The 70,921-nt window shown below is 46.1% G+C and overlaps 4 protein-coding genes and 1 long non-coding RNA gene across 6 annotated transcripts in view; 3 read left to right on the forward strand and 2 right to left on the reverse strand.

Annotated features, from left to right (window-relative positions):
* Positions 1 to 15,754: 15,754 nt before the first annotated feature.
* LOC109771847 (uncharacterized) lies at positions 15,755 to 18,827 on the forward strand. Its single transcript, XM_020330540.4, has 2 exons — positions 15,755 to 17,126; positions 18,448 to 18,827. The coding sequence occupies exons 1-2, from the start codon at positions 15,875 to 15,877 to the stop codon at positions 18,456 to 18,458; spliced, it is 1,263 nt and encodes a 420-aa protein (XP_020186129.1). The 5' UTR covers positions 15,755 to 15,874; the 3' UTR covers positions 18,459 to 18,827.
* A 3,347-nt stretch (positions 18,828 to 22,174) lies between these two features.
* LOC141041531 (uncharacterized) lies at positions 22,175 to 22,984 on the reverse strand. Its single transcript, XR_012201767.1, has 2 exons — positions 22,832 to 22,984; positions 22,175 to 22,758 (listed from the first exon to the last, which is right to left on the reverse strand). It is a non-coding gene; the product is annotated as an uncharacterized lncRNA (long non-coding RNA).
* Positions 22,985 to 23,377: 393 nt separating this feature from the next.
* LOC109771848 (serine/threonine-protein kinase AtPK2/AtPK19) lies at positions 23,378 to 27,032 on the reverse strand. Its single transcript, XM_020330541.4, has 7 exons — positions 26,847 to 27,032; positions 24,845 to 25,793; positions 24,680 to 24,762; positions 24,479 to 24,599; positions 24,220 to 24,393; positions 24,022 to 24,126; positions 23,378 to 23,876 (listed from the first exon to the last, which is right to left on the reverse strand). Exons 2-7 carry the CDS (start codon positions 25,502 to 25,504, stop codon positions 23,559 to 23,561), a joined length of 1,461 nt encoding a protein of 486 aa, XP_020186130.1. The 5' UTR covers positions 25,505 to 25,793; positions 26,847 to 27,032; the 3' UTR covers positions 23,378 to 23,558.
* Positions 27,033 to 54,882: 27,850 nt separating this feature from the next.
* LOC109771849 (uncharacterized) lies at positions 54,883 to 58,018 on the forward strand. Its single transcript, XM_020330542.4, has 3 exons — positions 54,883 to 55,214; positions 55,346 to 55,557; positions 55,651 to 58,018. The coding sequence occupies exons 2-3, from the start codon at positions 55,440 to 55,442 to the stop codon at positions 57,744 to 57,746; spliced, it is 2,214 nt and encodes a 737-aa protein (XP_020186131.1). The 5' UTR covers positions 54,883 to 55,214; positions 55,346 to 55,439; the 3' UTR covers positions 57,747 to 58,018.
* Positions 58,019 to 60,960: 2,942 nt separating this feature from the next.
* LOC109771850 (uncharacterized) overlaps positions 60,961 to 70,921 on the forward strand; it is a 12,516-nt gene continuing 2,555 nt past the window's right edge. For both annotated transcript variants that reach the window (XM_020330543.4, XM_020330544.4), the window contains exons 1-14: positions 60,961 to 62,079; positions 62,360 to 62,566; positions 63,005 to 63,066; positions 63,170 to 63,650; positions 64,468 to 64,668; positions 65,719 to 65,974; positions 66,426 to 66,669; positions 66,774 to 66,934; positions 67,031 to 67,627; positions 67,843 to 68,009; positions 68,166 to 68,379; positions 68,465 to 68,656; positions 70,002 to 70,118; positions 70,569 to 70,814. In XM_020330543.4, the coding sequence (XP_020186132.1) occupies positions 61,262 to 62,079; positions 62,360 to 62,566; positions 63,005 to 63,066; positions 63,170 to 63,650; positions 64,468 to 64,668; positions 65,719 to 65,974; positions 66,426 to 66,669; positions 66,774 to 66,934; positions 67,031 to 67,627; positions 67,843 to 68,009; positions 68,166 to 68,379; positions 68,465 to 68,656; positions 70,002 to 70,118; positions 70,569 to 70,814 (3,963 nt within the window). In that variant the 5' untranslated portion in view covers positions 60,961 to 61,261. The remainder of the gene's footprint in view (positions 62,080 to 62,359; positions 62,567 to 63,004; positions 63,067 to 63,169; positions 63,651 to 64,467; positions 64,669 to 65,718; positions 65,975 to 66,425; positions 66,670 to 66,773; positions 66,935 to 67,030; positions 67,628 to 67,842; positions 68,010 to 68,165; positions 68,380 to 68,464; positions 68,657 to 70,001; positions 70,119 to 70,568; positions 70,815 to 70,921) is intronic.

Below are 70,921 nucleotides of genomic sequence, written 5' to 3' on the forward strand. Positions count from 1 at the left end.
CTTCCCTGCCCACTCCAAGTGAGTTATACAAGCCTGGTTGTCAGCGTCATCGAGATGAACTGCAGAGTATCTTTCAGAGGCCCGAACCCAATATGAGTCAGATGCTCAGTATGATGAAGCCATTGCCTCAAGATGCTGAATATCCAAAGGAATTCTTCGTCCAGGACCTTGAGTACTTGCCACGCACAGTATACCACATTCTGAGGCGTACTCTATGGTCAATCAAGGGACATTCTTCTGAAGCCAAACTTGAAGGAGCCATGAAGACTTTGGTATTTTATATCATCAATGGCATCAGATTCAACACCCAGGTTTTCTTCATCGGGACTCTAGCTGCTTCTGGGATTGATCTGTTTGGCCTGAAGTTCTATGCTCCATGGGTGATGCGCCTGATCAAGCTCCATTCTTCTGTTGACTATCAGCCCTCAGCACACAACCATCTTGTTTTTCTGCCTGAGGTTGATCTGTCCATTGAAGCCATCTACCTCGAGCCTGCCAAGAAGCCTCTACATTTTCAGAATGCTGAACACCAAAGCTTCTCGCAACCAATGGAGGGAATTCTTGTTCCCAATGCTGCTACACCCGCTTATCCTCTGGCTGGCAATATGAGAGTGCCACATCGTGCCAACGCCGAAGCCACTGCAAGTATGGTTGCCCAAAGGCCTCGAAAGCGTTCTCGTGTACTCAGTGACCGAGAGCTTCTTGTTGCCTTGCATCAGAAGCAGGATAAGCATCATGACTGGCTAAAGCGTCAGATGTAGAGTATCTTGGTGGATGTCAATCGCATTCGAAACTTGGGCACCAAGAACTCGTTTGTTGCCCATGAAGCCTGTCGGCGGTCCTAGAAAAGTCTCACACTGCTATGTCCTGAAGACGATCTTCGCGAAGATGGCTTCACTGAAGATTTCAAGTTTGATTCCAGGCCTCCACAAAATGCAAGCTAGCGTCACACGCCGTCTATTGAAGACTCTGAACATTCGTCTTCGGCTGCAACTGTTGTTGCGAGAGTCGTCGATGAAGAAGACGACGCCACTTCACCAACCATGGTTGCACTGCATCTCGACACTGCTCCAGGCCCGTCTACACCACCGAACTCCAACGTCGACAAAGCTCCATCATCTACTCCTGATGGGAACGAGTAGATACTCTATGTCTTCAAATCTTTTTTGGTCATTACTGACAAAAGGAGGAGAAGCTTATGAGTTGATAGTCTTCAAGCGGGTCCTTATGGGTGGTTGCACTATTTTTGCTAAGTCTACAACTCTCGTCTTTTGAAACATTTGGTTATTTGAGTTGTAACACTTAAACTCGATGGTCGTTTGCTACTTTTTCTGCTACCTTCTGATGCGATGATAAATTCCGCATGAAGCCATTCCGCAGACGTCCATTTATCATTTTGCATGTCATTATCTTTGTTATCTCCTTATATGCATGATGAATTGTCTTCATAAGCTGAAGAGGTACTCCACAAAGTAAAACCTGCCATGTGCATTTGCATTCAAAACCAAACTACTATATGCACATCTTCAGGGGGAGCCTTTTACTGCTTATGAAGACAAACCCTTAATCCTTAACTTTCACATACTTTTATTCCCGTTGAAAACTTCAACCAGTTTTTCATCAATCACCAAAAAGGGGGAGATTGTAAGTGCATCTAGTGCCACCCCTAGTTGGTTTTGGAGTACTGACGACAAACTTGATTGAGGGACTAATGTGTTTGTGAGAATTGTAGGATAACACAGGTAGTAGTCCCATATTGATTTGGTTTACCTACCAGAGATGACCCCTAAAAATGTGTGAAGACATTGAAGACAATGGTGGTCTGTGAAGATAATCACAGTGAAGATTATGACATGAGAAGACATTCACATGAAGACTATGGAGTACGAAGACATAGTTGTTTCGTATTTTTTCTTTTCTTCTTTGTTGAGTCATAGGAACCACCGTATTGTTAAGTGGGATCCAAGTGAACAAGGTTAGAGTGATTGATGTGATGCTCAACCAAATCCTATGTCTTCGAGTGAAGACAATGAGAGCAAATCTTATCCAGAGTTGGATGAGTCAGCTTTACTTGTAGCCCAAGTCAAGCTGCCGCGTGTGTTTAAAATCTGACCGTTGGACACGTGTCAGTTCCTTAGTGACCCAGGGTCATTTCGGACAAATCAGGTCGGGTTGCCTCCTGGCTATAAATAGCCCACCCCCTACACCATAAATTGGTGGCTGCTCAGAGTTAGTGCACGGCTTTTGTCGTTTGAGAGCAACCCACCTCCGAAGCATTTGAGAGAGAGATCCTTGCGAGGACAAAACCCAAAACACCCAGAGCCAAAGAGTGTTAGGCATCACTGAAGTCTTTCTGTCCGCGTGATCTGAAGACTTATTACACTTGAGGACTGTGAATCCTCCAGCCGGTTAGGCGTCACGTTCTGAGCATCCAAGAGCCATTGTGGATTGCCAGTGAACAAAGTCTGTGAATGTTTGGAAGTCTACCTTGAAGACTTGCCAGAGTGATTGGGCGAGGACTGTGTGTTCTTAGCTCAAGGGGAATAAGGTGAAGACGCGGTCTTCTGAGTTGAATCTCAGCCTCCCTAACCAGACGTACAGTTGTCACAACAACTGGAACTGGTCTACCAAATCCTTGTCCTCTCCAAGCAACTGGTTATATCATTCCCATCTCTTTACTTTACAGTTTGTCTTCGTGAAGTCATTGCCTGCTTGCATGATCTGATTATCTTCACTGTGTGAAGACTGTTGTTGTTTGGCTTTATACTATCTTCCATCCTGATCCATACTACCTAGCTGTTGATAGTCTTTGTACTTTCACTTCATTGCTTACTTGACTATGGCTTGTCTAGTGTAGTCTACCTTCCGCTGCATATCAATAGGTTCATTTCTACTGTTTGTCTTCAAAGCCCTCGTGTTTTGAAGACTTTCATAAAAATCGCCTATTCACCCCCCCCCCTCTAGTCGATAACTAGCACTTTCAAGAAGGTGATCCATTTTGGTACTGGTTTCCCTTTGGAATCCCATATTTTTTGTGTATTAGTTTGGTTCTATCACCTGGTAATTAAGCATTGCATAGGTTGTATACTCACCATAGCATCTTTAGGCTCATGTATATATTCTGGAAAACCAAAATTGCTAAGAAAAGACATAAAAATGACAATAGTGAGTTTTTGCAGTCTGTATTAGTGGAGGAACTAACTTGGGGTGGACTTTGCCCTCCCGCCTTCCCAGACTGACCAAAATTTCCCATTTGTCCCTCCATAAATACAACCCCTAAAGCATCACATAGACCAGGTATTGTTTATTTAAATGTTTGTCATAGCAACAACTTTATGTACTTCGTTTGTATCCAATGACCGACCATGACCGCTTATAGAATCCCCAACTTCCGTCTATACTTCGTATATATTTGCAATATCTAGATTGCAAATCGTACTTCTTGCTTGTTCTTCGATTGATTGCAAAGAATAAACTTTGGTGGTCAGGTTGATCATTTCCGGCATGGTCAATAACAACTCTGGAGTTGGTTTAGTGACTGCATAGGCACAATGTCATTGCATGTTGTAGTCGGATCATCAAAGTCGACTCCACCTAAATCAAAAGAGCACCTCACATCATAAGATCGGGATGCCCTTATACCTACCATAACCCTTCTCCAAGGATACACATAGTTGATGTATCAAGCAACATCCCATTCTACCCTCAAAAGAAAAAGCAACATCCGATTCATATGTAGATTACCTGGAGACTCCAGTAGGAGAAGAACCATTTGTTGCTCAAGTTGTTTGGTATAACTCTCGTCAATGATCCTACTTGAGTTGGGGGCATGTCCTTATGGATATCATCGTCATTTGGGATTGAAAGCATGTCATTAGAGATGTATTCATCACTAATATATCGTACGATCAAACAACATGAGAATCATTGCTATCATGTTACTCCACAATCATGTGAGTCGCGCATGGGGTGGGGATGAGTTGTGGAAGCACCAAGGAGCGGCAATGGTAGAGAAAAAGATGATCGACACAACACACGATGTGCCTGAGAGAAGAATGGAGAAGATGGAAGTTGAGACGACACGAATCAAGATGAGGTTGGAGATTGTTTTGGCCGAGAAATTGATCATTAACTACATTCAAAAACACAATAACCGATGCAGAAGCAGTGGCGGAGACCAACAAATGGGAGGGGGTGCGCTCCATGTCAGATGAACAATTGACCATGTCATCAGTTCACAAATTGTCCATGTCATAGCACGGGGATTGGAGGGCGCACCACGTACGACTGTCGACACTACAAAGTCCCCTTTTGACAGTATAAACATATTCTTTACCTTCTGTCACCACGGTGACGAAACTTTTTTTTTAGTCATGATATATAGTCCTCTCTTTCCTCTTTTTTTTAAGGGGTCCCCTTTTTCCTCTCGGCTGCATATGTTTTCCTGTTGTGTGTGATAGTCCAAAATGTAGTTACTGTCTGCCAAAAAGAAAAGAAAATGGTGGTTATTATTAACAAAAAAAGGTTTAAAAAAGAAAGAACCGGGTGTCTTGAAAAGAAAAACTACTACTAGAACGCAAGAAACCACCCCACCCTCCAGCACACCCCTGCTTCTTGTGTTTGGAGTCGGCGGAGGCGTAAAGCGAACGAGAGGAACCCTAAGCCTAAGGAAGAAGAACGCCCAGAATCGCAAGGTACGCTCACCAAATCTACCGAAATTTCCACACCCGGTAGTGCATGGGAGGAGTGCGCGGCGGTGGTGATTCCTGATAGACTTCTCCTAACCTAATCCCCAATTATTTGCAGGCCGGCGGCGATGGCAGCGGTTCGATGCGCGGCGGGGAGGCTCGGTGGCTCCCTGTTCCAGCGAGCTCAGACGGCGGTCACCTCACCTGCGATCGCGAAGGAGCGGCGCCGGCTCGTGCCACGGCTCATGCACACCAAGGCGCGATATCTTAAACCAAAATTGTCATCTCTTACCTCTTTTTCGCAGCACAAATACCTCACGACATCAAGGATCTAGTGAGCGATAATCGTACTATTATTTGCAATCAAAACAGAAACTTGTTCTAATTGGGTCTGTCTTCTATCAGACACGAAGAGAGAAAGATTAGTTACCCAAAGTAGCATCAATGCATCATACTTATTTAACCTGATCTTTGGCTAGCAGGCAACATATATATCTAAGCGGAGTAGCATGTTTTATTTCATCTACCACTTAACTTGTAGCAAGAGGACTGCAAAGCATATAATTAAGCAACCTTACTTCCTGGTTGATCTGAGGATGGCTTTTGCTCATCCCTGTAGAAATTAATAGCAACACATAATCTTCTTAATTTGCCTCTGCTCTCTTGCTATCTTGAACCATCCCCTCTTCTGCTTGCTCCACTTCGTTGTATACTACTCCCTCCGTTCCGAAATACCTGACGCTGGGGGTTTTTTCCGACCAGGTGAAAAAGCAGCGAAATGACCAGGTTACCCTTCAGTTTTGAATTCTCTCCTCGTCTTCACCCAGGTCGTCTTCCAGATCCGCCCGCCTCCGTTGCCCCCCACCTCTGGATCCTCCACCTCCATCGCCCCACCTCCGTCGCCCCCCACCTCCAGATCCTCCACCTCCACCTCCATCGCCTCCCATCTCGCCCAACAGATCCCCTTCCATCCTCCCCATCTTCCTGGGCCAGCAGATCCCCCACCTCGTCATCCCAAGGCCAGCGCCCTGCTGCAGATTGCCGCCACCCTCCCAGGGCCTCGCCAGCTCCACCGCCAGGTACTGCAGATCGCCGCTGACTTCAGGTCCTGGTCGTTCAACAGGTCCAAAAAGGGGCAATTCAGTTGCAAATTTAGCATGACAAAATTCAGTACTGGAGCATGATGTTGCATGATGTTGGGAGGATTCAAAAAATCAGCACTGCATTGGAGTAAAAGTGCAGTACTCCAATGATGTTGGAGTATCATTAACAAAAAATCAATAGTACTGAAACAATTGCATGATGTTGGAGTATCATTAACAAAATAACATGATGTTGGAGTACAGCTGCATGATGAAGTACTACAGGGGCAGAATCACTTTTACAACATCATGCAACATCATTTTCATGACAAGAGTACTATTGCATGATGTTGGAGTACTATAGTGCTTGATGTTGCATGAACTTATACCGTGGCAGTACCTGAACAGGCTCCAGGTCCAGCAGGTGGAGCTCCAAGCTCCATTGCACCAACTTCAGAACAGGCAGCAACTGAAAAAGGAAATAGACATAGTCAGGGCAGAGGCATGGATTTTGATCTCAACTGCACTCCAGCCGAAGAAGAAGACATACTCCAAGATGATATGAACATGGAAGAGGAAGAGGGCATCCATCCCAGTCAAGATGCAGTTGGTGAGCTCCAGTACTCCCGCCATGAACAATCAATAGTTCATTTGTACCCCTATAATGGAGTAGCTAGCAAGTGTTGAGCAATTAAAAAATCCATTTGGCATTAACAATGTTTAACAACAAAGTTTGGTATTAAACGTGTGTGAAAATTGATTTTCTAAACCCACACATTCCCTGGGACTTGATGCCATATTCAAGTTCTAAGATCAGGTCATAAATTGTTTCCTAGACCATGGCTAATGTTGATAAAAAAGGCCAATGAATGAATTTCATGTCTTAAAATAAGAGTATTAGCTAACGGAGCACTTGATCACGTCAGGTCTTCCTCTGGGATTTGCCGGTCATAAGACTGAACTTCAAATATATACCGGTGATCACACAAATATTGCAGTAAGCACCTTACTCATCTGTAGCAGCAGCAGATGAGTGAAGCACATTTTATTACACCAAGCACCCTATTATCCTGTGAGAACTTGGCTTATTATGTTGTACCAACAGATGAACGAAGCACATTTTATCTACCTCGGCAGTCGGCACTCATCTTCTCCAACGCTACGGCTGCTTCGCTGTCCGAAGAGAGCTTAACAAAGCCATATCCTTTGGACCTCCCTGTCACAGGATGGCATATCACTTTCACTGACAGGCACATCAAGCGGTCAAAGCAGAGGACATCCCAAATTGATTCAGTCAAACAACAGATCCAACAGCAAGAAGCTGGAACAGACTGATTATAACTACCTTGGGTAACATCGCCGTGCTGAGAGAACGCGTCCTTGCACTGACAAAAAATGCATTGTGATAGCAAAATCAGCAAGCAGGATAACTCAGAAATTGGATGAAATTTACATTTAGATGAAATTGGACAGAGTGTTTGCGCCAAATTTCAATTGACAAAAAATGCATTGTGCTAGCGAAATTAGCAAGCAGGATAACTGAGAAGGAGTACATACGAGGGCATCTTAATAAATAGGTTCACAAATCGGATATCTGGGAGGAAGTCTTGGCAGATCTCAAACGCAGATTCAGGTTCAGGCATCAAACATATTGTCCTTGCACTGAACACCAGGCATCCTGAACCATAAGTCAGCAGTAATCTCGATTTGTTCAATGTTCACACGGATTGCTCCTAACATATACTCCCTCCGTTCCAAATTACTCGCCGTAGTTTTAGTTCATTTGAACTAAAACCACAACGAGTAATTTGGAACGGAGGGAGTACATTCAGTTAAAACTGCACAAAGTGTTTGCACGAAATTTGACTAGACAAAATATTGCATTATTGCTGGAGGTATGATTCTCAAACTAGCATGAAGCAAAGGATCACGAACACCAGGAGTATGCAAGACGAGAGTGAGATGTACAAATCTTCCCTCCGACGAACAGCTTTGAGCCTGAGGAGAAGGCGGCGCTTCGGTTCAGCAGTATCCCGGCTGCAACCCTAGCATGACTGCATGAGGCGCCGCCTTTCTTCCCCAATTGAGCATCGCCTATGCCACGAACCCTAGAAATAATCCCCAAAATATTAGACCTCTCCGATCCCCTTTCCCAAATCAGATCACCACAAGAAAATTTGACATTGACTAGTAAGAGTAGCTCATTTAGCAAGTTTCTGAAAATGAACAGTAACTCTAGTTTCTGAAAAGGAACAGTAAGAGTAGCTCATTTAGCAAGTTTCTGAAAATGTAACTCTAGTTTCTGAAAATGAACAGTAAGAGTAGCTCATTTAGCAAGTTTATGAAAATGAACAGTAACTCTAGTGTTTCTGAAAATGAACAGTAGCTCATTTATCATTTGATCAATTTATCATGTGATCTTGATCAATTTATCATTTGAGCATGGACTAATATTTTTTATCATGTGAAAATGAACAGTAACTCTAGTGTTTCCTACGAGGCCTATACATGGCAACTGCATTGGCAAGGTGATGTTCTTGACGGCCGTTGCTAGGCCAAGGTGGGATCGTGAAGGAAACGTGACCTTCTCTGGGAAAATCGGTATCTGGCCATTCGTGAAAGAAGTTCCTGCTCAGAGGAGAAGTGATAACAGGCCCAGAGGTACAATAGAGACAAAGTCAACAAAGGTGGACAGAAAAGTGATGAGGGAGTTCCTAATAGAGAAGGTCTTGCCAGGGATACAAGCAGTTTGGCCTGAAAGTGATGCTGGACAGACCATCTACATTCAACAGGATAATGCTAAGCCCCATATCTTGCCAAATGACCCAGAATTTCTAGCGGTTGTCGCAAAAACTAGACTTGACATCAGAATAATACAACAACCTGCCAACAGTCCTGATTTGAATGTGCTTGACCTTGGGTTTTTCAACTCGCTGCAATCCCTGACGGATTTCTGAGTCCTAAAACACTACAAGACCTTATTAATGGTGTTTTGGAGGAATTTGAAGGCTATGAGGTTTACAAGCTCAACAGAATTTTTCTAACTCTGCAAACGTGCATGATTGAGATCCTGAACCATGCAGGGGGCAATGGGTATAAAATACCACATGTGAACAAGGAAAGGCTCGAGGGTCTTGGGCAGCTACCTCCAAGACTGTCGTGCCCTCAAGAGGTTTACGCAAATGCCCTACACAACTTAGGGCTAATGGAGAGGGTTCAATAATGGAAGAGGCCTGAGATGCTTGTTGCCAAGAGACTTGAGATGCTTGTTGCCAAGAGACCTGAGGATGCTTGTTGTCAAGAGACCTAAGATGCTTGTTGCCAAGAGACCTGAGATGCTTGTTGTCAAGAGACCTGAGATGCTTGTTGCCAAGAGACCTGAGATGCTTGTTGCCAAGAGACCTGAGATGCTTGTTGCCAAGAGACCTGAGATGCTTGTTGCCAAGAGACCTGAGATGCTTGTTGCCAAGAGACCTGAGATGCTTGTTGTCAAGAGACCTGAGATGCTTGTTGCCAAGAGACCCGAGATGCTTGTTGTCAAGAGACCCGAGATGCTTGTTGTCATGAGACCTGAGATGAGGCTTGTGGAGTATGCTTGTTGCATCCTTGTGATTCTTTATGTGGAGTATGATTATAATCCATATTTGAGTATGGTTGCAAAGGCTTGTGTGCAGTGGATTTTTTTACTCCATATGTTTGCATCGGCTTGTTTGCATCGGTTTGTGTGCAGTGAATTCTCCAAAGGAGAGAGAAGAGAGCAAGAAGATACTCCTACAGAAATTGGTACTGGAATTGCTACTGGAAATCAGCTTGCTCGCTACTCCTAATTAACTGAAAAAGTTTCAATTTAATACTCCTGCTGCAGTGCTATACTACTCCTAATTTAGTACTCCTGCTGCAGTGCTATACTACTGCTATCCTCCCTAATTAACAGAAAAGCTTTCAGTTTTTAATTAACTAAAAACTTGCTAAAACCTGAAGAAATTGTAAGCAATCAAGAATTTGAACAAGTACAGTATGAAATACTCCTATCTACTCCTAGCATTTCCTAGCAAGAAATTTCAGCAAGCAGTGCAAACAAGAAATTTCAGCAAGTACAATTTCAGACCGCCGCATGGACCGCTAGCTATGGGGCATTACTATGGGATACTTATGGCAGCAAGCAGTCCTCTGAAAAATCTCTCTGAGAGTAGCTTAGTTGCTCTAAGACATGTTAAATTCAATTAAATACTGGCAGCAAGCAGGCACCAACAAATTTACTCCTAGCATTTCCTGTAGTACTCCAAATAAATTTGTTGCTCTAACACATGTTAAATTCAGTTAAATTTGGGGTTGCTGTACACATAAGAACTACTCCTAGCATTTCATGTAGTACTCCAAATAAATTTGATATGTGAACAAACAGGTGCCTCTCCAAATAAATGGAAGCACAAATATAACTAGTGTCGTGTGTTCTTTGTACTCCAAAGTAGGTATACTCCAAGTCTCCAGGTATAGTTGTGCATGATGAAATCCTATCATTGGTTCTTACTTTGTGTTGACTGAATGAAATGGCAAGCTACTACTGTATTGTAGAGGAGGCCCTCAGATCTCTAACTCTCTTTTTTTACTGTGTGGTTTAATTAGTTTCTCTCTAGTTTCGTTTAATTAGTTTATTTAACATAAAAAGGTTTCTATTAGTTTAATTAATACAAAAAGGTTTTAGTTAATTTAATTAAAGAAACTGGAAGGTTTGAGTTAATTTAAATTAACTGTCAAAAGAGAAGAGAAGATCTACACTACTCCAAATCTTGAACTCACTTTTTTTTTATTTGAGAAGAGAAGAGCAGAGCAAGCACTGCTACTGCTCCAAGCTAATCTGACTGCAAATCAGAAACTCCAAATCTGATTATTCAGGTACTCCAAATACCGGATATGTTTGCTATTCCAAATTTTGCAACCACTACTCCAAAACAATACTGAAACTACAGCACAACAATTGCAGTTTTGAAGTAAAGCTTCAGTTAATTTTAAAATTTAAATTAAAGTTTCAGTTAAAATGGAGAGAAACAACAGTAAGTACTGTTGGAGTACTCACTAAGTACTGTAAGATGAGTACAGTACAGTACTGCTGCAAGAGGAGTACAATACTCCATTAGCTCATTGCAAATTTAACCAAAACTACAGTAGCACATATGTTGGTGAGGAAACAACAGTACTATTGCAAGATGAGTAGTAAAATCAGTCCTACTGTGAACCCTACTAAGCTCACAGATGTTGGAGTACAGTAGAAAGAGCCTCGCTTAACTCCAAACAAGACTCCAAACCATGCAATTCCACATCAGCATATGATACTCCTCTGAATGAATGACTGAAGCAGCAGGCATCGGGCACCACGAGCATGGCATCAGCGTCGGGCACCATAAGCACCACCGTCAGTGTCGCCCTATAAGCACAACAGAGGATTGGAACTCTGAATTGAACGGCAACTGAAGCAAAACAATCGACCATCGACAGTAAACCTCTGAAGAAATGTTGGAGTGCTGCTGCTGCTTGGTTGATTACAGAGAGCTTGGTAAGCCATTAAGGCCTCACATCTGACATTAGCATCCGTAACATTTCCTAGCACTACCCCTAGCAGTACACAAGATCACAAGAATCTCCATTTGCTAGCCCTACTCCTAGCACTACTCCTAGCATCTGACATTAAGTTTTCACGGAGAAGAGACAGTAAGAGGAAGATAGAGCAATACCTCAAGGAGTCATCATCCATGGACGCACAGCCGGGCCACCATGTCCATCCTCTCGCCACCTGACGCAGCAGCTGCTCCTCAAGGAGTCGCTCATGGAGGCCGCGCGCAAGGAGGAGGACGGCGGCAGCCGTGGCGACGACAAGCTGCCGCAGGTGGTGTTCGACCGCATCCTTCGGCGTCAAATGGTGTACGACGCGCTCAAGCGCGGGGGCCGGGCGGAGGTGCCGTCGTGGGTCCAGCTGCTCACCATCCTCCTTTCCTTCGGCACGTCGGCGCTCGGCATCGCCTACTGCTCCTCGTCACAGCCGCACAGATGCAGCAGCTCCCCATAGCCGCATAGATCCGGCAGCTCCCCACAGCCGCACAGATCCGGCAGCTCCTCACCGCCACAGTTCCTCTTCCCGCAGCTCCTCCTACTCGAGCAGCTCCTCCGGCGGTAAAAACTGAATCTTGGGACGACGAAGCAGGGACGACGCGAGAGAAAGAGGGCAGCGGCGACGCGGTTAAGGGAGATGCAGCGACGCAGGCGAGGGAGATGCGGCTGCTACGCAGGCGAGGGAGATACGCGGCGACGCGGGCGAGGGAGATGTGGCGGCGCCATGGGCGAGGGAGATGCGGTGGGAGAGAAGCAGAGAGCGATACGGCGAGGGAGACTGAGAGAGAGACTGAGAGCGATGCGGTTGAGGGTTAAAATGGAAAACGCGAATATTTCGTAGCGTTACGAGATTTCAACGTGCAGACGTAAAACGTCATGTATTTCGGAACGGAGGGAGTAGTCAATAATTTACTCTTTCCTAAGCACACTGGCGACTTGCTCAACCAGGAATCGGTGAAATGCTTGCAAGAAGTTATTTCAAATAATCCATTGAACAGGGGCTCTTAATTAGCAACCAAACAGATATATTGGCTGCATCTGTATATTATAATGCATCATATGCGTTCTTTATCGATATCGAACCTCATCTGACAATAATATTCTTGTTATTACCAATCACAGTCAGCAATTACTTAATGATATAAAGTTGATCATAAATCATCTTTGTGTTTCCAGCCTTCTCGTGACGTTATGCGCGAGATCCAGCAGAAGAAAGAGGAGCTGTATGACGTGATATCAAAGGCGGATAGGAAAGTCATGGCTAGTGACTGGCGTAACATATGGCTACTACGGCATCTTGCTGTACAAGTCAATCCAAGACCACATGACTCACGATGGTACACTATCAAACACATGCACATATGTAAATTATTTATCTATTTCTTCCATTCCAGTTTGGCATATAATCTCATCTGAGCTACCTGCAGGGGCCGGTTGAGCCGTGCAAGGAGGATTGACAATGTGGTAGAGACAGTTGGGGTTATTTCATTAACATGGATGCTTGCTACTTATTGGGTAGATAAGAAGCAAGTCCCGACTGTTAACGAGGAAAATCAATGAAGACAACACTTTGTTTGACGGAGAATCAAAGATGACGTCTGGTGGATATCAGCTTGTTTTTAGCTTATGACCTGTTAGCCACTATGCTACCTTTGTGATCCTTTGTGACAGGGTATGTTATTATCTCCTTTTTAGTAGCTTGCATGAAACCGGGTTATTCTGGCTGTTTGGCGGCTGCATGAATCAGGGTTCAGATAGGAGGTTGAGAAAGAAAGAGAGAAGCGCTCGGTGGTGGTGGTGCTGCCTATCTGCTGCAGATTTATCGAGTAGCTGCTGATTGCTGAATGGATTTATCCAGGGAGTGGAGTGCTGCGTAGTAGCTGCTGATTGCTGAATCTGCTGCTTTGCTTCGTGTTTGGTGCTGCCCCTACTCCTGGAACTTCCAAGAAGGGAGAGATACAAAGAGAGTGCTGGAAATAAAAACTACTCCCTCTGTCCCATATAAGAACGTTTTTCAAACTGTTTTAGCTTGAAAAAACGTACTTATATTATGGGACTGAGGGAGTAGAGTAGACAAGCAGTAAGCTGTAGAATATTTATTGATGATGTAAACTGCTATTAGCCCAAAATTAACTCATACGTTAAAATTAACCGTAACACTCCCTACTCAGTGGTTGATCTTGTGAGCATACTTCATCTATGTAAAGATTCCAACGGATTTGTCGTGCGGGTTGGTCGTCCGTCTTAGTGCCTGAACATTGGTCAAAACTCTAGATAGGTCTACCTTGAGAGCCGGCTCATTGCCGCAGCCAGTTTTGCACTATGGTTTTCCTTTCTTGTTTCTGAGTTTCAGATTCATCAGTCACAGGGCTACAATGCAACCCCGAACAGAATCATGGTTTTTCCTAGTTTTACTTTTGCATACGACGTGAGTTGAGCATGTCCTGGGGACATGTTATGGTAGTACTATCAATCAATTTGTAATGACAGATATTGCAGTTGCTTTCTGTCTCCAACTTCTCATTGCCGCAAGTAATGCAAGATGCAGAAGAATCGATATACATCATACAGGCCATAGCTTCTCATTGCCGCAAGTAATGCAAGATGCAGAAGAATCGATATACCATAGAACACAGTGGTTCAGTGAATGAACTAGAGCTCGAGGGCGGCTTTCAGGTCACGGAGGAACGGCGCGGGCCTGACGTAGGTGAACCCCGCGAAGTTGCCTTGCCCGCCGCCGGCAGTGACGGGGGTGGCCGCCGGGGAGTCCAGCACGGGTGTGTTGTTCCGGCACACGTCGAAATTGGCGATGCAGGTCAGGCCAGATGCTCGCCTGGATCTCCCGGGCGTCCATCTTCCTCCAGTTGATCGGCTTGAACCACTTGTGCTTCTTTATCTCGTCGCTGCCGCCGGGTCCGGTTCCCAGCCGCTTGCCGGCTTCTTTGTGCAGCAACTGAAATATTGTTATTTTTTTCAGACAAAAACAAGCTGGAAAACATGCCCTTTTCAGCAGCGAGTGAGCTTCACTAGTCAAAAACGGAGGAAGCTTCAACTTCTTCTTCACAATCATCTGCTGAACTTTGTCTTTTTTTCTTTTTTCTTTTCGAAAAAATCCAATCTATTCATCTTCAATCATAAGAGTACAACGAACACCAGAAATAATAAAAATTGCATTCAAATCCATAGACCACTTAGTGACGACTACATGCACTGAAACGAGCCGAAGTCGCGCCGCCGTCATCGCCCCTTCCTTGCCGTAGCCGGGCAAAACCTGTTGTAGTGGACAGTCGGAAAGTTGTCGTGCTAAGACCCAATAGGACCATCGCACTATAACAGTAACCGCGGCCGATGAAGAGTAACGTAGATCGGAAGGATCCAACCTGAAGACACACGAACGACGAACATATCCGAGCAAATCCACTAAGGACAGATCCGTCGGAGACACACCTTCACACGCTCACCGACGATGCTAGATGCACCAGCGGAACGGGGGCTAGAGAGGGAGAACCTTCTTCCATATTTAGGGAGCCGCCATTGTCTCGTCTTCCTAAGCAGGCACGAACCCTAACAAATCACTAAGACACATCTAAAAACGGAGCCCTTCACCGGCAAGAGTCGGGATCCACCGCGCCCCATGATCCTAAGGCCACCGGAGACGAGGCGGACCGGCGGGAGGCAGAGAAACCCTAATTAGGGAGGATGCGGCTTGGTTAAGAGCGTCTCCCGTCCATTGCTAAACTTTGTCTCCCGACAAACAGGGGCTGCAAAGAGTAGGAACTATAAGCCACGACACGTTTGCATAAAATAAATCTCCGACGATAAGCTTGACATCCCATGCAAATATGCAACTCAACTTGCCCATTAGCATTTCAAATAGGAAAATCGATTGATGCGAAGATGTGCTTATGACCGAGGCACTGACAATACGGTTTGGTCTTATTTTGGCAACTATAATTGGGTGTAATCGTATAAAGGTGAACTCCGACAACATCGAAGTAATAGAGACAATGAATAATGGAGATCGCCCTTATGGTTATCAGCGGCAGTTTTTGATGATATATATCACTTTGCGTGTGATTTTTCGCACATTATTTTTGAACATGCTCCTAGAAAGACTAATTGTGCTGCTCATGATCTAACCAAATTAGTTAGAAGTAAGATGAGTGTGGGGTGCATAAAAGATCCACCCGTAGAAAATGTTGATACCCTTGTAAAAGATATTATGGTGATTACCTTATACTAATAAAGATTACTTTGATATACAGTAAAAAAACGCCTTTGAAAATCATCATGCATTTATATTTAAAAAAAAGAAAGAGAGATTTTGCATGTGTTTCACGGTCATCGTACAGGATGCGGGGAGTTTGTACATTTGCCAAAAGGCCCATCAAAATGTCCAAATTCCAGTCTTTCTAGGAGCATGTTTCTAGCCGCTCCCTTCCTCTTCCCCAAATCCCGTGCTAAACCAAAATAGGGTTTCTCGCCACCGGCGGCGGGATGGGCCGCAACTCACCGGAGCACCGCCGTCGGTGCCCTCCCCGTCCCCCTCCGCGGCGGCATGGCCCCCAGGATATGGCCTCGCTGCCGATCCCCGACGAGCTGCTCGCTGAAATCTTCGTTCGCCTGCCCACCCCAACCGACCTCGTCCGCGCCTCCGCCGCCTGCGTCTCCTTCCGCCGCGTCGTCGCCGACCGCTCCTTCCTCAGGCAGTTCCGCAAGCTCCACGCCCCGCCCCTCCTCGGCTTCCTCGGTCCGCATACCGGCTTCGACCCCGCGGAGCGGCCTCACCCCTCCGCATCTGCGGCCACCGCCGTCGCCCTCGCCGCCGACTTCTCCTTCTCGTTCCTTCCGGCCCCCGACCCCGCTCACCGCTGGGTTGTCTGGGACGTCCGCGACGGCCGGGTCCTCCTCCGCGGAATGCCCCTGGAAAATTCTCATGGAGTCGTTTTCACAGAGACGGTGGTGTGCGACCCTTTGCACCGGAGGTACCTCATGCTTCCCTCAATCCCTGACGACCTTGCAGCTAGCGTGGAGGGGCTACGCCCACGTTCATGCGAGATTTTCCTTGTTCCCGAAGGCGGCGATGAGTCAACAACTGCTGAAGAGACGTCATTCAGAGTGATCTGGGTGGGGCACTATGAAGATAAGCTCATCACCTATGTCTTCTCTTCTAGCACCAGACATTGGCAAGCCATTCGATCCCTTACCTGGACCGATTTGTCAGCTGGCTTGCTATCATCGACAGAGACGACACTCTTCTGCCGGCGCCAATACGTGTATGGCTGCTTTTACTGGCTTCCAAATTCGAAGCACGGAATAAAAATGTTGGTGCTCAACACCCGCAAGATGGAGTTCTCCATTGCTGAACCTCCAGCTGAACCCAAAGTTTGTTACAGACATATAACTATGGTGGAGGCAGGAGAAGGCAGGCCCGGGCTGGTCGTCCTTACATACGGCCCACGTGGCCACATTTATACCATTTGGAGAAACAATAATGGGAGTTCCAGCCAATGGCAAAAGGATAAGGTAATCCCGCCCTCACCGGGATCTGGGTATGTGCTCAGACATTCAATGGGGACACATTTGCTTTTGAATCACTGGGGACTATCCTTCGACGAAGAATTATGCCCAGACTTGTGCACGTTGGACATGAAAACATTACAGATTGAGAGAGTGTGTGCTTCCACAGCGCAAAGCTTCGCATATAGCAACTATCCACCATCGTTGTCATCACCTACAGTATCAAATGGTAAACTCTCTGTTGCTTGAACTTCACTCTTCTCACATAGCTTGTCTGATGCTTGATAGTTGGCTATATTCACTAATTCTCATTTACACGTTTCATTGTTGTTAATTCTTTTGTGCTTGTGATAGAGCTGATCAGGCTTAGGAACATTATTGTGATTTGTTTGTTAGTCTGTCCTAAATGCTACTTTAATAGGACACAAGAAAAGATGTTGAACACGACAAGTACAATTTTGGAGGCATCATGAATTCATAAAAAACACTAGATCACGATGATCATTTTGGCAAAAATTGTTGTTGTGGTCAAGCTAATCGAGAAGGAATACAAGTCTAAAATTATTTTCACCTCCGGATTGCTTCAACTTGGAAACAATCATTGCAGGTAGCAGGAGTTTATTTATCTCTTTTGATAGATATAATGAGACAGAGAAGTCGCGTTTTGTTCATCTTTACACCTACAAATCCATTTATCATATTGACTCCACATAAATATAAGTAGGCATAGCTGGTATATATGGTTGCAAATAAACACCCAAGCAATTTTTACCACTAATGCATCTCCTGTGTATATTGTGAGGATAATTGAAGGGGTGAGCTTGATTAATTTCTCAAGGGTGTTGCCATGCAAATAGCGAAAATTGATGTGCTCGGGAACTATTTGATTTGAAATAAGACTGTCAAGATAAATTAGATGCAGGGCAACCATGTTTTTACATAGTTAAAAGTTTTGAACTTGTTGCCTATCCTTCAAGGCGCATGCTGAATGCAAGTAGGTTTTTGATTGTCACTACCTAGACCTTAGTTTCTATTCCTTGACTTGACTTAGAAACTTGGTACGCTACTAGGTAATTTATTAAGTCCTGCAGCGAGAAGCCACCATTTCTTTTATGACCTTTTAAGTTCTGCTGTGATTCATTTCTAAATGATTGTATGCCTTTGTGTTGCTATGTATTTACTCTTGTACTGCAAATTACAATGTTAAAAAAACAGAATTGAGTGTTTGAGGTCAATACTGCTAACTGGAACATTGGGGAAAAGAGTTCCAGACGATTTTCCATGCATCATGTTGTGTTGTTTGGTTTAAGACCTACTCCCTCCGTTCCATAATATAAGAGCGTAACACTACACTAGTGTAAAAGATGCTCCTATATTATGGGATGGAGGGAATAGTATTTTATCTCAGCTATTCTGCTAGCTTCTTCATTTGTTTCCTCCTAAGCAATTTTCCAACTTGTTACCCAATATAAAGACCCAATGTTTATTCCTTTTAGCTAACAAGTTTCTGAAGATCTGAATGTTTGTTGTGCATAATTTCGACAAATTAGACGGTTATTGAGGAGGTAATGGAACAAGGCGCGGAGACGCTGTAAGCTGAAGGGCGCGTAGATGGCCATCACGATGAGAGTACTGCCGATGATGCGGATGCTGGAGGTCAGGCTGATGTGTTGAGGGTTGGAGATGGTGCCTATTAAGGCTGTGCTGCAACTTGAAAATAGGCTCGTGGTATGTATGTAGTAGGGTGCTTTTGGTTGTAATATGGTATGTATGTGTTGATGGTGTGACTGCTACATAAGGTGGTGAGAGCATAATCGATGTTTATTTTCTGTGCAAGTAGTATGCTGATTAAGGCTCTGTACTTATGTTCCTCAAAAAAATTAGTGAGGTATTTGGAATTAATGTAAAAAGCCAAGATGTTTTGTTAAAAGTCAATTTGCTCTGTTCTGCTAAATTGTGTTGAATCAGATTGCTAGTTTATTTGAATATCAGTACGTTGTTTCACAAATCAGAGCCAAGCTCGATGACAGTGGTAGTGTGTGTTTCGAATGTGCATCATGTCTTAAAAGAGATGCCATTTTACCTATCCTGTTTTAGAATGCTCAGGTCATGCTTTGTGCTGGTGACATACAGATTATGATAATCCAGCTTTTCTAGCATGTTTTTGCCTATTCAACATGGCTCCCTGGAGGACTTTCCCTACCCTATTAGGTAATTTTTGAATTCCTGCAAGACGAAGGTACCGTTTCTTTTTATGGCTCTTAAGTTTTCCATGATTCATCCCCTTGTCTTCACCTGCCATTGTTTGGGCCATGTATTCCAACCTGTACTGAAATTCACAACGAGAAACGCATGAAAGCAAGTATTTGATGTTATTTATATTTCTGTCGAGGTAAATATTATTATGTCAATAGTAGGCAAGAAGAGTTCTGGAGGTTGATTCTCCATGCGTTGTATGTGCTTTGATTTGAGCCCTAGTATGGTCTAAATGCTGTCCAAATGGTTCAGGGAAACTTTTGAGAGATCCATGTATGATGTATCAATAGGACTCTATGTAGGAAGAGTTATGAAGGTTCATTCTCCAGATAATTTTGAAACAATTCCACAAATTGAAGCGCAGATAGATAACTAATCTGGGAAACTTTTAGCTAACGGGAACCACTGGTTTGAGAGATTCATAGCTTCAAAATTTGACTGAATTTTAACAGAAATTTCAAAGTTCCCAGACGTATTACTCCCTCCATTCCCTTATACAAGGCCACTTCATATTTTTATGTCTAACTTTGACCATTAATTTTACCAACAAAAAGTGAGCTATATGCCACAAAAAGTATTTCATTGGATGCACATTTCAAAAAACTTTCAGATGATATATTTTGTATGACATATAATCCATCTTTGGTTGACCAAAAATACAAGTCAAATTTTGACACGAAAAACGAAGTGGCCTAGTATAAGGGAATGGAGGGAGTACAAAAAATCCCAGAAAATGAAGAATGCATATATGACTAATCTGAGAAAGTTTCAGCTCACGTGGATCATTGGTTTGAGAAATTTATGCTTCTCAACTTTCAACTTCAAAATCTGACTGGATTTGGTTAGGAAGTTCAAAGTTTCCAGAAAAAAAAAAGTGAAAACAATTCAGAAATTGAAGAATACATATATCACTAATCTGCGGAAGTTTCAGTTCACTTGGATTGGTTTGAGATATTCATTCTTCTAGACTTTCAGCTTCAAAATTTAATCTGAAGAAAGGTTTGCTTTCTACTAAATTTGGTTGTTGAATGATAATTACAAATACGATTTTCTGTAATTTTAACTTGTTTCTTCTCTTTCTCCCCTTAGTTTAGTTTGATTACCTCTTGTAATCCCTCTTATTACTTGTACATTCTCTCTCTTTATCAATAAAGTTTTGATATGCTGTGGGGGTTTCCCCTACAGTTCCCAGTAAAAAAAAAAGATAATTACAAATACGACAGGTGGGTCCATGGTACAGTGAAATAGGGGTTCAACTCCAATCACTTACATTTTCTATTAATTAAACAGAAAATGTAATGTGAGCTCCAGCATGGGCAGAGAGGTGCTGCCCGACAGTTCCAATGGGATACAAAGCTTTTAGTCGAGCAATTCTCTGGAGTTACAACACACATCAGTTTTTCCAGAACATACAACACACCACTGCATCAAGCAGTGAAACTAACCACTTTCAAAAAAAAAAAGCAGTGAAACTAACTAAACATAAATCTTGCCCAATTGTAACATGGGCAGAATCAAAACATGAAAATCATGTTAAGACCAATTCTAATAAACATGTGGAAGCCAGAGCCACAGGCCATGGAGATCACACTGAATGCAGAAACAATTGTTACCATTCAGGTAGCAACGTGGGCAACAGCCACAATAAAAGCCATTCACAAAGAGCTACGAGTCATTCAAACGACAACGGTAATGAACGCTCGAGTAAATAGCATAAAACTATGCTAGGGTTTCAAAAAACCACCGGTTTTTAATTTTTCTCAGATAACTACCAAATGGGTGGTCGGCTATTTCAAAAAACCCTAAAGACCGTGCGATTTAGAATTGATCCGGTTTCTGACAGGCCGGGCCCACCCCTAAACAAACCGGCTATTTGACCGTTAACTGAGGTCTGTGGCCCACATATCAGCCATGTCAGATCGAGGGGGAACTGCTCCCTCTGCCGCCCGCCCACGCGTCGCCGACGATCACTGGGGCTCAACCCTGGCCATTCCTCCGGCCCACCTCCTTTTCCCCCGACCTCTCTACGCCCACCACCGGACCAGCGTCCGCCTCGTGCTGGTGGCGCTTACCGAAGATGCGAAGCAGTGACCCCTGGCGGGCAACAGCTCCAGGACAGGCGGCGGCAACTCCAGGCGTGTCACCCCATGGTGGCGCGGCGGCGACCGCAGGCGGACCACTGTGGCAGAAAGAGTGACCCCAGGCGGCGACCCATGGCGGCGCGCGCGGGGCGACACCAGGCGGAGCGCCATGGCGGCGCGGCGGAGACCCCATGCGGCGCCATGGCCGGGCGGCGGTGACCCATGGCGGCGCGCGCGGGGCGACACCAGGCGGAGCGCCATGGCGGCGCGGCGGAGACCCCATGCGGCGCCATGGCCGGGCGGCGGTGACCCATGGCGGCGCGCGCGGGGCGACACCAGGCGGAGCGCCATGGCGGCGCGGCGGAGACCCCATGCGGCGCCATGGCCGGGCGGCGGTGACCCATGGCGGCGCGCGCGGGGCGACACCAGGCGGAGCGCCATGGCGGCGCGGCGGAGACCCCATGCGGCGCCATGGCCGGGCGGGGGTGACCCCAGGCGGCACGGCGCTGACCCCAGGCGGAGCGCCGTGGCGGCGCCATGGCCGGGCGGGGGTGACCCCAGGCGGCACGGCGCTGACCCCAGGCGGAGCGCCGTGGCAGCGCGGCGACAGCGACTCCAAAGACCCGATTGCTTTTAAAAAATTATTATAGGGACCTGATTGCTTTTTAAAAATATTTGGAGGGGTTATTCTGTAAAAAAATCGATGAAAGATACACTGACCTGTGGGCCCGGCATGCCAGTCAACGGTCAAACACACAGTCAAAGAGACATGTTGTTTAGGTGCGGGCCCGACCTGTCATTAACATGTTTAATTTTTAAACAACGTGCATTTGGGGTTTTTTGAAACAGCCGACCACCCATTTGGTAGTTATCTGAAAAAAATTAAAAACCGGTAGTTTTTTAAAACCATAGCCTGTAAAGTAGTACTCGTTTTATGCTATTTACTCTGAACGCTCCATCTGTACTGCCTTAACAAATAAATAGGTCACTCAAACAGTCAAATGATCGATGATGCTCTAGCTGCTAAGTGCTACTTAACGAACGCTCCATCAGGACTGCCTTAAGAAATAAATGGGTCTTTGCTAGAAAGATCAGGTGCTCTGTTGTACCTCCAAATGTGACCTGCTGCGCCCCCACAGACCTCCAAAGAAGGTTTGTCCAAGACCCACATTCTCTTGGAAGCCAACGGCTGCAGTTTATGACTGTCACCTCTTGCAGCAGCACCGCTCGCCCAAGGGCCAGCTTCAGGAACCCAACCTGGTTTGTCCCCCCGGTGAACTGATCGAACACCACCTTCTTGACACGCGACTGACTGCACGCATCCGATCAGACCGACCCCCTGCCAGAAGGTGGAGTTGAGCTTGTCCATGGTCTTGGCTTCACCGTGGTCATCGTAGTAGCCGGTGTCATTGTCGGACTGCAAAACCAATGCTGCCTTTGTGATCCTTTGTGACAGGGTATGTTATTATCTCTTTTTTAGTAGTAGCTTGCATGAAACCGTGGGTTATTCTGGCTGTTTGGCAGCTGCATAAATCAGAGTTCAGAGAGGGGGTTGAGAAAGAAAGAGAGAAGCGCTCGGTGCAGATTTATCGACTACCTGCTGATTGTTGAATCGATTTGTCCAGGGAGTGGAGAGCTGCTTTGCTGAATCTGCGTATCTGCGTAGTACCTGCGTATCTGCGTAGTACCTGCTGATTGCTGAATCTGCTGCTTTGCTTGGTGTTTGGTGCTGCCCCTGCTCCTCGAACTTCGAAGGGAGAGATACAAAGAGAGTGTTGGAAATAAGTAGGAGCAGTAGACTAGACAAGCAGTAAGCTCTAGAATATTTATTGATGATGTAAACTGCTATTAGCCCCATATAATTAACGCATACGTTAAATTTAACCGTAACTATTAGTCAAAACTCTAGGTAGATCTACCTTGAGAGCCGACTCATGGCCGCAGCCAGTTTTGCACTACGGTTTTCCTTTCTTGTTTCTGAGTTTCAGATTCATCAGTCACAGGGCTGCAATGCAACTCTTGAGCATATCCTGGGGACATGCCCCATCCGGAATTACTTACTTGTCACATAAATGGATGTATCTACTAGATACATCCATTTCTGCAACAAGTAATTCCGGACGGAGGGAGTACTATCAGCCAATTTGTAATTGCAGATATTGTAGTTGCTCTCTGTTTCCAACTTCTCATTGCCGCAAGTAAAGCAGATGCAGAAGGATCGATATACATCGTACAGGCCATAGAACACAGCAGTTCAGTGAATGAACTAGATCAAAATTGCGCGCACCCATTTCGGGTGCACTAGAGCGAACCTTGCAGCCTAGCTAGCTAGAGCTTGAGGGCGGCTTCAGGTCATGGAGGAACGGCGCGGGCCTGACATAGGTGAACCCCGCAAAGTTGCCTTGCCCGCCGCCAGCAGTGACGGGGGTGGCGGCCGGGGAGTCCAGCACGGGCGTGTTGGTCCAGCACACGTCGAAGTTGGCGATGCAGGTCAGGCCGGCCACGTCGGGCCGGAAGCTCGGCTGGATCTCCCGGGCGTCCAGCTTCCTCCAGTTGATCGGCTTGAACCACTTGTGCCTCTTTATCTCGTCGCTGCCGCCGGGTCCGGTTCCCAGCCGCTTGCCGGCTTCTTTATGCAGCAACTGAAATATTGTTATTTTTTCAGATTAAATAGTTAAGCGGCCAATTTGCTCTCATGCTGTTTTTGTTTTGTTTGGAAAGACCTCTACATGGTACTATGAGTTACTCCTGTAAGAATAATGAAATCAAACAAACTGGAAAACGTACTCCTTTCAGCAGCGAGTGGGCTTCGCTAGTCAAAAACGGAGGAAGCTTCAACTTCTCCTTCACTATCTTCTGCTGAACTTTGTCTCTGTTCCCGACAAACGGGGGCTGCAAAGAGTAGGAAGTTATAAGCCATTAAACGTCTGCACAGAAAACCTCTCGGATGATAAGCTTGACATCCCATGCAAATATGCAACTCACCTTGCCCGTCAGCATTTCAAACAGGAGGATTCCTACACTCCACCAATCTGCGGCCTTATCATGCCCCTGGCCCTGAATAATTTCAGGGGCCATATACTCGAGAGTGCCACACATCGAGTTTGATCGGGTGTTCTCACGGAATTCTTTCGCAAGGCCAAAGTCAGTTAGCATGGCCTATAACAGTGGCACAAACAAACAGATGTCAGATAACCGAAGAGGAGACAAAACGGGATTGTTGGCTGCAACAAAGAATTCTTACATGGCCTTCAGCATCCAATAGGATGTTCTCGGGCTTAAGATCTCTATGCATAATCCCATTAGCATGGAGGTGGGCTACAGCAGATATAATCTCAGCTGTGTAGATTCGTGCAAGTTCCTCCCTGTTATATGAAAGGGTTTAGTTTAAAGGCATGTGCAGCTATCTTTTGGCAAACAAAATTACTAACAAGTGAAACAGCACCTAAATAATCCTTGCTTGTAGAGCTGAAAGAATAGATGCCCCCCGTTAACAAAGTCCAGGACAAGGTAAAGTCGATATTTGGTCTGCACAGGCAAACTGTTTGAATATTTGTACCAAGATATGAATGCCAACGTAGAGATGACAATATGTATACGAATGACCTACCTGAAAGGAGTACCTCAGCTGCACTACATAAGGATGGTCAACTTTTGTCAGTATGTCTCTTTCAGCTTTCATGTACTCGGAATGGTTTTTCTCCAGTATCTTGTCCTTCCTCATAACTTTCATTGCATATATTTCTGAAGTACCCTTCTTTCTCACCTGAAAGACTTTGCCAAATGCCCCTTGGCCTACAAGCTTCAAGATTTCAAAGTCATCAAGCCCAACACCCTCATCCTCAGTCACGGCATCACCAAACTCTTCATCACTGAACTGCTCTAGGTTAAGTTCCTTTTCTTCTGTAGTGTGGCCTACAAGTTCTGATGATCCATCTGCTATGTTTAGAGTGAGCTTGCCAAGTCCCAAAGAGCAGCTAACAAGTGATGATGGGCCAACAAGAGAATGTGACCGCTTGAAGATGACCGCAGGATCATTATAAACCTCCTCAGGGGACTCAATGGGAGCTGCAGGGCTGTCTGGATCAACAACACAAAGTTCTGTTGCTGTCTCGACTGGACTGGAACCAAAAACATCAGAAAAATCATATTCAGCATTTTCAGAGGAGACAACACCCGGGGGATCCATGGGGAGAATTGTCTTTGTAGTAAAGAGCTTGGGTCCTTGTGCAAGCTTTACTGCCAGAGAGGATGTCTGAGAAAAAACCATCTATCAAAGGCCAATGCAGCCGAGTATGGCAGCTCCAGGGCAAGTCTCCAACTTACTGAAACTAATGACTCCTGCTACATTGCATTCTCAAGTAGGCTCGCTCCACAATTTCCAAGGATGTAAAATGATGTACTGGTGTGAAGAGAGAGGCCTTGAACAAGTTGAAGTTTCCACTATGAATTGCCCAAGTATCCTGCGAAAAGGCAGATCAAAACGATGCTGCTGTTCCCTGCTGAATATGACTTGCTTGATGTCAGTGTTGTTCTTCCTGGACTCGTGAAGCAGAAATCTAAAACGGACACAGAACAGATAAATCATCAGTCTCATCTAGTATTGGAAGAAATCTAAAAAGGAAAGCAACATTTGCAGGACAAGTATTGGATAGGGATACCCTGTGCAAACGACCAATATCTTCTGTAGGGGAATCTATAAGAACATGGTACAAACGGTTACTGTAGTCAGTTCTAAGAATATTTATCTTGCTAGGATTTAAACCTTCGCTGACACCAGAAGCAACCATGTGTTGCAGGAAAACTGTCTCTCGACATCGACAAAACTAAAGGACAATCAGTTGACTACTGGCAGGATCTCAGTTCGCATCACTGACTGTCAGCACCTCTCACTGGCCTCATTTGAAGCTCCCACACAGCAATCAGCAAGGAAGAAGCCAGCAGATGACTCTGCGGCTTCATCATTTACAGAAATCTAAGCTGCATCACTGCATCATCAGCAGTTCGAGCATCTTGCACGCCCTCAAACATCCTGAACAGTGTGCATAGTGTACTAAACTCCTAGCACAGGGAACCTAAAGCTTTGCAATCTAGCAATGAGACAGGATTTCTCGAAAGTTACTTCCAGATTCTTAGAGCACAAAGGCATACTACGTGCTTTCTGAAAGCAGGAGAGTGTGCCTTTAGACCAAAATTGTACTTCCAAATTCTAGCATCCTAGCCACGCTATGTTCTTCAACACCTCGAACCAGCCTAGCATCGACATTCCTTTGCTCAACAACCAATCAACGAGCAATGGATTCCCGATATAGATCGAACTCCACCCCACTAACACAGCAAGATTAAAACCGCACGCTACTCTTTCCCCGCTAGACCACATCGAAATCGCTGCGACCAAGCCATCACCAGCAGAAACCACGAGATCCACACTACGGAACGAGAGGGAAGCGAGAGAGTGAGCCAGTCCAGCGGACAAACCCAGATCGAGGAACCGAAGCGCGGGGCTCTAATCTATCTGCTCTCTCGCTTCCCGCGAGCGCTGCGTCCGTCAGTAAACCGTAATTCAGATAAGGGGTAGGATCGAAACGCGGGGCGGGGGTCGGGTAGCTCACCTTCCGTGGTCCGCGGGTTCCGCTGACGGGCAACCGGTGCCGGCGACGCCCCGGCGAGCTTCGCTCCGCGGGCGGGTGAGCGCGGTTGGTGGAGCGAAGTGTGCGGGTCTGGACTCTGGAGGAGGGGAAAGGCGAGGGGCGACGGTGGGACAGCGCGGTCGCCGCGTCCGGTCAACTAACTACGCGGGCTGAGGGCCTGGGTGAGGCCCACTTGCAGTGGGTGGTTATGGTCAGATCAGCCGCGGCGCCAGGTGGGTCCCCCTTACAAGGGGAAAAGAGGATTTCCCGCGAATTGGATATGCTTGAGTTGTCACTGCCAACATGGGTAAAGCTAAAGCATATCCATTGTCTCGAATTCCAGCCGTTGGATCCGAGATGAGCGATCCGGAACTGAGGCACACACACCCTTTCCCGTGCGATTTTACGATGTTGCCACTTGTCATCTCCCCGCCTTGTCTTGGGGCACTCATTTACAACTTCTCACCTCCTCCGTTGCTCGTGCGTGCAGGCACACGAATGGCATGGTCTTCAGTCTTCACGGATTGTGTATGTGGCTTTCACTCGTCCTCAAGGCATTGCCAAGACGGTGCCATGCTCTAGCGTGCGCGCTTGCCAACCAATCACCAGGGTGATGCCGAACTCTGGCTCTCCTTTCTCCATATCACTGCGCGAGTGGGGTTGTAGTGTGCTCGCCAGCTTGGTTTTTCTCAGGGCATGGCCAATGCCCCAGCATGGACAGATGCCCAAGCACGCCACGTAGGTTCGGATAGCTGAGCTTAGCAAAAGGTGTAGCTTGCAGAGATAGATGGGATCCTGCAGAAGAGGTCAGCTCTCCCCTGACAAAAGTACAGCCGCTGTCAATGAAGGAGGGTTGGACATCACCGTGCTAACTTTGACAGGACAAGCCTACTCTGGTGAATACAAAAAGGCTACCAACCCTGAGGACAATACCACTGCCTCCATTGAATGAGGCAAATTTGACAATTTTAACCTTGGGACGAAATCATTTCACAGAATGAACTGGGTGCGAAACTATTTCACTCCCCTGACCCTTTTGTGTAGCGCCCGCCACGCCGGCGCCACACCCTACTGTGCAGCGCCTAGCGCGGCGACGTTGCACTCCTGTCCACCGTGGCAGCCCCTGGGCCCGCACCCAGCAGTGCAGCGCCTCCGAGCTAGGCGCCACACATGTAAAGTGCAGCGCCTAGCCGTCGGGCGCAACACTGTGACTTAGATCCAGCCGCGCCAGCCCTCTCCTCCCCCACCCACCCCATTGCCAATTACAGAACAGAACAGGGCGGCGGCCCTCTCCACTCCCCCTCTCAAGCCCCTCTCCCAAATCCTTCAGATCTGACGATTTGGTCCGTGCATTTCTTCACCAATCCATCCTAGAAGGTACTCTCCTCCGATCCCCTTCTTTCTATCCATAGAAAATATGATATTTTGAAGATTTGGGGAATCCTTGTTTGATTTGGTTAGATTTGAATCTTGCATGTATTAGAACTTTGCATGTACTACAACCCTTGTTTGTTTGATTTGTGGAACCCTAGTTTAGTTTATGGAAAAGTTATTTGTATGAAGTTATTTGTATGAAGTAGGCTTAGTTTATGGAAAAGTTATTTGTATGAAGTAGGCCTAGTTATTTGTGGAACCCTAGTTTATTAGTTTTGTTTGATTTGATATGGTTGGATACATAGATTGATATGGTTGCATCTAGTAGGCCTACTTTAGTTTTTTTGAATTGAAAAGATAATCGTGTTGACAAGAATGCTTTGTTGAAATTGTTAGGATGGTTTGGCTTCTCGATGATCACTGGGACAAACAATACCGGTCGTATGCTATGTCGGTGGAGCAGCCGGTAATACTGAAAGTGGCCGGTGTTATGAATTTCGTATTTTTTTCAAACACAAATGCCCCATATGTAATGTTATGATTTGTTTGTTTGTAGGAGCTTGCACCTCTGAAGCTTCGGTCTCACGGGGTCACCCTTGGATGGATGCGCTATGATGAGCGGTACACACCGCATGTAAGGGAGGCAGGACTTCTCCCTTTCATTCAGTTGGTCAGCCGGTCGACACCACCCAACAATGCTGCAGCACTCACCGCGCTTATTGATCATTGGAGGCCGGAGACACACACTTTCCATCTTCGGACCGGGGAGATGACCGTGACGCTCCAGGATATTGCTATGATCACCGGTCTTCCTATCGATGGGAATCCTTTATGTATGAACACCGATTCTAATGGGTGGCGCACGCAGATGCATGCCCTTATCGGTATGGTTCCTCCGGAGCCTCGGGAACCAGAAGCAGAAGACAAGAAGAAGGAAAGAGTCACAGCCGGCGCTACTTTCACATGGATATCATCGAACTTCAGTACTTGCCCTGAGGATGCTAATGAGGACACGGTGAAGACATATGCTCGTGTCTACATGTGGTACGTGATATCCAGGACTATGTTTGCTGATGGCACAGGCAAGAATGCTCCATGGATGTGGCTGAAGGCGTTGACCGTCTTCGATAGCAAATGGAGTCGGGGTTCGGCGACACTGGCTTACTTGTATCGACAGGTATGAAGTTGTTTCCTTTTCACTTCATTGATACATTATCAATGCGCTCTTGCGGCAAATTTGACCATGTTCTCTTTTATGTGCAGTTGGACGAAGCCTGTTGTAGGCACACTGGAGGTATTGGTGGTTGTCTGCTCGCACTTTCCGTATGGAGCTGGGAGCGTTTGCCGGTTGGACGACCGAAGACCGTGAAGTACGAGGATTGGGACGACAAAGACGACCCACTACGGCTCCCCACTTGGGCTCACAAGTGGGATGTGTTAAATGAGACGACTGATGATCCCTCGGTCATGTACAAGTTGTACAAGAGCGAGCTGGACGCGATCACGCCCGAGCAGGTGAACCGACATTGCATAAGTGATTATCATGCTTGTATCGTAACTCGATATCAATTTTGCATTCTATCCAATTTTGCAGGTGGAATGGGAGCCGTATGGAAAAGGAGAGAGTTTTGGTAACCCTATGGAGTTCAGGCTGAATCCGATGTGCACTAGGGATAGGGATCTCTGGCATATGCGGTGCCCACTGATATGCAACTGGGCGGTTGAGCTTCACCTGCCACATCGGGTGTTCCGCCAGTTTGGTTTGTTCCAGCCACACCCGCCAGAGTGGGAGGACACGGACAAGTTGCTACACGCGTAAGATATAATTAACCTTGAGCACTTAGCAGCTTCTCGACGGTTTCGATGATGCTAATATTCTGTTTCTAACTTGCAGGTTGGATAGGAAAAAGCAGCGGAAGATCAAGGATTGGGCCAACCATCACAGGAAGTATGTCGTACAGTTCGCGCTTAGTGTGGAGCAAGCAAGGGCTGGAAAACGAGCCCAGCTTCGTGAGCACTGCCCGATCGCGTTCAACAACTATCTCACATGGTTTCTTGCAAGTACCCGCGTGGAGGTATGCAAGCCGGCGTATGCTGAGGAGATTCTGGAAGAACCCACCGTTTTTGATGAGGTAGCCCAGCACCAGTACAACGCATTTGTCAGGAAAGGCAACTCAGTGATCCCTTCAGCTCCAATGATGAACTTTGTGGTTTACCCTTTTTGCTTTTCCATTCGCACTATTCACATCTTCGCTTGCCTAACACTTTGATACCGTTTTTGTTCATAGCGTGCCCAAATCAAGAAAGCAGCTGATGAGACCGAGACTATTCTGGAAACAACCCCGGCTGGCAAAAGCGATGGGGAAGGTGCACTTCGAGCATTCATTAAGGTTCACATCTCCTTCAAACTAGCACTTAACATATGTTGCTACGTTCCATGTCTCATTCACTTGTACATGTTGCAGCGCCAGGGCCAAAAGTTAAGGCGGCTATCAAACCTTTTCGGTTGTCGTGACCCCGAGTATGTATCACCAGAACGGTCTAGGTCGGCGACACCATCAGATCCCGCTTCAGGGCAGGGCCATGGTGAACCTTTGGAGGATGAGGATGTGGGTGTGGTCACCCAAGAGGTATGGCATGACGATATATATCCATTTGTTGATGCATTGCTAACTATATCCTCACACACGGTCTTTCCATATCTTCTTTTCATGCATAGGTTGCTGATGATATGACCGTGGGGACGTACCAGGCTTGGTCTGCATACGAGTTGAAGCCTAGGAAGGGAATCAACAAGTACACACCTGAAGACTTCACCCAAAGAGGCCAAAGAGGCAAAAGGACGGTCGGCACCTCGCGGATGGCGGCTTTGGATGACTATTTGGATGACGATGTAGATGACGTGGAGGAACCGGAGCCGGAGCCGGAGCGGGTTCCTCTTCCTAGGAAGGTGAAGAAGATAAGCGTCAAGAGGGGGGGAGGAGCCAGCAAGCGCGGAAAGCACTAGTCATCGTCCTTTATTTATAATGTTGAACTTAGAGTGGTGGTAGCTCTTAGTAATGTGGAATTTGTTATGTCGTTGAACTTGGAGTGGTGGTAGCTCTATGTTAAACTTGAACTTATTGTGATGGTCCTTTCTAAGAAATGATGTCTTTGTTGAACACTTTTTGAACCTTACTGTTTATTATACGAAATGTTGAACTGTGGCTGAAAATGACCCAGTCCGAATGACAAAAAAATACTAAGTGTTTGTGCGGCGCCTAGCTGGGAGGCGCCACACTCTACAGTGCAGCGCCTAGCTGCTAGGCGTTGCAATGTACAGTGTGGCGCCCCCGGGCTAGGCGCTGCACAAACACTTAGCGAAAATTTTGGCCCAAACTGAAGGCCTACCTTCTGTTGCTCTCTGGATAGCTACAGACTTGTGCAGCGCCTAGCCTGGAGGCGCCACACTGTACAGTGCAGTGCCTAGCTGCTAGGCGTTGCATTGTACAGTGTGGCGCCTACGGGCTAGGCGCTGCACAAACACTTAGCGAAATTTTTGGCCCAAACTGAAGGCCTACCTTCTATTGCTCTGTGGATAGCTACAGACTTGTGCAGCGCCTAGCCTGGAGGCGCCGCACTGTACAGTGCAACGCCTAGCGTCTAGGCGCTGCACTGTACAGTGTGGCGCCTCCAAGCTAGGCGCCACACATGTCTGTAACTTGCCATACCTTCTGTTGCTCTCTAGATAGCTACAGACCTGTGCAGCGCCTAGCTTGGAGGCGCCACACTGTATAGTGCAACGCCCTCGAGCTAGGCGTTGCACTTGGACTTAGTGAATTTTTTAGCATATGCAAACATAGTAAGATGATGTGAAGTAGGATTGATACAGAGCAAGCAAACAACTGTGAAGAGAACATATGCACGAAGTACTTCATGACACATAGTAGTTCATAACACATAGTACTTCACGACACATAGTAGTTCTTACAACCAAATCGAGGAGGAGACATAGTAGTTCACGACACATAGTAGTTCTTATAACCAAATCGAGGAGGAGACATAGTAGTTCACGACACATAGTAGTTCACAACCAAATCGAGGAGGAGACATAGTAGTTCATGACACATAGTAGTTCACAACCAAATCGAAGAGGATGACATAGCTCTATTTGAAGGAAATATGCCCTAGAGGCAATAATAAAGTATTATTTATTTCCTTATATCATGATAAATGTTTATTATTCATGCTAGAATTGTATTAACCGGAAACATAATACATGTGTGAATACATAGACAAACAGAGTGTCACTAGTATGCCTCTACTTGACTAGCTCGTTAATCAAAGATGGTTATGTTTCCTAGCCATAGACATGAGTTGTCATTTGATTAACGGGATCACCTCATTAGGAGAATGACGTGATTGACTTGACCCATTCCGTTAGCTTAGCACTCGATCGTTTAGTATGTTGCTATTGCTTTCTTCATGACTTATACATGTTCCTATGACTATGAGATTATGCAACTCCCGTTTACCGGAGGAACACTTTGTGTGCTACCAAACGTCACAACGTAACTGGGTGATTATAAAGGTGCTCTACAGGTGTCTCCAAAGGTACTTGTTGGGTTGGCGTATTTCGAGATTAGGATTTGTCACTCCGATTGTCGGAGAGGTATCTCTGGGCCCACTCGGTAATGCACATCACTATAAGCCTTGCAAGCATTGTAACTAATGAGTTAGTTGCGGGATGATGTATTACGGAACGAGTAAAGAGACTTGCCGGTAACGAGATTGAACTAGGTATCGAGATACCGACGATCGAATCTCGGGCAAGTAACATACCGATGACAAAGGGAACAACGTATGTTGTTATGCGGTCTGACCGATAAAGATCTTCGTAGAATATGTGGGAACCAATATGAGCATCCAGATTCCGCTATTGGTTATTGACCGGAGAGGTGTCTCGGTCATGTCTACATAGTTCTCGAACCCGTAGGGTCCGCACGCTTAACGTTACGATGACAGTTTTATTATGAGTTTATGTATGTTGATGTACCGAAGGAGTTCGGAGTCCCGGATGAGATCGGGGACAAGACGAGGAGTCTCGAAATGGCCGAGACGTAAAGATCGATATATTGGACGACTATATTCAGACTTCGGAAAGGTTCCGAGTGATTCGGGTATTTTTCGGAGTACCGGAGAGTTACGGGAATTCGTATTGGGCCTTAATGGGCCATACGGGAAAGGAGAGAAAGGCCCCAAAGGGAGGCCGCACCCCTCCCCATGGACTAGTCCGAATTGGACTAGGGAGGGGGGCGCCCCCTTCCTTCTTTCTCCTTCTCCCTTCCCTTCTCCTATTCCAACAAGGAAAGGAGGAATCCTACTCCCGGTGGGAGTAGGACTCCCCCCTTGGCGCGCCTCTCCCCTTGGTCGGCCGCCTCCCCCTTGATCCTTTATATACGGGGGCAGGGGGCACCCCATAGACACAACAATTGATCATTGATCTCTTAGCCGTGTACGGTGCCCCCTCCACCATATTACACCTCGATAATATCGTAGCGGTGCTTAGGCGAAGCCCTGCGTCGGTAGAACATCATCATCGTCACCACGCCGTCGTGCTGACGAAACTCTCCCTCAACACTCGGCTGGATCGGAGTTCGAGGGACGTCATCGAGCTGAACGTGTGCTGAACTCGGAGGTGCCGTGCGTTTGGTACTTGATCGGTCGGATCGTGAAGACGTACGACTACATCAACCGCGTTGTGTTAACGCTTCCGCTATCGGTCTACGAGGGTACGTGGACAACACTCTTCCCTCTCGTTGCTATGCATCACCATGATCTTGCTTGTGCGTAGGAATTTTTTTGAAATTACTACGTTCCCCAACAGTGGCATCCGAGCCTGGTTTTATGCGTTGATGTTATGCACGAGTAGAACACAAGTGAGTTGTAGGCGATATAAGTCATACTGCTTACCAGCATGTCATACTTTGGTTCGGCGGTATTGTGAGATGAAGCGGCCTGGACCGACATTACGCGTACGCTTACGCGAGACTGGTTTCACCGTTGCGAGCACCCGTTGCTTAAAGGTGACTGGCGGGTGTCTGTCTCTCTCACTTTAGTTGAACCGAGTGTGGCTATGCCCGGTCCTTGCGAAGGTTAAAACAGCACCAACTTGACAAATTATCGTTGTGGTTTTGATGCGTAGGTAAGAACGGTTCTTGCTAAGCCCGTAGCAGCCACGTAAAACTTGCAACAACAAAGTAGAGGACGTCTAACTTGTTTTTGCAGGGCATGTTGTGATGTGATATGGTCAAAACATGATGCTATATTTTATTGTATGAGATGATCATGTTTTGTAACCGAGTTATCGGCAACTGGCAGGAGCCATATGGTTGTCGTTTTATTGTATGCAATGCAATCGCCATGTAATTGTTTTACTTTATCACTAAGCGGTAGCGATAGTCGTAAAAGCAATAGTTGGCGAGACGACAACGATACTATGATGGAGATCAAGGTGTCGCGCCGGTGACGATGGTGATCATGACGGTGCTTCGGAGATGGAGATCACAAGCACAAGATGATGATGGCCATATCATATCACTTATATTGATTGCATGTGATGTTTATCTTTTATGCATCTTATCTTGCTTTGATTGACGATAGCATTATAAGATGATCTCTTACTAAAATTTCAAGATAAAAGTGTTCTCCCTGAGTATGCACCGTTGCGAAAGTTCTTCGTGCTGAGACACCATGTGATGATCGGGTGTGATAGGCTCTACGTTCAAATACAACGGGTGCAAAACAGTTGCACACGCGGAATACTCAGGTTAAACTTGACGAGCCTAGCATATGCAGATATGGCCTCGGAACACGGAGACCGAAAGGTTGAGCGTGAATCATATAGTAGATATGATCAACATAGTGATGTTCACCATTGAAACTACTCCATCTCACGTGATGATCGGACATGGTTTAGTTGATATGGATCACGTGATCACTTAGAGGATTAGAGGGATGTCTATCTAAGTGGGAGTTCTTAAATAATATGATTAATTGAACTTAAATTTATCATGAACTTAGTCCTGATAGTATTTTGCAAATTATGTTGTAGATCAATAGCTCGCGTTGTTGCTTCCCTGTGTTTATTTTTGATATGTTCCTAGAGAAAAATTATGTTGAAAAATGTTACTAGCCAAGATGCGGATTGGATCCGTGATCTGAGGATTATCCTCATTGCTGCACAGAAGAATTATGTCCTTGATGCACCGCTAGGTGACAGACCTATTGCAGGAGCAGATGCAGACGTTATGAACGTTTGGCTAGCTCAATATGATGACTACTTGATAGTTTAGTGCACCATGCTTAACGGCTTAGAATCGGGACTTCAAAGACGTTTTGAACGTCATGGACCATATGAGATGTTCCAGGAGTTGAAGTTAATATTTCAAGCAAATGCCCGAGTTGAGAGATATGAAGTCTCCAACAAGTTCTATAGCTAAAAGATGGAGGAGAATAGCTCAAGCAGTGAGCATGTGCTCAGATTGTCTGGGTACTACAATCGCTTGAATCAAGTGGGAGTTAATCTTCCAGATAAAATAATGATTGACAGAATTCTCTAGTCACCATCACCAAGTTAGTAGAACTTCGTGATGAACTATAGTATGCAAGGGATGACGAAAGTAATTCCCGAGCTCTTCGTGATGCTGAAATCGACGAAGGTAGAAATCAAGAAAAACATCAAGTGTTGATGGTTGACGAGACCACTAGTTTCAAGAAAAGGGCAAAGGGAAGAAGGGGAACTTCAAGAAGAACGGCAAGCAAGTTGCTGCTCAAGTGAAGAAGCCTAAGTCTGGTCCTAAGCCTGAGACTAAGTGCTTCTACTGCAAAGGGACTGGTCACTGGAAGCGGAACTACCCCAACTATTTGGTGGATAAGAAGGATGGCAAAGTGAACAAAGGTATATTGGATATACATGTTATTGATGTGTACTTTACTAGTGTTTATAGCAACCCCTCGGTATTTGATATTGGTTCAGTTGCTAAGAGTAGTAACTCAAAACGGGAGTTGCAGAATAAACAGAGACTAGTAAAAGCCGAGGTGACGATGTGTGTTGGAAGTAGTTCCAAGATTGATATGATCATCATCGCACACTCCCTATACTTTCGGATTAGTGTTGAAACTAAATAAGTGTTATTTGGTGTTTGCGTTGAGCATGAATATGATTTGATCATGTTTGTTGCAATACGGTTATTCATTTAAATTAGAGAAAAATTGTTGTTCTGTTTACATGAATAAAACCTTCTATGGTCATACACCCAATAAAATGGTTTGTTGGATCTCGATCGTAGTGATACACATATTCATAATAATGAAGCCAAAAGATGCAAAGTTAATAATGATAGTGCAACTTATTTGTGGCACTGCCGTTTAGGTCATATTGGTGTAAAGCGCATGAAGAAACTCCATGCTGATGGGATTTTGGAATCACTTGGTTATGAATCACTTGATGCTTGCGAACCGTGCCTCATGGGCAAGATGACTAAAACGCCGTTCTCCGTAACTATGGAGAGAGCAACAGATTTATTGGAAATCATACATACAGATGTATGTGGTCCGATGAATATTGAGGCTCGTAGCAGGTATCATTATTTTCTGACCTTCACAGATGATTTGAGCAGATATGGGTATATCTACTTAATGAAACAGAAGTCTGAAACGTTTGAAAAGTTCATATAATTTCAGAGTGAAGCGGAAAATCATCGTAACAAGAAAATAAAGTTTCTACGATCTGATCGTGGAGAAGAGTATTTGAGTTACGAGTTTGGCCTTCAGTAAAAACAATGTGAAATAATTTCACTACTCACGCCACCTGGAACACCACAGTGTAATGGTGTGTCCGAACATCATAACCGTACTTTATTAGATATGGTGCAATACATGATGTCTCTTACCGATCTACCACTATCGTTTTGGGGTTATGCATTAGAGACAGCTGCATTCACGTTAAATAGGGTACCATCTAAATCCGTTGAGACGACATCTTATGAACTGTGGTTTGGCAAGAAACCAAAGTTGTCGTTTCTTAAAGTTTGGGGTTGCAATGCTTATGTGGAAAAGTTTCATCCTGATAAACTCAAACCCAAATCGGAGAAATGTGTCTTCATAGGATACCCAAAAGGAGACAGTTGGGTACACCTTCTATCACAGATCCGAAGGCAAGACATTCGTTGCTAAGAATGGATCCTTTCTAGAGAAGGAGTTTCTCTCGAAAGAAGTGAGTGGGAGGAAAGTAGAACTTGATGAGGTAATTGTACCTGCTCCCTTATTGGAAAGTAGTTCATCGCAGAAACCAGTTTCAGTGACGCCTATGCCAATTAGTGAGGAAGTTAATGATGATGATCATGGAACTTCAGATCAAGTTATTACTGAACCTCGTAGGTCAACCAGAGTAAGATCCGCACTAGAGTGGTACGGTAATCCTGTTCTGGAGGTTATGTTACTAGACCATGGCGAACCTACGAACTATGAAGAAGCGATGGTGAGCCCAGATTCCGCGAAATGGCTTGAGGCCATGAAATCTGAGATAAGATCCATATATGAGAACAAAGTATGGACTTTGATTGACTTGTCCAATGATCGGCGAGCCATTGAGATTAAATGGATCTTCAAGAGGAAGACAGACAGTGATAGTAGTGTTACTGTCTACAAAGCTAGAATTGTCGCAAAAAGGTTTTCGACAAGTTCAAGGTGTTGACTACGATGAGAGTTTCTCACTCGTATCTATGCTTAAGTCTGTCTGAATCATGTTAGCAATTGCCGCATTTTATGAAATATGGCAAATGGATAAACAAACTGCATTCCTTAATGGATTTATTAAAGAAGAGTTGTATATGATGCAACCAAGAGGTTTTGTCAATCCTAAAAATGCTAACAAAATATGCAAGCTCCAGCGATCCATCTATGGACTGGTGCAAGCATCTCGGAGTTGGAATATACGCTTTGATAAGTTGATCAAAGGATATAGTTTTATACAGACTTGCGGTGAAGCCTGTATTTACAAGAAAGTGAGTGGGAGCACTACAACATTTCTGATAAGTATATGTGAATGACATATTGTTGATCGGAAATAATGTAGAATTATTCTGCAAAGCATAAAGGAGTGTTTGAAAGGAGTTTTTCAAAGAAAGACCTCGGTGAAGCTGCTTACATATTAAGCATCAAGATCTATAGAGATAGATCAAGACGCTTGATAAGTTTTTTCAATGAGTATATACCTTAACAAGATTTTGAAGTGGTTCAAAATGGAACAGTCAAAGAAAGAGTTTCTTGCCTATGTTACAAGGTGTGAAATTGAGTAAGACTCAAAGCCCGACCACGGCAGAAGATAGAAAAAGAATGAAAGTCATTCCCTATGCCTCGGGCATAGGTTCTATAAAGTATGCCATGTTGTGTACCAGATCTATTGTATACCTTACACTGATTTTGGCAAGAGAGTACAATAGTGATCTAGGAGTAGATCACTGGACAGCGATCAAAATTATCCTTAGTGGAATAAGGATATGTTTCTCGATTATGGAAGTGACAAAAGGTTCATCGTAAAGGGTCACGTCGATGCAAGTTTTGACACTAATCTAGATGACTCTAAGTCTCGGTCTAGATACATATTGAAAGTGGGAGCAATTAGCTAGAGTAGCTCCGTGCAGAGCATTGTAGACATAGAAATTTGCAAAATACTTACGGATCTGAATGTGACAGACCCGTTGACTAAAATTATCTCACAAGCAAAACATGATCACACCTTAGTACTCTTTGGGTGTTAATCACATAGCGATGTGAACTAGATTACTGACTCTAGTAAACCCTTTGGGTGTTGGTCACATGGCGATGTGAACTATGGGTGTTAATCACATGGTGATGTGAACTATTGATGTTAAAACACATGGCGATGTGAACTAGATTATTGACTCTAGTGCAAGTGGGAGACTGGAGGAAATATGCCCTAGAGGCAATAATAAAGTGTTATTTATTTCCTTATATCATGATAAATGTTTATTATTCATGCTAGAATTGTATTAACCGGAAACATAATACATGTGTGAATACATAGACAAACAGAGTGTCAGTAGTATGCCTCTACTTGACTAGCTCGTTAATCAAAGATGGTTATGTTTCCTAGCCATAGACATGAGTTGTCATTTGATTAACGGGATCACCTCATTAGGAGAATGACGTGATTGACTTGACCCATTCCGTTAGCTTAGCACTCGATCGTTTAGTATGTTGCTATTGCTTTCTTCATGACTTATACATGTTCCTATGACTATGAGATTATGCAACTCCCGTTTACCGGAGGAACACTTTGTGTGCTACCAAACGTCACAACGTAACTGGGTGATTATAAAGGTGCTCTACAGGTGTCTCCAAAGGTACTTGTTGGGTTGGCGTATTTCGAGATTAGGATTTGTCACTCCGATTGTCGGAGAGGTATCTCTGGGCCCACTCGGTAATGCACATCACTATAAGCCTTGCAAGCATTGTAACTAATGAGTTAGTTGCGGGATGATGTATTACGAAACGAGTAAAGAGACTTGCCGGTAACGAGATTGAACTAGGTATCGAGATACCGACGATCGAATCTCGGGCAAGTAACATACCGATGACAAAGGGAACAACGTATGTTGTTATGCGGTCTGACCGATAAAGATCTTCGTAGAATATGTGGGAACCAATATGAGCATCCAGGTTCCGCTATTGGTTATTGACCGGAGAGGTGTCTCGGTCATGTCTACATAGTTCTCGAACCCGTAGGGTCCGCACGCTTAACGTTACGATGACAGTTTTATTATGAGTTTATGTATGTTGATGTACCGAAGGAGTTCGGAGTCCCGGATGAGATCGGGGACATGACGAGGAGTCTCGAAATGGCCGAGACATAAAGATCGATATATTGGACGACTATATTCAGACTTCGGGAAGGTTCCGAGTGATTCGGGTATTTTTCGGAGTACCGGAGAGTTACGGGAATTCGTATTGGGCCTTAATGGGCCATACGGGAAAGGAGAGAAAGGCCCCAAAGGGAGGCCGCACCCCTCCTCATGGACTAGTCCGAATTGGACTAGGGAGGGGGGCGCCCCCTTCCTTCTTTCTCCTTCTCCCTTCCCTTCTCCTATTCCAACAAGGAAAGGAGGAATCCTACTCCCGGTGGGAGTAGGACTCCCCCCTTGGCGCGCCTCTCCCCTTGGCCGGCCGCCTCCCCCTTGCTCCTTTATATACGGGGGCAGGGGGCACCCCATAGACACAACAATTGATCATTGATCTCTTAGCCGTGTATGGTGCCCCCCTCCACCATATTACACCTCGATAATATCGTAGCGGTGCTTAGGCGAAGCCCTGCGTCGGTAGAACATCATCATCGTCACCACGCCGTCGTGCTGACGAAACTCTCCCTCAACACTTGGCTGGATCGGAGTTCGAGGGACGTCATCGAGCTGAACGTGTGCTGAACTCGGAGGTGCCGTGCGTTTGGTACTTGATCGGTCGGATCGTGAAGACGTACGACTACATCAACCGCGTTGTGTTAACGCTTCCGCTATCGGTCTACGAGGGTACGTGGACAACGCTCCCCTCTCGTTGCTATGCATCACCATGATCTTGTGTGTGCGTAGGAATTTTTTTGAAATTACTACGTTCCCCAACACTATTGCGTAGAGCAAGGCCCCTTTCCCTTCTTCTTCTTCCTCTCTTCTTCCTCTTCCTCCTCCCTTTTTCTTATGAGGTGAGCCTCCTTAACCACCCTCTCCATGAATATCTGATTCTCCCTCTCTTCTTTTTCATCTGCAATTGCCCAAAGCTTCATGGTTCTTTCTTCAAAATCCTTTAGACGCTTCTTCTGTGCCTCCTCACATTTCCTCACCAACGCTTGCTCCCTAGCGCGCATCGCATTTGACGCTCTCTCTTTTTCCTTCCTCTCCTTCTCAAGATCCTCTTCCTTCTTCTTCTTTAGCTTGGCTGCATCCTCCTCTCTAAGCTTCTTCGCAGCCTTCTCCCACCATCCCGCCATCTCATCTTCGCCATCCGCCTTCATCGTTGGTTTGTTGGGTTGGGAAGCCGCCATACCTACAATGAGTGAAACATAATGGTTAGTAAGGACAATAAGAACAAATGGAAGCACATATGAAAAAGAAGAACATATGAAAAACAAGAACATATGATACATTATAGTTAGTGAGGAACATACGGAAACGGTCCATCTAGGTATCCAAACATTCCTCTATAATGAACTTGCCCTTGTCCATCACCACGGCCAAGTCCACCACCAAGGCCAAGACCATCACCAAGGCCTAGACCATCACCACGGCCATTACCACCACCACGAGCTCTACCACCACCACGGCCTAGACCACCACCACGAGCTCTACCACCACCACCACAGCCTCTTATAAGTCCTAGTTGCCGACCTCTTTGTTGCCTAGATCCTCTTTGGCTAACACTTGGTTGGCTTGGCACTTGTTGGCTACCACTTGGTTGCCTTGGCACTTGTTGGCTACCACTAGGTTGGCTACCACTTGGTTGGCTTAGCACTTGTTGGCTACCACTAGGTTGGCTACCACCTGGTTGGCTACCACTAGGTTGGCTACCACTTGGTTGGCTCCCTTGTGTAGCTCCTTGTTGGCTTGTGCTTGCATCATTTTTCTTGGACCTTTTCCTTGGTTTCGTACATTTTCTTTTGTTGTGGCCATGACCTTTGCACTCCCCACAACGGGAGCTCTCACGAGGCTCTTGGAATTGGTCGTTGCCCACTTCGCGGCGGCCACCATGGCCCCATCCGTCCATGTCGCCTCTAAGACGTTTTGTCTTACGTCTACCCCGTTTAACAACCTTCAACTCCGGATCCGGCCATAGTTGAACTCCATGATACTCCGGCCATTGTGATTGGTCAAAGTATGGATGAAAGCGGGGAGCCCATGTTTTCTTGACCGTCATGATTGAGAACTCCGACTCCCTCACGGTGCGTTGGTGATTGATGTCCACATTCCTAACGCGACCGGCGGTATACAAGTGTGAGCATGGGAGATGAAGCAACAATGGCCTCCCGCAAGTGCAATCACATTGTGTTAACGACACCTTGAAAGCCCGACCTCCATGTTGCCGGCCATCGTTTGTGGTTCCTCCTGGCTCTTTCACTTCGTACTTACACTCTTCGTTGTCATATAATATAGCTTCTTCTGAGTCCGCCTTCCGTGATTGAAATACCAACCATTCATCAACTTTGGGTGGGAACTTGTACTTGTACTTCCGTGGGTTCTCACCCGCTATCTGTGCATCGGTTTCCATCGAGTACTTTACAAAGTACGCATTCATCTTGTCAAATGTGTATTGAACTATTGCCGTCACGGGTAATCCACGTGCACCTTTGAGCACCCTATTGAAGCATTCGACCATATTGCTTGTCATTTGACCGTATCTCCGGCCATCTTCATCAAAAGCACGTGCCCACTTGTTCCGGTATTGAATGTGCCTATTGAGAAAGTCTTGACCCCCGGGATCAAGTTTTTTGTGTGCGAGCAATTTGGTGTACAAAGTGGCGAAGCGCTTATCGGAGAAAGCGAGACAACAATCTTGAAGATCATCGGCCAACTCCTTAAGGCCACATGCCCTATAGAAGTTTGAACAAAAGTGCCTCATGCACCATCGATGGTGCAACGGAGCATGCCCGGGAATGTCAATCTCCACCGCGTTAAGAATTCCTGGATGCCGTTCCGATATGACACCTTCGTCCTCAAAAGATGCAGAAACCACTCCCAGTTGCCATTGTTTTCCACCTCAACCAAAGAAAATGCCAATGGCAACACCCGGTTATTGGCATCACTTGCTATCGCAACCAACAAGGTGCCCTTGTATTGTCCGGTCAAGAACGTGCCATCAATTGCGATGACCGGCCTACAATGTTCGAAAGCCCTCACACATTGCTCGAACGCCCAAAAAGCACGGCCAAATACTCTGACTTTCCTTCCTTCATGAACCGTTGTTTGGTGCACATGAGGCTCGGCCACATGAACCATGCCCGGGTTTGTCGCGGCCATGGCTAACAACAACCTAGGGATTCGGTTGTATGCTTCCTCCCATGTACCATACAACATCTTAAATGTGGCTTGCTTCGCCTTCCATGCCTTGCCGTACTTCACCTTGTAATGAAAGATGGCTTTCACAAGGTCAATGACATGTTGGACGCTCATTGTTGGAAGTGTGGATATTGAGTTGGAGAGCCTGTAAGCGATGAACTCGGACGTGAGTTGTTTGTGGTCTTGGGACACAATCTTGCCATCCATCCTTTTGCCTTGGCACATGTGAGTTGGCACACAACTCACTACATGCCAAGTTGGACCTCCTTTCCATGGTCTTGCACGCACAATCCACGGACATATTTCATCTTCACATGCACATGCAACCGTGTAGCGCACATTGACGTCCGAGTTCACCACCTTGTGTGGACAATAATGCGTAATCGAGTAGTTGTCGAGCCACATCTTCAATTCCAACAAGGTGTCGAACTTAGAACCTTTAGCAATCCGGTTCTTGTCGTCTCCCAAATCACGGTGAGAGCTTGGCCTAACCCGAAGAGGTACACATTGGCCACCATCTACCACGGCTTCATCCGCGAGACTAACATCCTTGAACAATGTAGTCCGATGATCCCGACCAAATACCTTCTCGAAAGCTTCGGCCTCCTTCACCGTGAACCCCTCCGCATCAACTTGTTCATCAAGACCATTGTCATCTGAGTCCGATGCATATGCACGGGAAAAAGGGATGGAATGGTCCATTGTCTCTTGCAAATGATATTTGTTGAGATCACCCACATTGTTGTCATGAGATCAACTTCATTGTCATCGTCCGCATACTCATCATTGTCCTCTTGCAAAGCTTCATCTTGGTTGTTTGTAAACGGGCTCAATGTTGGTCTCACTTCTTGGGTCAAAAGAGGTTCAACAATTTCATCTCGCTTCAAGGGTGGGGGCTACTAGCAACCAAAGGGGAGGGGTTCCGGTTCAAGTTCAAATGCAAACTTGAATCAACCTTCTTCGTTGCAAATAACTCAAGAGCCTTGTCTAGTGATTCGACCACCGTCTCCTTGTATGCAACCCAACATTGCTCCGAGTTGACACGCATTGTCTTCCAACGGATGTGCATTCCAAAACCAACATTATGCCTTCCCTCCAACTCAATGATATCACTAGGGTCCATCCCATTCAAAATCTTTCCTAACTTGTTGCAAGAGCTCCGCATAGCTAGGACTACTATCAAACACGTCTATATTGCCTTTCAAAAAGGCGTCTTTGTCCCCATGATGAACAAACACACATGTTCTTCCCATCCCTATAAGCATTCAAAGAACACAAGGTAACATTGCTTCCATGAGTACCAATCCAAGGATTAACACAGAATACAAACCCTAATATATATATCAAACAACAACCCTAACCCTAACCATAACCCTAACCCTAACCATAACCATAACCCTAGCCCTAAACCTAACCCTAGCACCAACATAAGAACACCCATGAGAATAACCCTAGCATACTAACAAGCTAATCATAGAAATTGGCAAACAAACATCTCACATCTCCATGCAAATCTCTAGATCCAAACAAAACTAGGGTTTCCCCAAACTAGCAACAAATGAGCAATGGGAGAACTTTACTTGGATCAAAACAAGGGAATCGGAGAATATTACCTTGAGGGAGGGTTTGACTTCAAAATCCACGGACAAATTCTTCAAATTTGCAATATTTGGGAGAGGATTTGAGAGGGGGAGAGAGTGGGAGAGGGGGCAAAGCTCGGGGAGAGAGTGGGAGAGTGTGTGGTATGGGGGGGTGGGGGAGGGGGGGCCAGCCAAGTGGCTGGATAAGTCACAGTGCAGCGCCTACGCGCTAGGCGCTGCACATTACATGTGTGGCGCCTAGCTCGGAGGCGCTGCACTGCTGGGTGCGGGCCCAGGGGCTGCCACGGTGGACAGGAGTGCAACGCCGCCGCGCTAGGCGCTGCACAGTAGGGTGTGGCGCCGGCGTGGCGGGCGCTACACAAAAGGGTCAGGGGAGTGAAATAGTTTCGCACCCAGTTCATTCTGTGAAATGATTTCGTCCCGAGGTCAAAATTGTCAAATTTGCCATTGAATGAAGGTAGAATTAGATAGTGGCTTTTGAAAGCTGAATAAAACTGTTGCTTATTGATGATTTGGTGCGGCATACAAGAGTATATAAGAGGGTACAAACCGACTTGGGGTAGGGGTACAAAACTGACTTGGACTAGAAGTCGTATACCATAATGACTACTCTAACATCCCCCCGCAGTATCAACGGCAGGCTCGACGACATTGAGACTGAAACAGATATCTTGAAACGGCTTAGTAGGCAGTGCCTTGGTGAAAATGTCAGCAAACTGAGCCGTAGAGGGAACATGAAGCACCCGAACCTGACCAAGAGCAACCTTTTCACGAACAAAATGGATATCAATCTCAATATGCTTTGTGCGTCGGTGTTGAACTGGATTGCTGGTCATGTAGACTGCTGATATGTTGTCACAGTAGACAATAGTGGCCTGCTCAATAGGCCTGTGTAGCTCGGAGAGTAACTGCCGAATCCAGATGTATCTGCAACGGCATGTGCCACAGCGCGATACTCAGCCTCGGCCGACGAACGTGAGACTGTAACCTGTCTTTTCGAAGACCAAGAAATCAAATTGTTACCAAGAAAAACACAAAAACCGGAAGTGGACCTTCGAGTGTCAGGACAACCAGCCCAGTCTGCATCAGAGTATGCGGTAAGCGAGTTTGGAGAAGAATTATTGAGGTGGAGACCATGATTGAGAGTTCCTTTTAAATACCGAAGAATGCGTTTAACATGATTATAGTGAGGAACCCGGGGATCATGCATATAGAGACATGCTTGTTGAACAGCAAAAGAGATTTCAGGACGAGTAATGGTGAGATATTGGAGAGCACCTGTTAGGCTACGATAGAGAGTAGGATCGGAAAAGGGTTCACCGGTAGCCGAAAGTTTAAAACTAGTATCGACAGGAGTGCGAGATGATTGACAGTCAAGCATACCAGCACGATTAAGAAGATCAAGAATATACTGGCGTTGGGAAAGAAAAAGGCTGGAGGAATCGCGAACAACAGCAATGCCTAAGAAATGATGAAGGAGTCCTAGGTCAGTCATAGAAAATTCAGATCTAAGAAGAGAGACAATATGATCTAAGAACTTTTGAGAGGAGGCGGTAAGAATGATATCATCTACATAGAGAAGTAAATAGGCAGTGTCAGAAGTTTGATGATACACAAAAAGAGAGGTGTCGGAGAGAGATGGAGTGAAGCCTATTGTTTGAATGAAGGAGGAGAAGCGTTGAAACCAAGCTCGTGGGACCTGTTTAAGACCGTAGAGAGATTTCTGAAGAAGACATACATGAGTTGGAAAGGATGGATTTTCAAAACCCAGAGGCTGCTGGCAGTAGACAGTTTCTTGAAGGGAACCATGGAGGAAAGCATTTTTAACATCAAGTTGGTGAATGGGCCATGAAGAGGAGACAGCAACACTAAGAACGGTGCGAATGCTGCTAGGTTTAACAACAGGAGAGAAGGTTTCTTCGTAATCAATTCCTTGTTGCTGAGAAAAGACACGACAAACCCACCTGGCTTTATATCGTGAGAGGCTCCCATCGGAGTGGAACTTTTGGCGAAAAATCCATTTGCCAGAAACAATATTTGTATTGGGAGGACAAGGAACAAGTTGCCAGGTGTTGTTTTGAAGTAAAGCATTATATTCTTCTTGCATGGCAGCGGCCCAATTGGGATCAAGTAGAGCAGTTTTGTAATTCTTTGGAAGAGAAGTAAGAGATACGGAGGTATGAAGGTTTAGGCGGTCTTGGGGTTGATGAAATCCTGATTTGGCCCTAGTACGCATGCGATGATCATTAATCGGGGCTGCTGTAGGAATAGCACGAGGGGGTAAGGTGGGTACTGGTGAGTCCGGCGCAGCGGAAGAGTCGGACGAAGGAGTAGGGCTGGGTGGTGGAGTGGGAGCAGGGCTGGGTGGTGGAGTGGGAGTAGGGGCCGGGGGTGTTGGGGAGGGAGCAGGGGCCGGGGGTGTTGGGGACGTCTCGGGTGGGGTGAGTGTATGGTTGGGATTGGCTATGGTGGGTGTTAATGGTGGTGGTGATAAGTTGTGTTCGGCAGGTAGGGGAGTATATAGTTGAAAAGGACGGGGAGAGGGGGTGTTTGCGGAGCTAGGGGTGTTGGATGGTGTAGTAGTGCGTTGTGAGAAAGGAAAAATGTGCTCAGCAAACGTGACATGACGAGAGACATGAACGTGTCTGGTGTGAAGGTCGAGACAGCGATAGCCTTTGTGCTCGTCAGAGAAGCCGAGAAAAGCACATGGGATAGAGCGTGGTGACAATTTATTTGCAGAAGTGGCGTAGGCATTGGGAAAACAGAGACAGTCGAAAACACGAACCGCGGAGTAGTCGGGGTGGGAAAGAAAGAGGGAATAATAGGGAGTAGTGTTGGGTTTAGTTTTAGAAGGTCGAATATTTAGAAGGAAGGTGGCCATGTGTAGGGCTTCAGCCCAAAACTTGGGAGGCATAGATGATTGAATGAGGAGAGTGCGAACTATATCATTGAGGGTGCGAAGAGAGCGTTCTGCTTTACCATTTTGAGGGGATGTGTAGGGACATGAGAACCTAAGCAGGATGCCATGTTGTAAGAAGAAAGTACGATTTTTAATGTTATCAAACTCGCGACCATTGTCACATTGGATAAAGCGAATTGGGAGGAAGAAGTGAACAGACACATAGCGTTGAAAATTAAGGAAAAGAGAATGGACCTCGGATTTGTTGCGTAGAGGAAAAGTCCAGACAAAGTGGGTGAAATCATCTAGGATAACAAGGTAGTATTTAAAACCGAAACACTTGCAATGGGAGAGGTCCATAAATCACAATGTATTAATTCAAAGGGATAAGTGCTACAAGAACTAGAGGAACTAAAGGGAAGACGCACATGTTTGCCTAATTGACAAGACTCGCAAAACACAGAATTATGAGAGTCCCTATTACATGGTATGGTAAATTCACTAAGCATAGAAGCTAAGACGGCGGGGTTGGGATGGCCCAAGCGACGATGCCAGAGATCGACGGAGGCCAGCATGGATGTTGGAGGGGTGGCGGCAGGAACTCCATTAAGAGAATAAAGATCACCGGAGCTATTGAAGCGAGCGATCTCGGCCTTGGTCAGGTAATCCTTCACAGATAAACCAAAAGGGTCAAATTCAGCCGAAACTAGATTGTCGCAAGTAAATTGGCGAACAGAGATAAGATTTTTAATGAGGGCGGGTGCAACTAGAACATCGCGAAGTAAAAGAGGTTTGGTGGAAGAGGGAAGTTGAGCCTGACCAACACAATATATAGGAATAGATGATCCATCTCCAAGGATAATGGAAGGGAAAGGAGATTTAGTGCAAGAAGATAACCAATTACTAGATGCACACATATGACTAGAGGCCCCTGAATCAAAGATCCAATCCGTACCTGAGTTTCCTTGTGCAGCAAAGTTATTCATGGCCTGGAGAAAGGCAGCTTGATCCCAGCTCGGCGTCGCAGGTGAGGGTGGCGTCGGAAGCAGTGCCGGTGGATACGATGGTGAAGGCAGTAGGGCCGGCTGGGGAGTGTAGTAGGCATTGGCCGGCTGTTGTGGGGGTGGCGTCGGGAGCAGGGCCGGCTGAGGTGTGTAGTAGGCGCCGCCGTCGCTGGTGTAATGACCATAAGGAGCATACGTCGGGGCGCGCGTGATAGGCATTGGCCGGCTGTCGGGGGTTGAGAACCCCGGGAGCACCAGTAGGCGGCCGAAGGCCGGGTTGCCAGGCACCTGAGTATGCCGGCGGAGCACCGAGGGTGGATGGAGCGGACCAGGGCATGGGCCATGCTTGAACAAGCCCCGTCCAAGGATCATGAGGAGGCCGCCATGCAACCGCAGATGGAGCACTGGTGGGTGGTGCAGGACTCGGTGCTGGTGATGTCATAGGCGGAACCAAATGAGTCGACGGCGGCCTGTAGATAGGGTTTTTGCCGCGGTAGTTCGGACTAGGACGCCAGCCTGGGGGCGGTTGAACAGATGACGATGCGGACGGCCCGGCGGCAGGAGCCGGCCTGAAAGGCGGCGCTGGTGTAGACGACAGAGGAGGACGAGCCGCAGCATGAAAGACCTTGGGGCGAGAGTCCTTGCGAGTTTGTGTTTCCGCCGCGAGTTGTAGCAAGGAACGAACTTCAGCGAAGGTAGGAGGGGGCCGTATCATCGGTATGAACGAGGCTTGCTTGTCAAAGTCTTCGCTGAAGCCAACGACGACGATATTGATTAGCTGTGAGTCGCTAACTGTATCGCCGAGTTCGCGGAGCTCATCACCAATGGTCTTAACGCGCTGGCAGAACAGGTTCACCGGGGCGTCTCCTTGCACCATATTGCGAAGCTCGGTGTGGAGAGCGTTTTTTCGAGCGTCGGTGTTGCTTTGGAAGAGCTGACGGAGGGAGTGCCAGATGTTGGCAGCGGTGGCGCCGTCGTGATCGAGCATGTTGAAGATCTCGGTGGTGATGCGGGTGTAGAACCACTGGACGATCACGAGATCGTCTTTCAACCATTGCGGATCGTCGGAGCGAGGAAGACAGTTGGCGGCGACATGCGAGCGCAGGTTGCAGCGGCCGGGGTGGAGATCAAAGAGATGTCTCCAATGGTAGTAGTTGTGGGCGGCGAGATCAAGAACTATGGGGATGTAGGGGCTGACGTCGGAGATTGTGTCAGCAAGAGATATTGGTGCGGCGAGGATGGGTGCAGGGTAGTTTTGTGGAGCTATGATGAGGGCCGAGAGAGAAGCGGCCGCGGCGTTGGCAGCCTTGGCGATGAGTGCGGCCCGGCGCTCGAAATAGCCGGGCGGCGGCGGCGGCGGTGGCGTTGGCGGAGCCATACCCTAAACTCTGGGACCGGTATCTGATACCATGAAAGCTGAATAAAACTGTTGCTTATTGATGATTTGGTGCGGCATACAAGAATATATAAGAGGGTACAAACCGACTTGGGGTAGGGGTACAAAACTGACTTGGACTAGAAGTCGTATACCATAATGACTACTCTAACAGCTTTAGTTACTTTTATCTACGTGAAACGCTGGGGCAGTGGTGTGGTGTTGTCCCCATTGTACATGCTCTCATGCCACGTGTGTGCGTCATGTAGATGAACCTTGGCTACTTTTTTTCTTGGCCTTTTTCATGAATTTTTAGGTGGGTTGTAGTGACCGTTCGAAGAAAACAATGCATTGGCTACAATGGCTAGTCTCATCACAAATGTCACAGCTCCAATGCGATAATCTTGTTAATCAGCAAAGTAGCTAGCCTAAATATAGAGTTTACAATCGCTTGACTATAAAGTAAAGAGCGGCTAATGGAAGATTGCGGATGCTATATATATATATAGTCTTCTCAAGTTCTGAATGCACTGATCTTAAGTTATAACTGTACCTTCTAGTTTTTTAATCTGAGCAATCGTTGATCATCTCATCCATTTGCGTGGCCTAGGAAAGACCGTTGTACTAATGTTTGGATAAGCCGCAAAAAATATACTTAATGTTTGGATAGGAAGAGCCACGTACGGCTTCTCCCATGACCCATGTGTTGTAGCGTAGTATCACTATTTTTCTTTAACATTATTCGGCCCCCTTTCATCCAGGGCCGATCCTAACTTTTCAGAGGCCGGGGTAAACTTAAAACTTGGACCTAATAGTGAAAAAAAAATATAAATTACATCGATACAAAGCACAACTTTTTTTATCTTTAAAGCACCTTTTTGTTTCATTACCAAATAAATATATTGATCTAACTTACTGCTACCATTTTCTTTCTTCTTTTCTATAAAGTAGACAAAAAAAATTTAGCCAACATTTGTACGAGAAATGAGTGGAAATACCTGAATTTGTCAGAGGAAAAATAGAAGAAATCCAGCTATCCAAGAAATTACAAGAACTTTGTAAGCCTTTGACCTAAGAAATTGTCCTGTTGCAACTTGCAAAACGACTGCTGATGAAGTGTTGCCTCTGCCTGCTGTCATCCGCTGGATTAGAATACTTCTATGGGGGAGTGAGATGAAGAAACTGGAAGTGTATCACAAAAATTAGCTAAGTGGCAACATCCATTAATTTGCTAGGCATGCTAAATCATTCGGGAGTAGGAGCGGAATGGGGAACGAGGAGACATAGGAAGAAAAAACGACGGCGACTGGTGTTACGAGATGGATCGAACGATCGAAACTGGGCTAGTGCCTTTCAGAATTCACGTAATTTTTTAGAAACACGTAACCTGCTACGTAACTAATAAGCTAGTAGATTGGGCTACAAGCTTTAAAGCCATATTTGTTCAGCTGTGTAGTGCAAACACAGGGTCGGGGCGGGAAAGTATCCAGTGCTCCCAGCCTTTGGGTACTTCCAGTGCTCCAATGTTTAAAAATATTTTTAAATGTTTTAAAAAAATTCAGAAAAAAATGAGAATGTTCAAAAGGAATGTTACTACGTCCCCTAAAAATTTCAGGTCCAAAATTGAAATGTACATCGAGAAACAAAAAAGAGAAATCCAAATCTAAATAGTGTCAATGTTGCTTTTGTCTCTTCTTTACACTATTCATGCCAGATTTCATATTTTTGTTTCTCAATGTGTGTTTCGAAAATGGACTTGGAATTTGGAGGGCTGGTAGTCACATTCATTATGAACATTCACAATTTTGCTTGAAATTTTTTGAGACATTAAAAAAATGTTTTTTGACATTGGAGTACCGGGAGTACCCCAAGACTGAGAGCACTGGATACTTTCCCAGGCCGGGGCCCCCCAGCAGGCTAGGCCCTAGGGCATCACCCTTCTTGCCCTTACCCAGGGCCGGCTCTGCTCTCATCAACACTGTGGCTTATTTTTTATTTTTTTGAAACGAGGCAAAAGACTTGCCTTTATCATTGATTAAGAAGATAGTGAGAGTTGCCCAGTTAATTGGGGAAAACCGGGCTAAAACCAATACAACTCAACCCACAAAACATGGGTACCACCGGCCAACCTGGCCACATGCCAACAGATGGCCACACGCGCGAACAACCGACAGCTCCGACTTTGAAGACGAGCATCGCAAGGGAAATATGCAGGACTTGCGTTGACCACGCCCTCCATAAATGACCACCGAGTGTCTGTCATCGTCACCACCTGGACTCGCTCCACCGCAGTTCCGACTTCAAAAACAACTCAGTGACCAACGGAAGAGCACCTCAAACACGCCCCCTAAATATCCGGACCGGATAATCCAAACACTATTGGCAATCCAAGAGGAGTCACAAAAATTTTGCGGGCCAATCCAAATCTCTGAAATCTCATAAACTAGAACCAAACTGGGATTTAGGGAAGTTCGGACTGCTTGGCCCTCATCCCTTGAGACTAGCCACAGTGGGAGTAACTTTAGCAGTAACTTCAAGTCCAACTAAGCAAATTTGTCTATGTGGCAATGAGTTAATGAAGAAAGAGATAGTTCTACTAACTTAGCTAGTTACTGTAACACCACACATATCAAGGCAAGATAAATCTATAGCATAATAAATTAAGTGTTGCATATGTTACCACACATATATTACTTCCCACTATAAAGATAGTAACATAGAGTAGTAACATGCCCATGTTACTACTCTATGTTACTATCCATTGTGGCTAGTCTGACAACTCATGGGCAGCTGCTGGCCCACCTTGCCTCTCTATCCCCACGATTTGTGTTGGATGTGTGCGTCTGAATGGCCTCCGCCCTTATCACTGTTCGTAGACACGTTGGGAGGTGTCAGCGCACATGTCATAATGTCTGTTTTGGTGTGAGTTGCTCTGACTAGACGCCCATGACCCATCTTCAACTTGGACTCAAGGGCTTGTTAAGTTGCATCTTGTGGAGTTAAAAATACAAGTGCCCTTTTTTTTAAGAATCAGCATACGCTCGCCCTTCAACGTGGCGTTGTAGGCCATGGGCACGCGCAGACGCGATATCTTTCTGGCCGCAAAATCGTCACGTTCTAAACGACCAGGAGAGGAGAATAGATTCGCGGTTGTTCCCGTACCAAAGGGACCAGCGGCGGTCGCGTTGCCCGTGTGGGCGGCCGTGTGGCCCCGCGGACCAAAAACAAGTCGCTCCCGGACTCCCGGCCCCGGCGACGAGCCGAGCGCGTAGGTGGCGGTAGGTCTCGACCCGCGCTGGTTGGTGGCGGTGCCATGCCAGTGCGCCTCGACAGTTCGTTCGCAGCTGCAGTCCTATGCGGGGCCACGCCACGCCAGGCGGCCGGCGCGGCTCCGCACCGCCCGTGGCCACGCGGACGCACGCCCGACGTCCGTCACTGCGCTCGCAGCTGCATGCGGGGCCAGGCGGCTGGCACGGCACCGTCCGTGCGAGCCCGCCCACCGCCCACCGACGCTGCTGCTGCAACCCCGAGCTCATCTCGCCGTTGACAAAACGCGCGGCTTGCCTGTCTCGCGCCACCGACGACGGCGACGAGACGAGAGCGTGCCGCCAAAAAACGCCTTTTTCCATTTCAAGCTCAGCCGGCGGCGCCTTCATTTATTCGGCCCGCGTGACGCGTGACGCGTGACTCTGCTATACGGTGCGCTGTCGCTGGTGACCGTGCCTCGCCATCTTTGGCAATTGGCGACATGGTAACGATCCTTGTTACGTAAGTGAACGGGTCGCGCGAGGCCGAACTTCTTCCGGTAACCACCCGCGACTTTCGCCGCCACGCCAAGTCCTTGTTTATACCTCACTCCGTTTTCTCATCCCTTCTTGGAGTCCAGACCGAACGCTTGCTACTATTCCATTCCGCACTGACTGGGTTGACGAAACCACGCGGCTTCCGTGCACGCAGGCCCGAAGCAAAGGTAAACAAAGAACATGACGAAAACAAACGTAAATCTAAGATTTTGTGCCAAGTGCTAGTAGGTGCCCAGATGCCAAATCCATGGCCACGCATAGTTTACTCCTGGTACGACCATCACGAGGTTATCAAGGTCTCTCGAACCTGCTCGGAAAACGACGGCCCGGCGCGTGCGCGCGCTCGCGCTCGCAGTGCGCATGGCAATGCCGGGGTGGGGGCCGCGGAACCAGATTTAATCCGTTTCCTTCACTTTTCCTGATGATGGTCTCCTCCCAGCTCGCGCACCGCGCGCGCGCGCGACAGCGACAGTGAGCGGGCGCGCGCGTCAGCCGCTACGTCCGCGGCGCGACCAGTCACCAGCACGATCACCGCGGAAAAGGCGAGAGCGGCGGTGCACCAGCGCCACACGCGGCTCCACGGTGGACGTCCAGAAGGGCCAGCCGGGGCACGACCAGGACGACGCGGTGGCAGCGTGACTGGCGTCGGCGACACGGTCGCCCCCCCTCCCCTCGGCCCGGACGACCTGGCCGTGCCACTCGATCTCTCGCCAACGCCAAATCCCGCGGGGAGAGCACCGGTCGTCCCTGTCATTGAAGAGGTCAGCCGCGCACACCAGCCCGCCTCCTTCCTCCTCCGTCCTCGTCCTCGCCCCACCAGCGCATATAAATATTTCGCCGGAGCGCGCGCATCGTTTTACATGAGCTCAGCTCCTCCGTCTCCACTCCAAACCTCGCCATTATTCTATTGCTCGCAAGCCCAACAGGGACGCGTCTCAGCCTCCTCGCTTCCATCACGTACTACAAGAAGCAGAGCCACATCGGGCTGTCCGGTCTGAACTCCGAACAGTGCACCCGCGACGACTAGCGAGAGCTGCCTACGTATAGCTAGCTTCCAAGGATTGGGTTTGTAGGAGAGGCGGCTCGACAGCGAGGGCCGGAGGAAGAAGAAGAAGCTGCAAGAGCACGCAAAGCGGGACGTCTCGTTCTCGTCTCGAGTGGACGCCGAGGGGAAAGCGGGAGATTTTGAGGTGAGTGCGCTTTCTGTTAGCTGTGCTCGAGTGCCTTCCTCCTGTTCTTCCTCCTTTCCGGAAACAACAAGTTGGACGAAGAAATCGGTGCCAAAGCGCTAACGATTTCATGCTTTCTTCTGTCGACGCAGGCGGCGACTTTGATTGATTGAGCGATCGACGGCGCCGGGCACGATCACACGATACGAGTGCGCCGCGAGTGATGTTCTTGGGCCTCCTCGGCTCATGGCGATCTCGGACACCGGCGCTCGCCACGTGAGGTGCCCCAGGTGCCGCAGCGTCCTCCAGGAGCCCGCCGGCGTCCCCGTGTACCAATGCGGCGGGTGCGGCGCCAGCCTCCGAGGTAAATTCATGTCCCGCTCCGGTGATTGGATCTTCGCATTTCCATGTAATTTGTCGCGGGGTTCTGATTGGGTTTCGTTTCGTGGTTGCGCAGCGAAACTCCGCAGCGGCGACACGCAGGGCGCGGCCGTCAGCGCCGCTCCGTCCACGGAGAGAGTCCTGCCGTCTCCTCGCCGGAGCCAGGCTCGGGGCGGCCAGTTGGGCGGCTCCGGGGATGTCGCCAGCACCAGTGGCACGACTCCCGACGCTCCGAGCACCAGTGGCACGACTCCTGACGCCCCGAGCACCAGCTACCGAGGCGCCGGCACGACGAGCCGACGCGAGGCCGGTGATCTCACGCCACCAGTCGTTGAGAGGAAGGGGCGTGATCACCACCGGAGTGCCGATCAGGTGCAAGTTGCTGGCAGTTCTCAACCGCGCGTGACAAGGGGTGCGGTCAGCGCTCCCAACGCGAGTGCCGCTCCGTCTTCAGCGAGTGCCCTGCCGTCTCCTCGCCGGAGCCAGACTCAGAGCAGCCACTTGGGCGCCGGGGAGGTCGCGAGCACCAGCGCCCCCACCCCGACTCCTGATGTTCGAACCACCAGCCCCCGGGACGCCGGCACGACAAGCCGACGCGAGACCGGCAGGGCCCTGGGCACCAGCGGCGACCTCACGCCAGCGAGGAAGCATCACTCCTCGGTGCAATCGCCGCCGAACGTCGAGAAGAAGGGGCATGATCACCACCGGAGTGCCGATCAGGAGGAAGATGGTGGACCCTCCGAACCTCGCAGGGGGAGGGGTACGGTTAGTGCTCCCAGCGCCGGTGCAAACTTCGCCGAGATGCGAGGTTCAGAGAGGGGGCGTGAAGCCGAGACTGAAACTGACGCCGCGAGGAAGAAAAGTCCAAGTCCAAGCAGAGCGGCTGTCGGCGAAGCTGCACCAATGCCTGACCGTGTCGCGGATTCCCGGTCTGCACCGGCTGCGGCGAGCTGGAGACGGCGAGACGATGCCGCGGCGGCGCCGGTGCCGGCTGTGGCGGAGGAAAAGGCACCGAGCCCTCCTCGGCACGCGCCGCAGAAGATGAGTCCCCTCCACGAGAAGATCCTGAAGACGGTGGACGAGCTGAAAGGCGACCTCTCCGAGCTCTTCAGCCAGTCTCCGGAGGCCAAGCCAAGGACACCATCGCGCCCGCCTCGCCGTCCCAGGCAAGAAGGCCACGCCCCTCACCCGGCCGTCCCTGCCAGCAGAGCTCGCCATGCTGCGGCCGCCGCCGCCGCTCTGCACCATCGCGGCAACGCGGGCAAGCACGGACAGGCTACCCTCCGCGGTTTGCCGTCGCGGCGGTATCGCCGGTGCAGGGCCGACCCGTGCGGCGGCCACGACGCGCGCCCTGCAGGACCATGCCGGCACAGCTGCTGCGATCACGGTCACGGCAGGCCTGAGTGCGGCAGCTGCAGGGGGCACTGCTGCCGTCCGTCCAGAGCGCAGGAGCTCGCGCGGCCGGCCGCCGCGGAGGCCAAGAAGCGCGCACCGCCGCCGAGGCACCACTGCCGGCCGGTCCTAAAGGGCGCGCCGTTCATCGTCTGCTCCAGCTGCTTCACGCTCGTCCAGGTGCCCGCCGGCTTCGCCGTGGCGAGCGCCAAGGTGCGCGACCTGCGGTGCGGCGCCTGCTCCGCCGTGCTCTCCTACTCCTACCGCGACCCGGACAGGAAGAAGCCCGCCGACGAGTGCAGCACGGCCGGCTCCTCCCCCGCGCGCCACGTCGGCGCGCGGCCGGACCTGTTCTCGTTCATCGAGGACTTCGCGGCGGAGTACGGGGCGAGCAGCTACTCCACGACGGAGGACGAGCAGCCGCTGCACGTGTCGAGGAACTCGTCCTTCGACACCGTCGTCGCGGCGGGGGAGGAGGCGGCGGCGCGGCGGCACAGCCACAGCCTGCACCGTCTCATGGGGTACGGCTCGGCGAGCGAGCTGCTGCTGCGGCGCTCCCCGAGCCTGTACGAGTACGGGAGCCCCGGCAAGAGGTCGACGCCGCCGTCGGACGCCAGCGGGCGGCACGACGACAGGAAGGGGAAAGGCATCTGCGTCGACGACTTCACCGGCGACGAGGACTCGGACGACAGTTGCACGCTGAGGCGATCGAACGGGAGAAGAGCCGGCTGGACGCCTGGCCATGGCGTTCCGGCGGCGGGAGCCATCAGGATCAGGTAGCAGCGGAGGAGCTCGGCTCGTCGTATATATACTGTAGAAAAAGATAGTTTCAGTTCAGGCGATGGAATTCTGATGGTATTTTTCAGGTGTTGGAATTCTGATAGACAGAGTGAATTGTGTTAGATTTACCATTTGGTTAGATGGGTGAGGTGGTGTGCACATTTGGTTGATTTCTTCATTTTTGAGTGCAACAATGTTGCAGAAATGTAGATACTCAGACTCTCAATGCCGTGATTATGAGGATAAGGAATATCTTCAGGTCCTTTCTGAAAGTTTTAACTGACCAAGTACAGTTCTAAAATCAAGTTCATGTTCATTTGCTACTGTTAACTAGCTGAATGTCTGTACGTTGCCACGGGATAATAGAAAAATATACATTGACAAAAAAGGTTTTAATTTGGAAACATGTGTTCATGACGATTATTCATATAGTGACAAATATGGATTTTGGACATCTTTCTTCCTTCTTCTCCTCCCCGGCCACCTCCATCATCTTCATCTGCCTTTGCTCTAGCGTTGTCATCATTTCATTACATAAGTTGGTGATCTTTCGCCCGACCATCAAATGGGCACCTTTTCTAAAATTTTAACAAAACTGTGAAATAATCCTCACGAATCCGAACGAGCGATTGTTGTATGTATGGTTTACAGATGGAATGGTTGTCGCCTACTCACCTATAATGACAGGGCATAGCATATTAAATTTCTGATATGCAATATGAAAGATGCACATGGTGAAATGACAAAAAAATTGTCTTGACTCCAACAAAGATATAGTTTGAAACTGCAAGAAACCAAGAAACACAAGGGAAAAGTTGTATACATGAAGAAAGAAACTAAAACAAGGATCTGGTTAACTGAAATTTCCTTCCTTAAACTTCTTTAGTTTCGCATGCACACATTGCTACATAAGGTGATTTGCGCTATACAAATTTAAATGTAGCACCTGGTTGGTATGAAACAATAATCATGGTTACTCGCTTGAACCATGTCCCTCCATGGGCACCTCACACACTGCTTATCCCACAAGCCATGTCCATATGACATCAAAATCACATCTTGCCAGCCCAAGCACAAATCCTATTGACATCAAAATGATTTTGTGATGTTTGGTTATTAATTAATTGTATAATATAAATTTATATTGAGTGAGAATTGGTTGTATGAAACATGAATATATATAGTAATAATATGAGAACTTAAACTAAAAAAATGATTTGTGGTGTTTGGTTATTCTATATATATATATAAAATATTTTTATGTATTTTCTTACGGTCTCTTTTTACATTGGAAATAAGCCATAACTTACGGTCTCTTTTTATATATATAGGGATTGACTATTCGTCACCCTGGGTGAGGAATAGTTATTCTTCACCCCCATCTATTTTACCATCAATGCACTGTAATTTTACGTTCCGTAAGTTTTGGCTTATTTCCAATGTAAAATGAGACCGTAAGAAAATACATAATTGTCGTAAAAAATATTTTATGTTATGTAAAATTATAAACGTAAAAACATAGTGTAAAATACACATAAACTGTAAATTTTCTTGACTTATGGCCTATATTTTTATTTTCTTATGCCAAATTTTACGTAGTGAATCAATAGGAATGTAACTATTTGAATTCCAAACGTAATTTAATTATGAAATGATCGTAAGATTACCTCGGGTGAATAATAACTAATTCTGCACCCTGGGTGGTGAATCAATTAATAAAGCAAGATGCGTTTCGTCAATTTTTTCATCCGTTCACTGTCGAAAATAAAAATTTTCTACCCGAGGTGGTACTAAATTCTTATGCGTTTGTCTGCTAGAAAAAGAATTTCCGTACATGGGCCACGCGCTGTGGCCCAGCGAAACCATCCCATTTATTTTTCTGCCCACGCAGCTGGGAAAATTCTATTATCCGTACTGGGCGTAAAATAGTCGGAGTTTCGCACAGGACAACCAATAATGGGCTGGCCCGTTTTTTCTTTTATTCTGTATTTTACTTCTATTTTTTAGAATTTATTTCGTAAATTAAGGAAATCTCAAAAAACACTCAGAATTAATTTTTTTGGGGAAAATGTTCAGAATTCCATTTTTTTGCTATTTTAAAAAATATTCAGAAATTGCAAAAAGTTGCCCATTTTTTCTAAAATTATATTTTTCCAAAATTGTTCGAGATTTCTAAAACGAAAATCGCATTTCAAAAAATGCTCAGAATTTTAAAAATATTCATGTTTAATGAAATTTTCAAAATAAAAAATAATGTTCCTACATAAAAGATACACATTTTCTAAAAATCTTATGAATTTTCAACACATATTCGCATTTAAAAAATTCACAAATTCAAATAATGTTCATGTTTTTATAAAAAAGGTGGTGATTTAAAAAAATGTTTTTAAATTTTAGAAGATGTTCCCTTTCGAAAGTGTACATAATTGTCAAAAAACTGTTCAGGATTAAAAAAATTGTTCAAGTTTCCTAGAATATCTAGAAATTTCATACCTTAAAATCCCCTAGATTGAAAGGGACTGAAAGGAAGAATAGAATGAATAACTCATGGGCCTTTTCTGGAGTACGATAATGTAACAAAACTCTTAAATGCCCTTGATCAATGAATGGAAAAGTAGCGGATTGATTCCTTCACACGCGGCGAAACCGAGAAGCTAAATATTCTTTTTTCGCATGCACACAAGGTTTTGTTTGCATATATAATTCTCACTGACTTTAAATGCATACTATTTTATGTCCAGTTGCAACACACGAGCATATGTGCTATTTAAATTATATAATTCTCACTGACTTTTTTAGTAATTGTATAATATAGATGGCATAATACTATATAAATTATCATGCATGGTTGCATGTTGTGGTGGGCCTTTTTCCATGCATATTGAATGATGAGGTGACATATTTGCATGTTGAGAGAAAAAGTTAGTAGGGCTAACTATTTAGATATAGAAGACTTAGTTCGGAAAAAAGTTAAAACATCCGTATCTAACACTAAAACATAATTTTGGGACGGAGTGAGTATTTGTGAACAGGGGAGTGGTTTCTAGGGAATCTATCAAAAAAATTGGTTTTTTTTTGAGGGAAATCAAACCGTTTCATTAATCCTTCCTTGGAATCTTTGGATCTCTTCTCACGCTCAACGGCTCAAGGTCCCAGATCCAACACGACGCACGTAACCTCCCAAGATCACCCTCCCCGCTTTCAAAAATTAACCGCGACTGCCCCTGTTCATCTCCCCCCTCCCCACACCCCATCTCCCTCCCCGTCCGCGCAAAACCCCTCTCCCGTCCCCCGGGAAGCGGAAATCCAGCGCGCGAAGCCTCCAATCCAATCTCCTCGGCGCCGGCCGCCGCCTCCACCGAAATCCCCGGCGCCCCCTCCCCCCCCTCCCCCCCTTCCTCCCCGCGCGAGGGATTCGGGGGATTTCGCGGCCGCCCGGCCCAATTCCGCTCCGGCGCGCAAAAACCCTCGCCCCAATGCCCCAGCGGGCCGCCGCCTGAGCCCGCCGCCGCAGCATGGGGAGGATCAAGTCGCGGCCGTCGCGGGCGAGGGGGCTCGGCGCCTGCGCCGCGGAGCCCGACGCGCCGAGCCCTAGCGGCGCCGGCTCCTCCAAATCGAAGCGCGCGGCCAAGGGCGAGGCGAGGAGGGACGTCCTCGTGGAGGTGGACGGTGGCGCGAGTGGTTGCGCCGACGGCGACCGCCGCGACCTCGCCGAGTTGGTCCTCCGCGATGTGAGGCTCGGCGGCGAGGGGAAGTTGGAGGGGGCCGGCGTCGGGGCGCCGGAGGGGGAGCGCTCGGGGGACGGGGGGAGGCGCTCGCTGCGCCTGCGGGTGCGGGACGCGCCGGAGGACGGGTTCAGGCTGGGCCACTGGCCCGTGGTGCCGTCCGACTGCGTGCTGCTGGAGTATCACTCGGAGGAGCTTGGAGGCGGCGTATTTGTCTCGGGCTGCTTTGATGGCCCTGACGAAGGCGTATCCGGCCTTGCCCATTTGGTCAGCCTGGGTTTCGTGACGCTGCGGGTTTGGGAGTATAGCTCATTGCCGAGTGATGGTGATGATTTGACGCCAGCCATAGTGCTCCGTGTCAGAGTGGAGGTGATGGACCAGGCTTTCGATGCGTGTGAATCGCTGCTGGAGGTCGCGAGGCAGCCCTGGAGGAAGAGTTTGATGAATGTGATGGCTTGGGTTCGCCCCGAGGTCACCACGTCGGCTGTCATGTATGGGATGGATGGTCTAGTTCCAGCGACGGATGGTGATGATGATTGTGACTTCTCCCCGAAGAGCGACTCGCAGTTTGATCTTGCTGCTTTCTACGAAGCCGTTAAGCCTTCAACGTGCGTGCCTTACATCTCATGATCTCATGTCTTGGTTATTAGGAAACAAGTTGAGGCAATTATTCTGAACCTTTGTCTCTGAACTTCACGAAGTATGTGAAAGTAACCACACCAAAAACAAACAACTTTCTGCTGTCAGTATGGCATACATATGCTGGCTTGGTGGAAATGTTTGGTTATCTGCGATCTCGAGTTATAAAAAGAAATTTAGATGTATTATGATAGCGCCATTCTCTTTATCGCTGTTAGATGATGCTTTTTTCTTACTACTTGTTGACAGGGATGCAAAACTGCTGGAAGATGAACTTCCTGATTTACTTCCTCATCTCAGACAATACCAACTTCGTGCAGCAAATTGGATGGTTCAGCGTGAAAAGCGAAATACAACTGTTCCATCACCCAATGACGATTATGTTCATCATGCACCGTATTGTGTTCCTGTAGATTTTATTAGCAAGAATTCAAGGATGTTTTACAATCCCTTCAAGTAAGTCCAATGCACATCACACTTGTACTTTCCCCCGACATTGCCCTTCTTTCCTTCAATGCAGATTGACATGTTTAAACTATGGTTTACATTAATTATCCTTGAACTCTTAACACCATGTAAGGAAAATCAGTGGTAATTTGGATTTATGCGTGGTGATGTTCGGTAGTGTTGCCCAAAGGAAAGAGGTGTGCTTGTGGTCAAGTATGTTGAGATTTTTTTTGGGTGTCAATGTTTGGCTTGATTTGGGATAACTGTAGGCTATTAGGATATGCCATCGCAAACTTCTTAGACTCCTATTCATATTATTATTTGTTGTCTTATTACTCGTTGTTCTTCTTCCAAAAATATATTATTTCCATTGCTCTGGATTTGAAATGCAATTGTTCCTTCAACATCCTTGAATGGTTCAGTTTCATGTAATCTGTCACTTTGCAGTGGAAATGTTTCATTGCAACCAGAACCTTCTCCACCTTATGTCTCTGGGGGCATTTTGGCTGGTATGTTGATTCTAAGTGTTCGGAAATAATTGCAGTGCACTAATGTTTTGGGCACTAAGTATATTCATCACTAATTTTCCTTTTTATGGCTAAATAATTACAGATGAAATGGGCTTGGGTAAAACGGTTGAGCTTTTAGCTTGCATTTTTGCCCATCGTAGCACATTTTCCACAGATTCTGTCTCTCAAACCAGAAAAGAAATAGATCTGATAAGTAGGCAGAAAAGAGATAGAGTTGAATGCATTTGTGGGGCTGCAAGTGAAAGTTCTGCATACAAGGGGATATGGGTCCAATGTGACACTTGTGATGCTTGGCAACACGGTGATTGTGTTGGTTACTCACCCAAGAAAGACTTAACCTTTGACGATGATGATGTGTTGTCAAAGAATGAAAAAGGCACCATGAAGTCTAAAAGTAGAAGGCAGAAGAGAGCCAAATTTTCTATTGCAGAGACGGAAGAAAACTACATTTGTGCGGTGTGCTTGGAACTTGCTGAAGCAGCTCAAACTACTGTTTTCAGTCATGCTACATTGATAGTATGCCCATCACCAATATTGGCACAGTGGCACTCCGAGATTACCCGGTATGGTTTCTCCTGTCCAAACAATAGGTGTGCAGTATTGTCTCTAGTTCTTGAAGGAATAACAGACCTGCATTTTCTGAAGTTTGTAATGATTTTCTTTTTTGAACATAAAAAGGACACTAGAAAAGGCTCCTACTGACATATATTAACACCAAGAATTGTTACAGACTAGTTACATGGTGTATTGGTCATCATAACCCCTCCCCCCCATCAGGCAGGGGAGTAGTTGCAAGAACCACAAGCACAGGGAAATAAAAGTAAGTTTTTAGTGAAACAAGTCTAGGAGATGGAATGAGTACAAGAGGAGATTAACTGCACTAGGCTGGGGTCGACCCTATCGTAGTGATTTTTCGAACCCACACCACTTATCGGAAAACTTAAAGCATGTGCATGACCATCTGACCATTCTATATGCTATTATTCCTTCCTAATTTCAGATGCATATCTCTTCGATTGGAACATAGAATGTTGATTTTGTTCTGTTTTAACCGTGCCAGTCCCATAACTTCCACTTCACTGCTTGTAATTGGATCATTGTAGAAATTCTGCAACTTTGAGTTGAAATCCTTTTCATGTGTCTGTAGGAATTAAGATTGCTCATGAAAAAGTGTTTTTTCATAATAAAATAAATATGTTACATATTTTGGGAGAAGTTCTCAACGGTTAAGAACAATTTGTTCATGCGCAACAGATTTTGCTAAACCATTCCAGTGTAGTATAAAGCTTCAAGTGCCTTATCCAGTCTTGATTATTTCACTGCTTACCGTATTATCTGCATATGCTGATAGTGCTGACTGTTAAGTTCCTTTTCTCTTAGACACACAAGGCCAGGATCTCTGGACGTTCGCATTTATGAAGGTGCAAGGAACTTGGACTCAGCTTCTAACCAACGAAATGATCTGACTGAAATAAGCACTGCTGATGTTGTTTTGACAACTTATGATGTCCTCAAAGAAGATCTATCGCATGATTCTGATCGGCATGATGGTGATCGCCGTTTCTTGAGATTTCAGAAGAGGTAATGTTTAATTTTCGCACTGAAGCTTGGCCATACTTAAGATCAACTTATTCTGTTATTTTGAAAGTTGACCTATACAACAATCTGAATCCTTGGTTAATATTTGTCCTTGACTGAAAAGAGGTGTTGTCCCCTTTGTTCTAGACATTCTGTAGCGATCACCATTTATTCAGATTTCCGAAGAGTTAATGTTTATTTTTCACACCGAAGCTTGGCCATACTTGATCAACTTATTCTGTTATTTTGAAAGTTGACTTGTATGACAATCTGAACCTCACTTAATGTGTCCTTAACTGAGAAGGGGTTTTGTCCTCTTTATTCTAGACATTCTCTAGTGCCTGCCACCTTTAGTATCACATTTCCAGTTTAACTTCCATTTCACTTGCATATAACCCTTGTCGACCCAGGACATAGCAAGATGCTGCGAATATGTGGCCACCCCATGTTCGGCTGGGCTGTTAGCCTATCGAGACGCAGGGTGTTACACATTCGTCACAACACTTTAGGTCGTATGGTTACTTGGAAGCAGGGGCAGCAGTGCAGCAAGTCTCTGTTCTGTGTTCGTCTAGTGGTGTTGGCAGGGTTGGATGCTCACACTTCTATCTTTTATTTTTATACGATTGCTCTTTATTGTGTTGTTTTGTGTTAAGTTATCATTTTCGGGTTTCAAAATTGTGAATTTATAATGCATATCTATTGGTCTTGCATGACCTGAATATGGAATCTTGCTACACCTGACAATGTTAGCATTAAAATTTAATAAACTCGAGCTTTTATTCTGTTTATAATTATGGTATACTGATAATAGCTAAAATAGAAGTGAACTACTCCCTCCGGCCCAAATTAATTGACGCAGACTTGGTACAAAGTTGTACTAAGTCTGTGACAATTAATATGGATCGGAGGAGTAGCTTATTTGGTCCGAGTATTCCATTGAATGCTTGCAGTCTTATATGCATTGCATGGGTTAACTCATTAGGCCTGCCAATCATTCAATAGTATGGAAATAACTATGGCTTAAATTCTACTGAACTCTTATTACACACTTAGGTACCCTGTCATTCCAACTGTCCTAACAAGGGTCCACTGGTGGCGGCTTTGTTTGGATGAGGCTCAGATGGTAGAGTCCAGCAAAACTTCTGTTACTGAGATGGCGATGAGGCTAAATGCGCAACACCGTTGGTGTGTTACAGGAACTCCAATACAACGCAGGCTTGATGATCTCTTTGGCCTTCTACGCTTTCTCAGAACAAGTCCATTTGACACATATAGGTGGTGGGTGGACGTTATTAGAGACCCATATGAGGTACATTGACTGCCAGTGGTATCTGCAAGCATTTAATACATCTTTCGTAATACCACAGTTGCTCTAACTATTGACAAAAGAATAAACATAATACTGTATCATTTATCATTCTTAGAAATATTAATCACTGACTGAAAGAAGTTGCACACATGTCATTGATGCTGACTGAGGCACCAATAGCCTATAAACCTAGGATGGTATGAATTTTACTGTTAGATCATAAGGTAATTGCTCATCTGTAGGCTCATATAATTCAAAAACCTGCATGGATGATGAACATCTTTGAAGAACTGTAAAACCTGATTAAAGAATGCCAATCTTAGTGTAAATTTGTTGCTTGGCATAGCAATATATGAATGAAGCCATGATGGAAGCTTTTTTCAACATTGGTCCTCAAGATGGTTGGATTAATTAATCCTTTTCACCTTTTCCTCATTGAATTGAACTGCAGAGGGGAGATATGATAGCTATGAATTATACACACAAGTTCTTCAAGGAAATCATGTGGCGCTCCTCTAAAATTCATGTCTCGCGGGAATTACAGCTGCCTCCACAAGAAGAGTGTTTCTCGTGGCTCATCTTTTCTTCAATTGAAGAATATTTCTATCAGAAGCAGCATGCAACTTGCATGGACCATGCACATGAAATTATTAAACGTTTAAGAAACAATGCCAACAGAAGGGAACTAACATCAGGTACTTGGTTATTCAGTTGCTGTTCATGACCACAAATTCACCGTGCTATACCCTCTTTGTTAAAAAAAAAACTGAAACTGCTTTAACCTTTTGTTGTTTTGTAGATTCAAATGCTTTATCAAATGTATACCTCTCCAACAACGACACTGCCAAACTTCTAGTCCCACTGCTCAAGCTTCGGCAGGCCTGTTGCCATCCGCAAGTGGGGAGTTCTGGTCTCTGCTCTCTGCAACGTACTCCTTTGTCCATGGATGAAATTTTACAGGTGACGACTAATTTTACCTCCCCAATTGGCAGCTAATTATTTTTGTGTAATTGCGTGATTTTGTGCTTAAGTTTTTCATGATCCTTTTCTATCCAGGTTCTTATTGGTAAAGCAAAAGTTGAAGGGGAGGAAGAACTTAGAAAAGTTGTTGTTTCCCTGAATGGTCTTGCTGGAATTGCTATCATTGAACAAAAGAACCAAGAAGCTATCTCTTTGTACAAAGAAGCACTAGATTTAGCTCGCCAAAATTTTGATGATTTCCGTGTTGACCCTTTGTTGAATCTTCATATCAACCACAATCTTGCAGAGCTGCTCAGAACTAGTTCTGAATATTTGCATGAATGCACACCAAAAATACAACCTCCTGTTGTCTACTACAGACGTAAAAGAAAGGAAACTAGCCATGCGGATTCAGATCTACGTGGTGTAAAGCGAAATAAGATATCCGAGAACATCGGCTCAGTTTTGGCAGCTGGTAGTCCTGAAACCTCTGAGTACAAAAGTGTTGTTGGACAAGCACCCATAAGTGTGGAGTTGGACGCAGAGAATCGTACTGGATGCCACTTGTCATCTGAGTGTTTTGCTGATGGTTGCTTGAGAAAGAAATGCAACACACTCAAAGAAAAATATTTATCAGTTTTTACTACAAAGCTATTAATAGCACAGAAAGATTTCAGTGCATCATTTGAAGAGGTTGATCTCTTCTTTTTATTGTTATTTTCTGGGTTGCAACTTGCAACAAGTGATTTTGATCCACGTCTTATCTTCCTTGGAATGTTCTATGTAACATTCTTGTGTGTTTTCGATCTTGCTTCGTGCTCTATAAGCACGATGTTTGCCTCTACTCTAGTTCTTACAGTTATCTAGACTAAATTCACCACTGTTTTCTAATGACTGTCTGCCTCTAGGTCACAACTCTTAATAAAGAACTAAAAAATCAGGGTATGGGTTGGTGGCTATACGCTTTGGATTGCATTGAAAAGAACAAGGATGATACCGATGAGCTTTTTAAGAAGATTGATAGTTTATCCACCAAGAGCACCACTGGCTTGGGCACAGGGGCGATATCATCCAGGTCAGCACTAAAACTGGTTCAATATTTTTCTTGAATCTTATGCTGGTTTATTTTTGAAGGAAGTTGCAGTGGCTTAACTATTTAGGAATTAGAATCACTAAATTAAAATATTATTAGTATTTGATGGATAACATGGTTGTTTTATTCTATGCATAGGGTTAAGACTATTGCTGGCTTGAAGTATACTATTCAAGCTGGTATTGATTCCCTGGAAGGTTCAAGGCAACAATTAATGGTTAGGCTATTGGAAATTAACAAAACAATGGATAACCCAAGGGACGAGGACATTGAGAGTCAGAGATATTGTCCAAAGTGCTATGATGGTACTGGTTCTTTGTGCATCCAGTGTGAATTAGATGGGCTGTCTCAGGTAATCTTGTATGATCGTGCTCTTCAATGTATTCTAGGTAAAATGAAATTAATAATGTATTTATCAATCTCATGATTCTTTCTAGGGGTATGAGGCACGACTCTTTGTTGTTAAGAAATCGAACAATGATTCTGTTATTGCTTCAGTAGACGAAGCACGGGATGTACAGAGGCGAAACTATGAGTTGAATCACTTTTTCCGTAACAAAAACACTAATGAAGGATCTGAAGTTGGTGGCAACAATGATAATCCAAGATCAGTTCGGGAAAATATACAGGTGACTTTTGTTCCATCCTTATCCAGATGATTGTCATGTCTTTCATTTGCTGATATAGCTCAATACTCCCTCCGTCCGAAAAAGCTTGTCCAAAGCTTATTCTTCAAATGAATGAATCTAGCACTAATTTGGTGCTAGATACATCCATTTGAGGGACAAGCTTTTTTGGACGGAGGGAGTACTTGTCAGTTAGAATACCCTTCACTGTATGTACCCTTTTGACCTTTGTTCATCCATCTTTGTATTGCGCCGAGTATTCCCTTTATTCCCTTCTACTAGGAACTATTAAGTTTCATGCACCAATAGGCAGAACCAAAACCTCGAACTGAAGGTCTAAACATGGACAAAAGGATGGAAATCAATTATTATTTTTATTTAAATTGTGAATGCCAAGACTTGAACCCAAGAGCTCTTGGCTACAATACCATATTACCAGTAGAACCAAAAGTCCGAAGATAGGGAAGGTTGGGCACTATGCATATACTTCAACTCCCCCTCTCACATCTGGCTCGATAAGCCCTAAACGTGGACAGGAAGAGGGCAATCAATTTTTTATTTAAATTGCGAAATCAGAGATTTGAACCCAAGACCTTTTGACTCTCGTATTAAGATTCATGAACCGTCAAAAGTAAAACCAGAAGTCCAAACTGATGGAGAAGGTTGGGCGATCCGCTTATACTTCAACCAATACGCTTGTTAAGATCTGCAGCCATGGCGCAGTTGAGGCTGCACCTGTGTAACTGCAGCGGCCATGGAGCACCATTGCAAGATTTGAAGGGGTGGAGCATGACCGGATTTTGAAATTTGGAAGTCAGGAGGATGGATATTGGGGAGGGGTGGCTGATGGAGGATGGGTATTGGGGAGGAGCGGTGGCAGGGAAAAATTGCTTGGCGAATTGACTGACTGGTTATTATCGTAGTAAAAATATTGTGTCCTACCAAGTACTTGGGAAATATTTTCCCATCCAAAACACGAGTGATGCGGTGGCTTTTTGGTTTGACTGAGCTGTGCCAAAATCGAAGATGGTCTGTGTGTCCTAGATGGATGATGGGGATTGGGATAGAGGTGGGAGAGTGAACTCGTCACCACCACCACCAACTTCAATAAATAAAGTAGTAGAGATAAGGGCCTAAAGACATCATTGGGCCATTGTCAGACATGATTTGGTTTAACTTCTTTTTAACCAGATTTTTTCTTCTTCTATCGGCTATCTTCAGTTAAACCTGGCATTTAAAGGAATCAAAAGTGTTCAACTATTTATCTACTATTATTATGTTTTTATAAAACTTTATTATGCTGCTTAGAACACATCATTATAGTTTTATATGCTGCCTCTCTTTACAGGTCTACAGGCATCCTTCTCAAACCGAGACTGCTCTAAGGGCTATTCGAACCCACTCAAGGAGAGTACTGGGAAAGCAATATGTTGAAATTGCTAAGAAGCATTTACTTCTTTTTGAGGTACATCATAGTTTAAAGATTGACGCCTTCTCTTCTGGCATGATGGTCATTTCAATGACCATCAGTAAATGCTAGCACTTCGGATTATTCTACTGTAGCATGAGGAATAGCAAATACAAGAAGCCCATGAATAGTATATAAAGAGTACCTTTTCCTTTAAAAGTGATATTTGGTCATGTCATGATTTTTTATCAGAGAAAGAACACTTGTTTTGAGCCAGTACCATGTAAAACCTGCTACATCTTGATTGATGATCAATTGCATTTGGTAATATCTGAGAAAACATCAATGGGAGATAAAGGCCAATTCAATTAGCCATCATTTTAGGAACCTTGCCATATGTCAAAGCTTAAAATCTTGTTTGCTTTGTTCTGTATATTTAGTTCAAATTTGAAAAGTTAAAAAAGTATCCTGGGCTAGGATATTCTCTGATTATGATTGTTAATTTAGGCTATGCGCAAGGAGTTTTCTCTTGCAAGGAGTTTGTCAATTGCTCAGAACCAATTATTGCGTGCTCATGATGAGATCAAGATGTCTATCTCACGGCTGCAGCTCAAAGAGAATGATGATGAGCCCAGTGCTGTCAATATTGTAACCAGAGAAGAGCTTATTCCATACAATGTGCAGTTCACAAGTGACAAGTTCTTGGCTCTAACATCTTTAGCTCGTATAAGAGGCCAACTCCGGTACTTGAAGGTAACATAATCACTAATACTGCCCTGCTGTCAACTTGATATTATGGCCTGTCATCATATCTTCCCGAAAACAGAACTATTTTCAATCTGGATAACACCTGAATCATT

This window comes from Aegilops tauschii, chromosome 2 (assembly GCF_002575655.3).
Source record: "Aegilops tauschii subsp. strangulata cultivar AL8/78 chromosome 2, Aet v6.0, whole genome shotgun sequence".
NCBI lineage: Eukaryota > Viridiplantae > Streptophyta > Magnoliopsida > Poales > Poaceae > Aegilops > Aegilops tauschii.

Coding starts and splice junctions, on each gene's coding strand:
- LOC109771847 (XM_020330540.4), top strand. CDS start 15,875: ATGGGCCGCAACTCACCGGAGCACCGCCGTCGGTGCCCTCCCCGTCCC.
- LOC109771848 (XM_020330541.4), bottom strand. CDS start 25,504: ATGGTTTTTTCTCAGACATCCTCTCTGGCAGTAAAGCTTGCACAAGGA. Junction 24,394..24,478: donor TATTGGATGCTGAAGGCCAT/GTAAGAATTCTT, acceptor CCACTGTTATAG/GCCATGCTAACTGACTTTGG. Junction 23,877..24,021: donor CCCACTCGCTGCTGAAAGGA/GTACGTTTTCCA, acceptor ACAATATTTCAG/TTGCTGCATAAAGAAGCCGG.
- LOC109771849 (XM_020330542.4), top strand. CDS start 55,440: ATGGCGATCTCGGACACCGGCGCTCGCCACGTGAGGTGCCCCAGGTGC. Junction 55,558..55,650: donor GTGCGGCGCCAGCCTCCGAG/GTAAATTCATGT, acceptor GTGGTTGCGCAG/CGAAACTCCGCAGCGGCGAC.